General features: G+C 49.6%; 1 protein-coding gene across 2 annotated transcripts; it reads right to left on the minus strand.

Annotated features, from left to right (window-relative positions):
• Positions 1 to 28,118: 28,118 nt before the first annotated feature.
• PMP22 (peripheral myelin protein 22) lies at positions 28,119 to 60,541 on the minus strand. 2 transcript variants are annotated; one of them, XM_047833927.1, is made up of 5 exons: positions 60,358 to 60,541; positions 55,457 to 55,568; positions 53,996 to 54,095; positions 37,825 to 37,965; positions 28,119 to 29,502 (listed from the first exon to the last, which is right to left on the minus strand). In XM_047833927.1, the coding sequence occupies exons 2-5, from the start codon at positions 55,532 to 55,534 to the stop codon at positions 29,339 to 29,341; spliced, it is 483 nt and encodes a 160-aa protein (XP_047689883.1). In that variant the 5' UTR covers positions 55,535 to 55,568; positions 60,358 to 60,541; the 3' UTR covers positions 28,119 to 29,338. The 2 variants fall into 2 exon arrangements, with proteins under 2 accessions (XP_047689883.1, XP_047689884.1); XM_047833928.1 differs by lacking the exon at positions 60,358 to 60,541 and adding an exon at positions 57,327 to 57,482.
• Between the last annotated feature and the right edge of the window lie 7,836 nt (positions 60,542 to 68,377).

Consider the following 68,377-nt stretch of genomic DNA (forward strand, 5'->3'; position numbering starts at 1 on the left):
TACCTCGTCATTATCGTATCTTCTAATTCATGTCATCTAATTCTGATGATGGCTTTCAGCACAAACCAAAGCGTTTACTGCCTTTATTTTTTTCACTTTGACAGTGGTTTCATCCTTATGCAATCTCACATTGTTTCCATAATTCACTTTTTAGAGAGGTGATGCCATCGTGAATCTTATTAAAACACCAACTGGGAGATTTCATCTTTTGAAAGTCTCTCCGTTCCACGGGGTAATTTTGTTTCGAAGGAGAGAATTGCTTTCCACCATATTGCTTCTTTCCCCGAACGGCTATATATTTTCAAATGACTTAGCTAAATGTGTTTTTTTCCAGCTTTGCAAAGGGTGTTGATCTAGCATTTGGCGTGGAGATGGATTATTTTCAGGAATTGCTTCTTTGAATACTTTCTGCCCTTCCGGGAGAAAGCAAGTATTTAAATTTACTTCCGTGTCTCTTTGCCAGATCAGAGACCCAGCAGCACGAAGAAAGAAGGGAGTTGTATCCCTTTGTCATATAATTTCTCTTTCATATTTATTGTGGTAGTTGGAATGAACCTGGTCCACAATCCCAAACTCTCGCTAACGCATCTCCCTTGGTTAGGACCCATTGGCTTTATGTTGGCCATGACCGCCCCACCAAGTACATGCTAGAAGTGAGCACCGAAGAGCATGTCCAGCGGTGTGATCTCCTGGAGGCGTAGGTGACATTTGCATTCCAACCCATCTTTCCACAGGCCCAGTGCCCACTCTCTTGACCTCTGTGGTCTAACTTAGAAGGTCTTAAAGGGTGTTTCCGCTAACTTCTTAAAGGAACCATTGTTTTCCTTTTTTTTATTTTTTTTATTTTTTAATGTTCATTTTTGAGAGAGAGAGAGAGAGAGAGACAGAGCGCAAGCAGGGGAGGGGCAGAGAGGGAGAGAGACACAGAATCCGAAGCAGGCTCCAGGCTCCGAGCTGACAGCACAGAGCCCACCGCGGGGCTCGAACTCACGAACCGTGAGATCATGACCTCAGCCGAAGTCGGACGCTTAACCGACGGAGCCACCCCGATGCCCTGAGCCATTGCTTTCCAAGTGTAAAACACATATTAGTTGAACATTCTTTGAAATCCATCGGATATTAAGCAAATGTGCTTCACGGTTTCTAGAACGTGGTTGCTTGCTATATGGATGCAAATCTTCCTTTATTTTTAAGTAAATTTGATAATTAAAAAAATGAAACCCAAGGAGGCGCATAAAGAGTTAATAGGCGCAGGGGCGCCTGGGTGGCCCAGTTGGTTAAGCATCTGACTTCGGTTCAGTTCATGATCTCACGGTTTGGGAGTTCAAGCCCCACGTCGGCTTCTCTGCTGTCTGCACAAGCCCACTTTGGACCCTCTGTCCACACCCCTCTCTCTGCCCCTCCCCTGCTCTCTCTGTCTCTCTCTCTCTCTCAAGAATCAATAAACATTAAAAAATTTTTGAAAAGAAATGAAATACGTGTGCCCAAGTCACTCTCTTTACTCAATTATACTCCACAGTGCACATAGGGTTTTGTCTCACAGCACCCTTTGTTTAAGGAAATGACTCCTTCAATTTCTGTTCGTCTAGTTTAGGGGGTTAACCCCATCCCCACTACTACAGAGGTGGATACATGACCCAGGGTTGGCCAGAGTCCTCCTCGAAACTTGGCTTTGTGGAAGCTACTGGAAGAGATGCGCCCCTCTCTCTGAAGTTGGGGCTCTGAGGGCCAATACGGGCCGATGGCTGCTGAGGCCCTTTTGCAGCCGTGTGCAGGGCACCTATCAGAACGTTTCCAAGCCAAGGAAACAATTGTCAGGAGAAGGGAAGAGACAGAACCCCGATGGTGTTCTTAAACCTCAGCCTGTGCGCCTGGGTTGGAAAAACTTCAGTCTGGTTTTCTCCACTCTCACACAAGCACCACACTCACAACCCTTCTGACCCCAGATGTGTGGGGCTTGTCCTCCACCAAGCAATTCCCTGAGATACCAGCGGGGTATCCTACAATCTCACTGCATATGACACTATCTCCCCGAAGACAGTGTCAGGCTCCAGTGGGCTCAATCCCACTGCTTCAGATGCTAATCACAACTAGTAGGTCTCCAGGCTACCTGCAACTTCTGTCCAACTTGGCTACAAACCAGAGGTTCCGGGACGCCATCTTGGGTGGGATTGATTTACCAGCGTGGCTCACAGAACACAGGGAAACACTTAATTATGCTTACCAGTTCATTAAAGGACATGATAAAGGATGCAAAGGAAGGGCCAGATGAAGAGGTATACGGGAAGAGTCTCGGATGGTACCCAGTGTGGGAGCTTCCGTCCCCGTGGAGTTGGGGTGCGCCACCCTCCCCATGTGGGGATGTGTTTGCCAATCCGGAAGCTCTGCAAAACCCAGCCTCTTTGGATTGTTATGAAGGCTTCCTCAGATAGCCGCGATCGGTTATGAATCCCATTTCCAGCCCCTCTCCCCTCTCTGAAGACGCAGGGATGGGGCTGAAAATTCTAAGCTTCCAATCATCCTTGGTTTTCCTCCTGACCAGCCCTCACCCAGGAGCCATTCAGGGGCCGGCCCAGAGTCACCACATTAAAACGGACGACGCTCCCGCCGCCCGGGGGAATTACAAGGGTTTAGAAGCTCTTTGCCAGGAACCAGAAGCAGAGATCAATTCATATGTTCTATTACCTCACAGTGTCTGAGGCCAGGTTTGCCTCCTCGGATTTCCCAGTTACAAATGCTAATAAATCCCGCATCTTATCTGAGCCACTTTGAGCAAGCTAAGCTAGATTTCTGTCACTTGCATCCAAAGCAGTTCTGACAATTATAGAATCGGCCCTGCCTACTTCTCTTTATCATCACTCAATATTTTAGGAAAACGGCCTTTTCATATTCCACCTGGTTTACATGAACTATCCGGCCTCCTCCGTATCTCCTATTCTGTCAGTCATTCACTGTGAGTAGACAACAAAATCGTGAGACGTGGAAGTCTGAATAAAATAGTCACCGGGCACGTATTTTCTGTCAGGACTCATGCTGGGTCCTTTATATCAGTCACTTGGTTTCATTTTTGCAATTCTCCTCTGTCACTACATTTCATTCTTACAATCCCTCTTCAGGCTGTTGATATCTGCTTCACAGACAAAGACCCCCAGGGTCTCTACACTGAACTCTAAAGTCTTTCTGCCACCAGCACACGTCTTCCCTCCCACCCCCATCACTTAATTATGTCACGGAAATGAAAATGCGGTGAAGTCAGAGCAACACAACAGGGCATAGAATATTCCGCTGCCACCTTTAGGCTTCACGAAAGTCCCAGATTTTTCATAGCGTCTTTCATTGATTTTAAATAGACATATTAACAAGTGTCGCATTTTAAAACTCTAAGAATCGGGACACGTCTACGACGGGTCACGCATTTTCGCAAGAGATTTCTTTGCTTTTTCTGGAGACGTCTTGATTGAATCAAGGGCATATTGGGGCGCCTGGGTGGCTCAGTTGGTTAAGCACCCGACTTCAGCTCAGGTCATGATCTCACGGTTCGTGGGTTCGAGCCCCGCGTCGGGCTCTGTGCTGATGGCTCGGAGCCTGGAGCTTGCTTCCGGTTCTGCGTCTCCCTCTCCCTCTCTCTGCCCCTCCCCCATTTGCACTCTATCTCTCCCATGAGAGGCACTTGAAAAACAGAAAAGGCAGGGAGAGGCTTTCTCTGAACTTCCCTGATCTGTCCAGGGAGACATCCCCCAAAGGGACTCAGTCTTCATAAATCTGCTCCCCCAGGAGCTTCACCACCGAGGGAAGACTGACCCTCGTGCCGGGAGGGGAGCCTAGCAGCTGACGCCCCACCCAGATCTCATCTGATCTCCCCTGTTCCGTTGCGAGATAAGAGGGCCAATTGGATGACTTTCCTTTTTCAGCTGACTTGCCCAGAGTAGACCCTCCATAACTATTTACTGCAGAGTGAAAAAATGAAGAAACTGCAGTTCAGGGGTAGTATGTGTGTGCACGTGCGGGCGTGTGTGGGCTCGGCCCCAGATCGCACCAGGCGTGAAAGGCAGAACCCATGTCTTCTGGCATCCGGCCAGAATATTTGGCCTGCCAACGGTAGTCTTTCCTGAGCCTCCGCCTGCTGGTCCTCCTGGCAAAGGATCCAAGCGAGCCCCAGGTCTGATCAGGACCCGTCCCAAGGTGAAAATGTCAGGAGTCTCGTGCAGGAGCAAGTCAGCTCTTTCAGAGCTCTGGGTCCTTGAGGCCAAGTCGTGTCCTGGACAGAAATGATGACGTTCAGCCGGATCACCGGGCAGAAAAAAAGGGAGGGCAGGAGAAGTCTCCGCTCTGGAGAGCTGGATCTCTTGATCTTCTGGGAGACGGTGCTTTTAATTTTCATCAGTGCAAGACTACGTCCCCAACCAGAAGGGGTTTGCCTAATTCATCATGCTCCCTGGCCACACAATGGGACCCTTGACAAGCAGAACATTGGAGAGCGAGAGAAACGCACATCACCAGTGCCCATGAATTGCAAATGCTTCTTCCTTAAAGGATGGTCTCTTGCTCGGGACCATCTGCTTGATGTAACTGGGCCCAGGTCCTCGGGCTAGCAACATCTGCCACGTTAATAATTTTACCTCTTAATTAAAGCCCAACCACAAGGGGGCCACGCCTAGCTGTGACCCCGGACACAGCAGACATTCGGCATACCGAGGGCAAAATGCATCTGCCTCCAGTGCGGCACGAATGAGAACACATAGGTGTGCCATTCACCCAGTGTCTGTGCTTCCTACTGGGATACCACAAATCCAGGCAAAGGAATCCCCTTTCCCCACTGACTTCGTGTGTCATTCCAAAGACATTGGCCTCCAGATTTAACTGATCTTGCCCTGCTAGGGCCTCCTGACTGGTTTGTTTTTCTGCTGCTCTGCCCTACACCATCCTGGTCACGTCGTTAGTGACCTGGACATAAACACTTGGAGACTTTGGGGGGGGGATGTTATTTAAGGGAACCCTGCACGAATCCTTTTGCCCCACGAAGAATTCTTTTGCAACGCGAATAGACGCCCTGTAATTGATCTGTGTTGTGAGTCCAGATTTTCAGATTAATTTCAGATTCTCATATCAATGTCACATCTGCTCTCCCGGGGATACTGTGTGGAAACACTCCAATACATACCCAGTAAAGCACTGAATAGACAAATGGCGGATGGCTCTACGATGTCTCACTTCGGGATCCGCCCACATCGTCTTGAACTCAGGTCACATTGTAAGCACGCCAGAGATTCCGAGCAGGCCCCTGTCGACCCCCCACCCCGTCAGTCTGTGGTCTCTTGAAGAGCTAGGCACATCGCCTTTATTTTGTTTCTCCTCTAGCTGTCTTGTACTGAGTTCTGTACTTCGGGAGTGGCTGTTGCCAAAGTGATTCAGAAAGAAGACCCGTCGTTTGCGCATCGCTCATTCGCTCAACAAACACTTGTTCGCCATCTCTTTGTGCACCGGGAACGTAGCCATAAGCGAGACACGGTGAGGCCTTTGTAAAGCTTCGGTCAAGCGGACAGCCAAGTAAATACGTAAGTAGAGTGCTCAGTAAAATACCGGTAAGAAACGCCACCTAAGTAGAATGAAGCAGAAGACGGAGGCGGAGAAGCTGTTTTAGGTAGGCTTGGTCGTGGAGTCACGAAGAACACTGACGCATGCCATGGGGGTGTCGTGTAGAAGGTGCAGCCAGTAGAATGGCCCTGGGGTCCAAGTGTGCTTGGCATCTTTGGGGAACAGGAAAATGAGACCTAATGGATGGGACGGAAGGGGTAAAGGAGACGATGGGAGGAAGTGAGGGTTAAGAGGTTACGGAGGGGCCAGATCATGTCAAACCTTGTGTGCATCGTGTCCCAAGACCTATAAGAGAAGACTTCATGATATTCTGTTCGGCTCCTTCTCTGGAGGAAAAGACTACAGCTGGGTGACTATGAAACCCCCAACAGCATTTACGAGCCTCTAAAAAGCCACCGAGGCATCTAAAGCCGCCCAAGTGTCAGGGGGGACCCTAACAACCCAGCTCCCTCATTTCACGGCTGTAGCCTGAATAAATTCTGGTATTTTGTGTGATCCAGGCTCAAGGGAATGTCTAGCGACCGATAGTAATTAAAACGTCAACTACTGACTCGGAGAATTGTCAGGGAGATTACATGTATCCTGAAAGACTGCTTAAAACCCCTCCCTTCTCCCCATCGTCTCACACTCCACCCCTGCTTTATTGCAGGCTTTCCCTTCCTGGTTCTCGCCGTTTCCTTCCCCCAAATCTCACAGACACCCTGAATCTGCGGGCTCAGCTCTGCACCGAAACACCCTGCACTGCCTCCCTACCAAAAGGCATCACTCCTGCCCCCGGAAGGGACTCTGCCCGCATGCACCTGCTGGCTGTGTAATGCCTGCAATGGCTAAAGGGACCCAGAAGTTCCACACCCCAACCCTCCCTCCTTCAATATTCCCTGGATGATAGCTCTTCTCCCCTTCCACCTGCCTTTCTCAAGGGAACCCGGTGGGGAATCCGGAACAGAAAATCATTCATTCCACTCCACAAATGAGCAAAGACTGTGCTCAGAATGGGGAGGCGGGATGTCTAGGGCGTAAAATTGAGATCTCTCCGGGTTTCAATGCAGCACTTTTTCCGGGATGGATAGAACACAACCTATATGCCAGGTGCCAGACATTTACACATGCACCGTTCCACGCAGTCTCCCCCACAGAGGACAATATTCGGGCTCTGAGGGGACGGTTCTACATTCCCAACGACACCCAGCTGCCATGTTCAGAGCCTGCATTGGAAGCCTTGGCTACTGAGGACTAATCAAGTTCTCTTACATCTGGGCTTCTGACTTCAAACCCCGTGTTCTCACACTCGGTCAAAGGAAGGGATTCACCGTCTTTAGCCTACAGGCAGAGACTGTCAAAAACTCGGCGCCTTTTTCCCACTTGAGGGAAGGATTTGAAAGAATAGCATTGCCTGCTCTTGCCTGCTTTGCGCATCATGGGTGTCCCATAGCTTATCCTTCAGGGGTCGTTTGTTTGGGCAATTCAGCCACCGTGCAATATTCAAAGGGTACGTATGAACGGGCTAAAGTGAAAAGTAATCATCCCTGCATTCTCCACAGTTATCTGGGTCCCGTCCCTATGTATTTTTTCCAGAAGTATTCTGTGCATCTACACACGATAGATTGACGTATCGATGATAGACTACTCAACTGATTTCCACCTTGTGGTTTTTCAAAACATGTAATGTTTCATGCATTGTGTTTTCCATAGGAATGTGTCTTAACGCTTGTTTCACGTCGGTACCCAAAGAACTTTGTCATTCTTTGTCAGAGATGAATAACGTCCCATCAGGCGGAGGCATCACACCTTCCTTAACCGGTCCTCTATTGACGGGCATGTATATTGCTTTCTCAACTTGACTGTTGACAAATCTTGCTGCCATATTTAATTTCACATCATTTCTCATGTGGGCAACTACATCTAGCACGTTCCCAGTAATTACGGCGCTTGGGTGGCTGAGTTGGTGAAGCGTCCGCCTTCAGGTCAGGTCAGGATCTCATGGTTTGTGAGTCTGAGCCCCTCGTCGGGCTGTGCACTGACAGCACGGAGCCTGGAGCCTGCTTCAGGTTCTCTGTCTCCCTCTCTCTCTACTCCTTCCCTGCTTGCACACTCTCTCTCAAATATATATACATATATGCATATATATACATACATACATATATACACACGCATATATATGCATGTGTATATGCATATGTATGTACATACACATATACATATGTATATATATGCATATGTATATATACATATATGCGTATATATGCATATATATGTATGTACATACATATATACATATGTATATATGCATATATACATAATATGTATGCATATGTGTACATATATATGCATATATACATATATATGTATATATACATATATGTGTGTATATATATACATATATGTGTGTATGTATATGTATATATATGTATGTGTATATGTATATGTATATGCATATGTATGTACATACACATATACATATGTATATATGCATATATACACAATATGTATGCATATATACATATATGCATATATACATATATGTATATATACATATATGTGTGTGTATATATACATATGTGTGTGTATGTATATGTATATATATGTATGTGTGTATGTATATGTATAAGTATATGTATATGTGTGTGTGTGTCAAATAATTTACCTAGCTGGGAATTGCAGGATCAAGAGTATAGCATTTTTCATTTTAATAAATATTCAGTTGCCAAACTGACCACAACCTGAACCAACTTGCACAGCAATCAGCGAAGTGTGAGCAGGTAACAACACTTTTGTCCTGAGTTAAAACTCTCACTCCTGGACAGACACCAAATTGTCTTCTTAACCACGCTTAGGGGAGGTGATTTAATGTTCAGCTAATGCGGAAGAGCTAATCGTTTCGGCAAAAATGTCTACTGAAAGGTAGACACAAACACGTGCTCTTTACAAAACATGAGTATTTACGGAGAAAATGACAAGTTTTGTACTATCTAATTTTTTTTTAATTGTTTTTTTTTTAAGTTTTTCAGTGTTTACTCGTTTTTGAGAGAGAGGGAGAGGAGACCGAGCACAAGCAGGGGAAGGGGCAAAGAGAGAGCAAGACACAGAATCGGAAGCAGGCTCCAGGCTCCGAGCTGTCAGCACAGAGCCTGACACGGGGCTTGAACTCACAGAGAGATCATGACCTGAGCCAAAGTCGGACGCTCAACTGACTGAGCCACCCAGGCGCCCCGAAGATGTATCTTAAGACCCTGAAGCACTGAAATACAAAACAAAGAGCTATAGCAGATAAGTCCACAAAGGAAATAAAATCCTGTGATGGTTTTTGGTGAGTCAGCTTGGCTGAAGTAAACTCCCAGAACAGGAGGAAGAATAACATTTTGTGGCACACACATAGCTCTCCCAGTGTTCAATCAAATGCTGATGGGGATTTGCAGTGAAGGAATAGAATTACCGTCTCTAATCCATTGGCTGTAAGTAAAGAGATTATCCTGGTGGGCCTGGCTTAATCAGTGGAAGAGTCTTAAAAGAAGGCTTAGGCGGTCCCTGAGCCAGTTACTAAACAACAGTTGACTCTACAATTGCCCTCCTTTGGCTGGATTTTCCCTTCCTGACTGCCTGTAAACAACAGCTTTGGCCCATGTCTATGGCGTTCGAGGCTACTTATGATCTCTTCTAGACTGCCTGTCTCATGGATTTCAGACTTGCTTAGCCAGCTCCCATAATTATCTAAGCTAGTTTCTTGTAGTAAGTATCTATCATCCATCCATCTATTATCTCTCTCTCCCTCCCTCTCTCTCTCTCTCTCTCACCTATTCATAAGCATATGTATCTCCTACCGATTCTGCTTCTCTGGTTGAACCCTGAGTGATACTAATGGAATCATTAAAAAATATTCTATCCCCCCAAAATCAAACTTTCTCCTAAATGACCAGGTGGTGAATATTTTAGGCTCATAGACATATAGTTTCTGAATCAGTTACTCACCTCTGACATTGTAGTAAGAAAGAAGCCATCTACAATGCATAAACAAATAAATTAAGTTGTGTTCCAATAAAAATGTATTCCTAGGGGCGCCTGGGTGGCTCGGTCGGTGAAGCGTCCGACCTCGGCTCAGGTCATGATCTCACGGTCCGTGAGTTCGAGCCCCGCGTCGGGCTCTGTGCTGACAGCTCGGAGCCTGGAGCCTGTTTCAGATTCTGTGTCTCCCTCTCTCTCTGCTCCTCCCCTGTTCATGCTCTGTCTCTCTCTGTCTCAAAAATAAATAAACGTTAAAAAAAATTTTTTTTGAAAAAAAAAAAAATGTATTCCTAAAACACACGACTGGCTCACAGGCTGTCGTTTGCCAATCCCAGGCTAGATAGACTGACCTGGAAGAGACAGAACACAAGTAACCAACATCAAGACTGAGAAACATGCCAGCCTAGATTATATCACGCAGACGATAAAAGGGAAATTAGTAACCAAATTTATAAATTTTATGGGTTATGTAATTTCAATGAAATGAGCAAATTCCTTGAAAGACCCACCCTACCACACTCATTCAAGAAATAATAGAAATCGTAATAACCCTATACCTATTTTAAGAAATTGGGGCTCAGGGCTGTCAACTTAGAGCCTGCTTTGGATCCTCTGCCCCTCTCTCTCCGCCCCTCCCCTGTTTGCACACTCTCTCTCAAAAATAAATAAACATTATATAGGTAGATAGATAGATAGATAGATAGATACAATGTACATATACAATGTATATATAATATATACACACATATATATGTATATGTGTGTGTGTGTGTGCGTCAAATCAAAACCACACTCAGATATCACCTCACGCCAGTGAGAGTAGCTAAAATGAGCAAATCAGGAGACTATAGATGCTGGAGAGGATGTGGAGAAACAGGAACCCTCTTGCACTGTTGGTGGGAATGCAAACTGGTCCAGCCACTCTGGAAAACAGTGTGGAGTTTCCTCATAAAATTAAAAATAGATCTACCCTATGACCCAGCAATAGCACTGCTAGGAATTCGCCCAAGGGATACAGGAGTGCTGATGCATAGGGGCACTTGTACCCCAATGTTTATAGCAGCACTTTTAACAATAGCCAAATGATGGAGAGAGCACAAATGTCCATTGACTGATGATTGGATAAAGAAGTTGCGGGGCGCCTGGGTGGCGCAGTTGGTTAAGCGACCGACTTCAGCCAGGTCACGATCTCTCGGTCTGTGAGTTCGAGCCCCGCGTCGGGCTCTGGGCTGATGGCTCAGAGCCTGGATACTGTTTCCAATTCTGTGTCTCCCTCTCTCTCTGCCCCTCCCCCGTTCATGCTCTGTCTCTCTCTGTCCCAAAATAAATAAACATTGAAAAAAAAAATTAAAAAAAAAAAAGAAGTTGTGATACACATATACAGTGGAATATTACTCAGCCATAAAAAAGAAAGAAATCTTGCCATTTGCAACAACACGGATAGATCTAGAGGGTATAATGGTAAGTGAAAGAAGTCAGAGAAAGACAAATACCATATGATTCCACTCATATGTGGAATTTAAGAAACAAAACAGATGAACATAGGGGAAAAAAATAAAAGAGAGAGGCAAACCATAAAGCAGACTCTTAACTACAGAGAACGAACAGAGGGTCGCTGGAGGGGAGGTGGGTGGGGGATGGGTTAAATGGGTGATGGGTACTCAAGAGGGCACTTGTGATGAGCACCGGGTGTTATATGTAAGTGATGAATAAACTGATTTCTACTCCTGAAACGAATACTACACCGTACGTTAACCAATTGGAATTTGAGCAAAAACTTGAAACTACCAAAAAAAAAAAAAAAAAAAAGACACTGGTTGAAAGCAAGCACATCAAAAAATGCTGGACAACCTTCAGACGAGGGTGCGAATTAAAAGCGAATTAAAAAGGAAATGTGAGTGCATAATTATTAGAATGTGTCTAAAGAAAAACCCCGCTCAACTTCCCCGTCCCGTGCAGAGGGGGGAGAGAACCTAGGTGTTCCCTACTGTGTATTTCTCCTGTGAGTCTCATTAACTGCTGACACAGGAACACTGCATTTCTGACATTGCTGGTCACCAAATGTGAGGTTTATGCCACATAAACAATTCTCTGCAACACTGACTAGGTGTGCTACCATTCACTCAATGCTCACACTACCTACCTGGAGGTAGCATCAGATCGCACAAGTTAAGGGCTCGGTCCCACAAGACTGTCCCCCTCAACACACACACACACACACACACACACACACACAGGCCAATGTCAGTCACCTGTGCTTCTGACCTGCCGTCTGTAGACAGTTCCAACTACCCCCTCTTCTGGTTCGCTTAACTTGCAAGAGCATCTCACAGAGGTCAGGAAAACAGGTTATTTATGTTTACTTGTTTATTATAAAAGGGCACAACAGAGGAGACAGATGAACAGCCACAGGCAAGAGACGCATTGGACAAAGTGTGTGGGAAGGGCTGTGGAGCTGCCATGCCCTCTGGGCATGCGACTCTCCCAGACCTCCCGGGGTTCACCAGACCCGAAGCTCGCTCTCCAAACCTCATGCTTTGGGGATTTTATGGAGGCTTCCTCACATAGGCATGATCAATCATTCACTTCATCTCCAGACCTCCTCTCTTCTCAAGAAAATGGGGGCTGGGGCAGAAACTCCAAGCTTCTAACGTGGCTCGATCTTCCCGGTGACCAGCTTCATCCAAGAGCCGTCTGGGAGCCCAGGAGAAACAAGACCCTCCAAACACCCAGGAAATGGCAAAGGTTTCAGGAGCTCTGTGCCAGGCACAGAGGTCCAAGACCAATAAGAAATAAAAATTCTGTTCTTAATACGCAAGCGTTTTATTTAAAAAGAGCTTAATAATAGGGGCACCTGGGTGGCTCAGTCGGCTAAGCATCCAACTCGGTTTCAGCTCAGGTCACATCACAGTTCGTGAGTTCAAGCCCCGCATCGGGCTCCACAAGGGCAGCACAGAGATTGCTTGGGATTCTCTCGCCCTCTCTCTCTGCCCACTTTCCCACTCGTGCACGCTCTCCCTCTCTCTGTCTACAGTAAAATAAAATAAGAATTTCATTTAAAAAAAAAGGAGCTTAAGAATATATGCTATAAAATGAGAAAACACAATAAATGATATAATAATAAAATAATCTCACCCAGATTTAATTCTTGCACGACGAGTCAGTGCAGTAGAGTAAAAAAACTTGGCAGTTAGGACATGTTGGGTTTAGAAGTGACACCGACTAGCTACAAAGTAGGATTTCCAGGACAGGAAACGCAGGGCACCCAGTTAAATTTGTATTTTCAGATAAAGAAACCAACTTTTTCTTGGTGCTAAATATATCCAACTGTTGCACAGCACCTACACGTACCAAAAGTTATTCGTTGTTTATCTGACATTTACATGCAACCGGGCTCTCTGTAATCTGTTTTGCCAAATCTGGCAACTCCACATTTAAGTCACTTACCTTCTCTGATCTGATTTCCCCTGAGAAGTGCATAGAATTGTTGAACGTTTGCATTGGACCCCTGGGGCTACTATAACACCGTACGTTAAAACCTTGAATTAAAACGAAAAACAAAAGAAAGAAGATATAAAAACACCTTAACTCTGAGTTTTCAAGATACCATCTTGTCTCATATGCTGGTGCGGCAGGCGCTAACTGTCCCGGAAATCTAAAGTCACGGCTGCTCTCTGCGTGTCTCCTGTGGTCTAAGGGGATAGGACACCATTTCACAGACAGGAAATCAGCACCAAGTGTTCTCATCACTTAGGAAATTACAAAGATTTTAGGAGCCGTGTGCCAGGAACCGGGGGGGGGGGGGGGGGGCAGCGACGCATCTATATTTTCAATGGCCTCACAGAACGGCTAACGTTGACGACTGACCACACGATGGCAAAAATGTGGAAGGACCAGCGCTCTCATATCTTCGCTGGTGGAGACTGAACATGATGCAGTCACTTTGCAACACAGGGTGGAAGTGTCCTAAAAAGTTAAACTCACACCGAGCAAAGGATTCAGTCATTTCAGTCCTAGGTTGTTTGCCCAGGAGGAAAGGAAACATATGGTCATTCAAAGACTTGTGCACACGGGTCCACAACAACCTTATTTGTAATTGTCCCCACACGGAAACAACCTTAATGTCCACTAACAAGTGAATGGATAAAGAAGGTGTGTTAGTCATACAATGGAACGTTTGTCCACAGTGAAAAGGAATGGGCTATTTGTACACTCAACAAATACATTTTACAGTACTTTCCAACGTGTACGATAAGACAGATGAAATCAATTTCAAAAATGTAGTCTCTTTAAATTTTTTTTTCAATGTTTATTTACTTTTGGGACAGAGAGAGACAGAGCATGAACGGGGGAGGGGCAGAGAGAGAGGGAGACACAGAATCGGAAACAGGCTCCAGGCTCCGAGCCATCAGCCCAGAGCCCGATGCGTGGCTCGAACTCACGGACCGCGAGATCGTGACCTGGCTGAAGTCGGACGCTTAACCGACTGCGCCACCCAGGTGCCCCTCTCTTTAAACCAGTATATCTAAAATATTTGCATTCCAACGTAGAATAAGTATATATAAATACCGTGGTTAAAGTCGATGTAAATTAAATTTTGTCGTCTTTATTTAAGATTTTTTAATGTGTATTCATTTTTGAGAGACGGAGAGAGACAGAGCACCAGCGGGGAAGGGGCAGAGAGAGGGAGAGGGAGAGACAGAATCCGAAGCAGGCTCCAGGCTCTGAGCTGTCAGCACAGAGCACGACGTGGGGCTCGAACTCACGAACCGTGAGATCATGTCCCGAGCTGAAGTCGGACGCTCAATCGCCTGAGCCACCCCGGCACCGCCACCCCCCCCTTTTTTTTAAGTTTATTTATTTATTTTCAGAGAGAGAGAGAGAGAGATGTAAATTAATGATAACTAAATAAAGTTAAAAATTCACTCCCTCGTCACATGTCAAGTGCTCAATCGCCACCTGTGGCTGGTGGCTACTATAAGGAGAGTGCAGACATAGGCCGCTCGCGAATACTCAGAAGTTTCTCAGTGCTCGGTATTTAAGCAAAAACCAAAGCTCAGCTCCATCCCTCAAGTACACGCAACCCACCTACAGCAAATGACTGAGGCTTCCGAGGTTCCCCACCCCCACCTCCCCACCTTCCCACCGCTCATTCTAAGAGGGGGTGCGAAAGTATGCACAAAACCTGTCTCGGAACTCCAGTCTCTTCACTCCAGATGTCTGGACTTTCCTTCCACCCAAAGGGCAGATTCTATAAAAGGTTACGGAAGACAGAGAGCAAAGTCAGCTTTGAAAACTGAGGTTTTGCAACAGCAAACTCTTCTTTTGTGGAATCAGGAGCCGGAGGGACTCTCTGGAGAAATCCGGTAAATAGAGACCGTGTAAAATAACCCAGGAGGCCCAGAGCACATGAATTAAAAGCTGAACCTTGATGTTGAGACTTAGGCTAATTTCTTTCGTTTGTATCATGTGGTTCCTGAGAAGATTACATCGTTGTACACACAATGACCACCCTCCCCCTCATTTGGGCCGCCTCTGAGTCTGCGTGGCTTTTAACGGCAAGTCGGATCGGTTCCTAAAGCTGGCCACTTCAAGAATGAAAAGAACAAGCCAACACCGTTGTTGGGCATGACGGACACAACCACGGGATTCAGTCGATGACGAGTCCGGCTTTTTTTTGTCTAACTCGGAGAAATCACCAAGAAACCACTTTGATTTTATTCCCCAGACAGCGCTCATGGAATGCTCCCACCCCGGAGACAATGGATGAGCCCCAGGCTCGCACCTTCTTGCTGGTCCACACCTGGGATCCATCCTGCCCTTGACTTTACTTTACTTCTCTGAGGCTTTATCTGAAAACTGCATGGTAATTAAGAAGGTTTGGATGAATGTGATTCCAAGGTACATGCCAACCACCCATTCAAAGCCTCTTAACGGGTTAATAATAAGTATGTATCTTTCAACCGCAAAATAAGTACAGTAAGCCCCCAGGACAGATGGACGGCGCTCAAATATTCGATGCTTTGTGGTCTATCACCAGGCACCAAAGCCAGGGTCCGGAATTGGTCCAATCCCAGGTTGGGGGATTCCTGCCCTGGGATCTAGACAAAGAATCAGTAATTTGGTTCCTTTCGAAGAAAAAACAAATCTTGCGGTTAACGTACAAATAGACCCGAGGGGTGGAAAAATATGAAAATGAATTCTACCCTAAGTCTTTACTGTGTGAATTTTGATGAAGGTGACAGGGACAAGGATAGAAATGGTCCCCCCATTGTATTACCCGAGCAAGGGCTCCCTCTACTGGAAATCTATTTTGAAACCCGTGAATTGTAATTGACTCCTTGAAATGCCTATTTCGCGGTAGAAAAAGCACCCATAATTTAAATTTTTGAGACTGACGTCACCTGTCTACCTAGGTAATGATAGCTTTTCAAAATACTTTTGAAGCTAAGGCACTGATTTAGTAAAGTAAAGAATATTCATTTGATTTAGGATGAACATAATGACTATAGGAAGACGCTCTAAGTCTTGGGAAAATGCTCCCGAAGAATGCCTTTTTGTTGTTGCTATCCTTAATTTGGCAGAGCTATAAAATTATCCCGGGAAATACTTTATGGAACTCAAAGTAGTTAAAAAGAGTGAAGGGCATGAGTTTTCACTCAACACCCTGATGGCTTGGCTGCCATCCATCTGAGATGTGGGCTCACTGACTTTTTCTCAGAGATTTAGACCTTGACTAAATGTGTAGGCATCCCAAGGTGGTCACCCTACCTCTCCAACTCTTAAACCTACATGCCTGCCCAACCTGGATCAGCACACTGAAGATTTTGTATTCTAAATCTATGACGTAGTGATAAAGGTTGGGCGTTTTAAAATCTTATATTGCCTTCCTCTGGGCTCCATTTGTAATTAAAAAAAAAAGAAAGAAAAACAGACTGATATAAACTCCAAACAATGTCCACTTGAAATGCTAAACAGGTAGAGTGACATTTTGGAATCCACAGATTAGATTGTGAATGATCGAGTCTAAAAGACATTATCAATTATGTCAAACCAATAGGTCGATCAACCGTGAATTGTCTTACAATTCCCAGCAGTCAAGTGCACAGAAGTGTAAAAGGCAGTCTTCCCATTTGTGTGGCCAACAAAACAAACTGACATTCTCTCTATACAGACTGTGTTCATACCACATTTCCATCCTCAACTCACACACACACACACACACACACACGCGCGCACACACACACATGCTAATAATACTCATGTAATCTAACCAGTTGAAAGCAAAGGGTCACAATTCAATTCAACAACATTCACTGAGAACTTTCTGTCGATTCCATGAGAAATTTGTTAGCAGGAGCGATGTCTAAAAGGCAATGAAAAGGACAGAGGGTGAGATGTGTCCACAAGTAAATAACATTTTTGAGTGTGAGTTAAGGAGTTCTTCATTTTCACGTTGACCTGGAGATCCATGACTCTATGAACACTTTGAGATTTTTGTTATGAACCAGTTTTGTGGCAGAGAAGTGTTCTCCCTCACAAAGAATATAGCCTTATTCCCGTAAATCTATTATACTGTAGTAGATAATCGGGGTGCCTGGGTGACCCAGTCGGTTAAGCGTCTGAGCAGCTCAGGTCATGATCTCTGGGTTCATGGGTTCGAGCCCCGCAGCAGGCTGTCTTCTGACACATCGGAGCTTAGAGCCTGCTTCGGATTCTGTGTCTCCCTCTCTCTCTGCCCCTCCCCGCCTGTGTTCTCCCTCCCTCTCAAAAATACATAAAGCATTTAAAAAATATATAGTAGATAATCAATAAAAATGTGTAAAATTGAAATGAGCAGAATTACATTAAAATGGTGTTTTATAACCAGCTTTCTCCTTTTTACAATGCATTCTGATTATATGTCCGTTTTTATAAATATTCTTCTACATTTCATTTTTAATGGCTGTCTGGTAGTCCTTTTATGGGTGTATCATAATTTATTGAAACAGTTTATTATTATTTCCAAGTTTTCTATTATAAACAAGTCTGACATTAATATCTTTGAAGCTAAATCTTTTCACACAGCTCTGATTACTCTCTTAGAGTAAAACCCAAAATGTAGAATTGCTAAGGTAAAGGATATTTTCACATGTAATAATTTTGATATATGTTAACAAATTGCCCCTCCATAGAGGTTATACCAACTCATAATTCTACACTAACTTTTTTGTTTTCCAATTCGGCAGACCACAAAAAAGGATCTTGCTTTAATCTTTATTTTTTGATTGATGTTTAGCACCTTTTATGATTTTTTATAATCACAAATTGCCTGCTTTTAAGATTCAACCATTTTTCCACTGGTATGTTTGTTATTTTTTATTTATTAGCAAGACATTTTTACAGGCAGCATTGAAAATAAGAACGCTTTGGGGCGCCTAGGTGGCTCAGTCAGTCAAACATCTGACTTTGGCTCAGGTCATGTTCTCACGGTTCGTGAGTTCGAGCCCTGCATCGGGGTCTGTGCTGACAGCTCGGAGCCTGGAGCCTGCTTCCAATTCTGTGTCTCCCTCTCTCTCTGCCCCTCCCCTGCTCATGCTCTCTCTCTCTCTCGAAAATGAATAAAGTTTCCAAAAAAAAATAAAAAGAAAAAATATGCAAAATTAACAAAAATAATATTTTTCCAGAAAATAGGAGAGGGAAACCACCACCATGGCTCATCAAGAAAAAGGAAGCACAGATGTGCAAAATTAAGAACAAGAAAGTTGATACGGAGGGTTTAAAAGTATAATTAGAAACGCCTGTATAACTTTAAAAAGTAAGTTAGAAAACCTGAAGAAAGTGGATGATGTCCTAGAAAGATATAGAAATCATCAAAGTAAATTAAGAGTCCAAACACTTCCATAGGAAACAAATTGTGAAACAGAAAACTGAGGAAGATACCAGGGCTGTTCCAAAGCTCGTAGGATCACTCTGCTAGAGCCGGAGAATTTCCATTGCTGACCCAATAATACTTGTATTTACAGAAGTCCCGTAACGAAACATAACAAACAGAGCTGTCTCCACTCCTGTGACAGCCTGTATAGAACCCTAAGACTAAAACGTATTAAGAAACCACACCAGAAACTTCAAAATCAATCTAGTTTATAAATATAAGCACCAAAAAAGCCTCAATAAACTACTAAAAATAACCCAACAATTCGTCAAAAGAATAATGGCCCCATGAAAAGGTAGCTTTTAGCTCGCTAGCAAAATGGGTAAGTCGATACTAAGAAAAATGTGAATAGGATTTCCCGTCAGAGCTGATTGAAAATAGAAAAGAAAAAAAAAAAACGGGTTCTTGATAAAGACTGGAAAAACCTGGTCACATTTAATATGACTTCTCAGAAATTAATTAATTAATTAATTAATTAATTCTTGGTCAAAATTCCTATCGAGAATCAAGAAATACATACTTGTTGGGGTGCCTGGGTGGCTCGGTGGGTTAAGCGACCAACTCTTGATTCTGGCTCGGGTCATGATCTCACAGTTCGTGGGTTCGAGCCCCGCGTCGGGCTCTGGGCTGACCGCTCGGAGCCTGGAGCCTGCTTCGGATTCTGTGTCTCCCTCTCTCTCTGCCCCTCCCCCACTCGTGCTCTCTCTCTCTCTCTCTCTCTCTCTCTGCCCCTCCCCTACTCATGCCGTCTCTGTCTCTCCCAAAATAAACAAATAAACTGAAAAAAAAAATGAAACAAAAATTCAGACGAGACAGGTTAACGACAGAAGAAAAACCCAAAGTTTTAGTACACAGGCATAGAGGCCCAATAACAAAATGGAGACCCAAAGAAATGACAGAGGCAGGCAGGTTTTACACCTTCTGGACAAGGAGACATTAAATTTGTGAGAACTTTACAGGGTAAGGAGAATGGGTGTTTGGGAGTTTTAATGACTAAGGAATTCTAAAGCAAAACTTGGGCTGAGTTAGGAGGTCAGTAAAAAAAGTAACAAGGTTTGTTTGTACAGCTTTCTCAGCTTTAAAGTCCCTGTCTCTGGTGTCTTTTTTTTTTTTTTTAAGTGTATTTATTTATTTTGAGAGAGAGAGAACGAGCAGGGAAGGGGCAGAGAGAGAGGGAGAGAGAGACTCCCAAGCAGGCTCTGCATAAGTGCGGAGACCAGTGAAGGGCTCGATCTCACAAATGGCGAGATCACGACCTGAGCTGAAACCAAGAATCAGATGCTTAACCAACTGAGCCCCCCAGGCGCCCCCTCTTTTTACTTCGCAATATAGGGAGGATGTTTCCACGTGGGAGATTTATGTCCTGCTTTCAGGGGGAAGCAGAGGGTCCGAACGCCCTTCCTGCATAGGCTGTCTCTTAAATAACTTTCATTTAATATAATCAACGTGATAAAGTGGCACATTTTGGGGCAGGCCGGGCTTGACCCCTCCAACCCACAAGGGAAGATACGATTTTTTTTTTCCGAATAAAATCTATGAAGTTAACATAAACTCTTTCAAAGTAAATAAAGAATTTTTGTTTTCAAATTAAAAGGGGCTTCTTGTACAGCAGCTTGTAGCAGATAAATTCTCCTGGCTGAGAACCCTGAAAACAATCGGATCAAACTTCTCCAAATCTGTTTGAGAGCATCATTTTGACACTAAGACCACCAGGATTTGGGCCAGTAGATCAGAGAAAAGGAAACCCACTGCGGTGAGCCCACCACCAATTCCAAATTTCCCCAAAGCAGCAGACCAAAGGGGGGCACTCGGGTGGCTCAGTCGGTTAAGCGTCCAACTTCGGCTCAGGTCACGATCTCACTGGTTTGCGAGTTCGAGCCCTGCCTCTGGCTCTGTGCTGATGGCTCAGAGCTTGGAGCCTGCTTCCCATCCCGTGTCTCCTTCTGTCTCTGCCCCTCCCCTGCTGGTGCTGTGTCTCCCTCTCTCTCAAAAATAAATAAAGGTGGGGCGCCTGGGTGGCGCAGTCGGTTAAGCGTCCGACATCAGCCAGGTCACGATCTCGCGGTCCGGGAGTTCGAGCCCCGCGTCAGGCTCTGGGCTGATGGCTCTGGGCTGATGGCTCAGAGCCTGGAGCCTGTTTCCGATTCTGTGTCTCCCTCTCTCTCTGCCCCTCCCCCGTTCATGCTCTGTCTCTCTCTGTCCCAAAAAAATAAATAAAAAACATTGAAAAAAACATTGAAAAAAAATAAAAATAAAAATAAATAAATAAATAAAGGTGAAAAAAAATTTTTTTTTGAGAGTAATAAGCAGCAAACCAAGAGCTTGCAAAGCTGTCTAGAAGCAGATGGTAAGGGCAGAAAGACTAAGGCCGTTTTCAGGCCCTTGAAGACTCGCAGACAAAATTGGAGTTTAGGGTTTACTAAGACACGAGGATACAAAATCCTGGAGAGAAAAGGAAATGGAAGAAAGCATGCCTGACGCCCTGAGCTGCTCTTTTCCTCCATCCATTTGCCATTTTGTAAACAGGACACTCCCCGAGTCTGAACGCCCGGCAGAAGGCGGCTGCTAAGAGGGCGGTTTCTAATCAAAACTCCATTTGTATAAATTCCTGAGATTGAACTATTTCTCAGACGAGCTCCAGGATGGAAAATAAATGTCATCAAAAACAGTCCCCTGGGAAAACCCAAGATTCTTAATTTTTTTTAAATGTTTTATTTATTTTTGAGACAGAGAGAGACAGAGCATGAGCAGGGGAGGGGCAGAGAGAGAGAGGGAGACACAGAATCAGAAACAAACTCCAGGCTCCGAGCTGTCAGCACAGAGCCCGACCCGGGGCTCGAACCCACAAACCGTGAGATCATGACCTGAGCCAAAGTCAGACAGACGCTCAACCGACTGAGCTACCCAGGTGCCCCCGAAAACCCAAGATTCTGTTAGTGAAGAAATATGTAAGCTGTTCATCTTCAATATCCTGCCTTGCTTTTTATTGCTTAGAAGAAATAAGAATTTTGTCCCTTTTGGATGGGGGGGGCCATGGGGGGGGCGCCTGGGTAGCTCAGTCGGTTGAGCGTCTGACTTCGGCTCAGGTCACGATCAGGGCTGACAGCTCGGAGCCTGGAGCCTGCTTCAGATTCTGTGTCTCCCTCTCTCTCTGCCCCTTCCCCCCCACCAAAGATAATTAAAATTTTAAAAAATTAAAAACAAAAAAAGAATCTTGTCCCTTTGGGAGAAAAAGTAACCCAAACCACGAAAATAAAAGGCGGATTACTTTTCAAACAGAAAGAACAGACTTAATGAGAGAACAAGGAACAGCGGGAACAGACAACCGTCTCTTTTCTTTCTTTTTATTAACGGCTTTATTGAGATATAATTATCCTAGTACACAACTGACCTATTTAAAGGGTACAATTCACTGGTTTTTACTATATTCATTTCCATGAGAAGATATGTAACCATTACGACAGTCAATTTTAGAACATTTTTATCACCTCCAAAGGAACCATGGTACCTGTGAGCTATCACAACACTGCGTTCCCAGCCCCGCTTCCCAGCCTTAAGTCGTCACTGATCTAATTTCTGTCGCTGTAGAGTTCCCCACTCTGGACTTCCAAGGAAACTGACTTATACGATATGCAGCCTTTTGCAACTGACTTCTTTCATTTAGCATAAGGTTTCCAGGTTTCACCCACGTTGACCGCATATCCCGGCATTGGGATCTATGACGTTTTATGTATGCATTCTTCAGTCAATGGATATTTGGGTTGTTTCCACCTTTGGGCTGGTATAACACGGCCATAAACATCCCTGTACCAGCTTCTGTGTTTTGTGTGTTTGTGTCTCTCAGGTATATTCCCAGGACAGGAATTGCTAGGTCATACGGTAGCTCTATGCTTAATCCTTCGAGGAACCGACAATGTTTTCCAAACGAGTGGTGCTGTTTACATTCCCACCATCAGTGTATGGGGGCTACAAATTGTCTACGTCCTCACCAACATGTGTAATCAATTGTCCGACTTTCTGATTCTAGCTAACCTAGTGGGGTATGAACTAACATCTCCTTCTGGTTTTCATTTTCATTCCCTTGATGACTTCCAGTGCTGAGCATTTTGGCGGGGAGGGGGGTATTTACTTGCCATATATATTTATTCCTTGGACCAATGTCTACTGAAGTCCTTCACCCCTGCTTTAATTGGGTCATTCATCTTTTTTATTATTGAATATAAGGGTTCTTTTTTTTTTAATTTTATTTTAATGTTTATTTATTTGTGAAGGAGAGACAGAGAGAGACAGAGTGTGAGTGGGAGGGGGGAGCAGAGAGAGGGAGACACGGAATCCGAAGCAGGCTCCAGGCCCTGAGCTGTCAGCACAGAGCCCGATGCGGGGCTCGAACCCATGAACCGTGAGATCATGACCTGAGCCGTAGTCGGACGCTTAACCAACTGAGCCACCCGGGTGCCCCTAAGGATTCTTTACAAATATATTCTAGATGTAGGTTCCGCATCACATATATGATTGGCAAGTACTTTCTTCTATTCAGTGGTTTGTCTTTTCACTCTCTGGATGGTGTTCTTTGAAATACAATAGCTTTTAATTTTGATGATGTCCAATGTATTGATTTTTTTCTTTTGTTGCTGATGCTTTTGGTGTTATCGCGAAGATGCTTTGCCAAACCCAAGGTCACAAAGATGACGCCTAAGCTTTCAAGAGTTTTATACTTATAGCTCTTAAACTTGGGTCCTTGATCCATGTTGAGTTAATTTTTGTATATACTGTTAAATAAAAGTCCAATTTACTTTTTTTGTTGCATGTGGATGTTTAGCTATTCCAGCCCTATCTGTTGAAAGGACTATTTTTCCCCATTAGATGGTCTTCACACCTTTGTGAAGACCCAGTTGATGGTAATTTATGATCATAGAATTCAATCAAATATATGTGGGTTTATGATCATAGACATATGGGTTTACTTCTATACTTTCAACCCTATTCCACTCATCTATATGTCTGTTGTTGGGCCAATACCACACCGTCTTGATTACCATTGATTTGCATAGTAAGTTCTGAAATCCATAAATAAGGGTCCTCTACTTCGTTCCTTTGCCAGATCGTGTTGGCTATTTTGGGTCTCTTACCATCCCATTTGAGTTTTAGAAACAGCTTGTGAATTTCTCATAAAGAAGGCAGCTGGGATTCCGATGGAAATTGCCTTGAATCTGTAGAACAATTTAGGAGCATTTTCCTTCTTAACAATGGTAAAGTTTCCAATCCATGAACATAGACTATCTTCCCAATTACTTAGATTTTCTTTAATGTCTTCATCAATGTTCCATAATTTTCACACGGTAAGTTTTTCACTTTTTTGTTACATTTATTCCTAAGGGTTTTTTTTTCCGGATGCTATTCTAAGTGGGATTACTTCCTCAATTTCATTTTTTAATTGTTCATTGCAAATATAGAAATACAACTGATTTTTGTATGTTCATATTGTGCCCTGCCTCTTTGCTGAATCCATTTATTAGTTCTAAGCGTTTTTTTTTTATTGGATTACTTAGGATTTTCTGTATACAAGATCATTTACCTGTGAATACAGATAGTCTCAGTCTTCCATTTTAATCTTGATGACTTCTGTTTGTTTCATCTAATTTGCCGAATTGTCCTAGCTGGAACCTCCAAGTTAATGTTAAACAGAGACAGACACACTTGTCTTCTTCCCGATTTTAGAGGGAAAGCACTCACTATGTCACCAATACATACGATGAAGGTGAGGGTTTTTTTTTTTTTTTTTATAGATGGACTTCATTAGGTTGTGGATATTCTCTTTTATTCCTAGTTTGCTGGCTGTTTTTATCATAAAAGAATGTCAGGGCCCCCAGGTGGCTCAGTCGGTGGAGCGTCCAGCTTCGGCTCAGGTCATGATCTCGCGGTCCGTGAGTTCGAGCCCCGCGTCAGGCTCTGTGCTGACAGCTGGGAGCCTGGAGCCTGCTTTGGATTCTGTGTCTCCCTCTCTCTCTGCCCCTCACCCGCTCACGCTCTATCTCCCTCTCTCTCTCAAAAATAAATAAATATAAAAAAATTTTTTTTGGGGGGGTGCCTGGGTGGCTCAGTCGGTTAAGCGTCCGACTTCGGCTCAGGTCATGATCTCACGGTCTGTGAGTTCGAGCCCCGCGTCGGGCTCTGTGCTGACAGCTCAGAGCCTGGAGCCTGCTTCAGATTCTGTGTCTCCCTCTCTCTCTGACCCTCCCCTGTTCATGCTCTGTCTCTCTCTGTCTCAAAAATAAATAAACATTAAAAAAAATTTTTTTTTAATTTAAAAAAAATTTTTTTAAGAGCGTCAGGGGCGCCTGGGTGGCTCAGTCGGTGGAGCCTCCGTCTTCGGCTCAGGTCATGATCTCGCGGTTCACGAGTTAGAGCCCTGCCTCGGGCTCTGTGCTGACAGCTGGAGTCTGGAGCCTGCTTCGGATTCTGTGTCTCCCTCTCTCTCTGCCCCTCCCCTGCTCATGCACGGTCTCTCTCTGTCACAAAAATAAGTAAAACATTAAAAAAAAAAAAAACTAATTTACTGCCAAAAAAAAAAAAATGCTATCGTCTGAGATTTTAGCAAGGCACCATCCCTGGTCACAGATCACCGTAACAAATGTAATACTGAAGAAGACTGACATATCGCAAAAACTCCCAAAAGGTGACACAGAGGCACAGGGTGACCAAATGCTGACGGGAAAGCGACATGGGGAGACTCGCTCAACGCAGGCCCCACAAACCTGGAATTTGTAAACGATGCAAGATCTACGATGTGCAATGAAACGAGGTATGCTTGTATTTAGTAACCGACTGGATTATTTTGGTGAGGTCTCTTTCCTCCGCACAGTGTTCAGCCTCTGATGTTCCTTGGGGCGGGGGGAGGGGGGGGATTGGGGGGGTGGTTAGGGACGCTTTGGAATGTTCACCGTGACAGGGGATTCATAGGGCTCTCTTGCTCTCTTTCCCAGACCACATCCCGTTGTTAGACGCCATTCATTTACTGCCGGTTTCTCTGCTGTTTTCAGCAACGCCTTGGGTCATCAACCGGTCTACGAGTTCATCCAGTCAAAGTTCAACTCCTTTGAAGGAACAGTTTCTCACATCAGGGTCTGATTATTTGCTCTGACCCCAGGAGGCTTCCTCCTACCGGTAGTATCCACATGTTCTGTCCTGTAAACCAGTGGCCTATAATGCAGCCTGGGCCTTCAGCGTCCTCCCAGCTGCCCTCTCCAAGCACTGCCACCGTTCTTGGGCGCGCCCTGAGGCTTGAACTTCACTCTCCGGGGCGGCTGAGGTCTGTTCCTTGGAAAGAGAGTAGCAGCTACCCGTTTTGTGGATGCGTCTCCACCCAGGCAAAAAGCGCTGAGCCAGGGCTTAGGGAGGCTTGACGAACACGACGCAGAAGCTGGCGAGAAATCCGGAGCTCGTTGAAAAGCATGAGGTCTGTGCTGAGGTAGAAATATCTCCAATTTGGATCATTAAATGCAAAGAACAGCTTGGTGCCAAACAGTGCGGGTAGTCTGATCCCTTTCAGGTACACGTTTTATTGATGTCTTAAGTTTTTTTCCTGCTTATTTATTTTTGAGAAAGAGAGACAGAGCGCAGGCGGGGGAGGGGCAGAGGGAGGGGGAGACACAGAATCCGAAGCAGGCTCCGGGCTCCGAGCTGTCAGCACAGAGCCCGACCCGGGGCTCGAACTCACGGACCGCGAGATCATGCCCTGAGCCAAAGTCGGATGCTCAACCGACTGAGCCACCCAGGCGTCCCTTGATGTGCACTTTTTAAATAAATGGATGGATGTGTCTATGTTGACATTGCCTTTTTCTCCCGGAAGACATCATAAGCTATGTCTTACGTTAGCTTTGACAAGAGACTATGGGGAGGTGAAAAAGAGGCTTTCACGTGTCACTTTTCCCTCCAGATGCCTTTAGGATGTTATGTTCCTTGATATATATTACTTTTTTTTTTTTTAATGCCAAAAACGTTACCTAGGCGGGAAGATTTGGACCACTTTTGGTTTCCTTCTTTGATCTCACATATAGGCATGTTCAACTTTTAGGTAAATATTATAAAAACAAGTTTGTGACACGAAAGCCGACTTTTCCAAGTACAAGTTGGTGAGGTTCCCAGTGTTCCTAACCACCTACGTCTCCCGGGCATAGGAATGGCCGTCTGTACCACCTGACCCGTTCTACCCAAGTCACAAGCAGAGTTAGCTGGTCACTACTGAAAACCTGGGAAGGGGGAAGCCCTCCTATCACCGGGGTTCAGGGACAAAAGAGTATGAAGTGCCTAAAGGTGGCTTCATTGTGGCCCTCGCTACTTAAAGCATGGTCCGGGGGACCTGGTCCCGGGGCATCAGCATCACTTAGGCAGGAACCGGAAATGCAGACCGGAAGTCCTCACCCCAGACTTCTGGAACCAGGATCTGCATTTGATAAGCTTCCCAGGTGATTCATCGGCACAATGAAGTCTGAAAAGACCCGTGGAGTCTTTCAGATCCATCAAGGCAGGTGGGGGCCAACACAGACAGAAGGAATCCAAATCTCTGGGGCGGCCCCCCGCATGGGAGATTCTCGCGTTGGGCCTGAGATTGACAATCCCCCAGAAGAATCGAGATCTCCTCTCGGTACGCCCCAATCGTCACATCTGTGAAAATCACTGATGTGCTTTCGAATCACCGATCACTGTGCTAAGCACGTTACACATTTCATCTTTTTCCTGCCGACCATCCCATAAACTTGGCCTTGGCATCATCTTTCAGGTGAGGATGTGGGATCCTAGAGTCGTAATAACCTGTCCAGCCTCCTACAGCGGGTAAGGGGCAAAGGGCAGGTTCAAACCTAAGGTGCCTAATCTGTGTGCTCTTCGCTGCCGTATGGCTGTCTGCGTACGCCTCTTCGCGAAACCATCACCCTTTGCGATTAAGAAGTATGCGATCCTTTCTTGATCCCTGGTGCCCAGTTTCACACAGATGCTCAACGAGAACTGGGAAAATATCGAACGCGCCGGGAGCTTGATGTATCGCGAACGCGCAATAACACGTCAACGGGTAAACGTGGCTATGAGTGAGACGCAGCCCAGAAACCTGGAGCTAGACGGCACGGTCGGCCCTTCCCCTCCCTCAGGACCACACACAGGGCGGGAGCTCTGTTGGTGCTAACATCTCACCTGAAAGCCCAGTCTCAAGTCACCAACTTGTCGCCTTTCCACTATTAACACATCTCCCCTCCTTGTACAGGTTACGGTCTGTGCCGCTCACGCCAACATTCCCCGAACGTTAGGTTGACGCAGACGTGACACGTCCCCTGGTCCCCGTGAGGGTCACCAGGGGACAGCGCGAGACAGAGAGGGGGAGCTGAGCTAAATGAACACGCAAGCCCCTTCCGGTCCATGTCCAGTTTCTGTTTCAGCTGCAATTCCTGTTCTTCCTCAGTCAGGAGACATCGGCATGGGTTTACGGAAGGCACACTGTGCTCCCTGTGGCCTGTTAGGGAGCCCAGACCACGAGCTCAACCTTGCTCTCTTCTACGGCTCTGAAGTGCACCCCCGCCCCCCGCGCGCCGAGGTCCCCACAAAATCCCAAGAGAGATCGTTGAGTTACTCTGATGTTTATTTGAATGCATCTTAGTCCACACTTGGTATAAAATCAGAAAAAGCAAAGCCAAAAAAAAAAAAAAAGGAAAAGAAAAGAAAAGAAAAAAAAGAAAAAAAGAAAAAAAAAACAGGTCTGGAGTCTTAGCATCAGAAGGGCACCTTATATACAGGTACAGTCGGTGGCCAACACAAGTCATTGCCAGACAGTCCTTGGAGGCGGAGAACAGTCTAGACCCAGAGGAGTCCTGGGAATGCACGGTCCCGAGGGGTCTAGAGGCTGGTCCCGATGCTCCGACCGTAAGAAAAATGTGGGAGCAGTAAACGCTGTGTTTATTATTTATCTATTATTGTCATAACTGCAGCCTCGCTAGGTACAAAAGCAGTTATAAACCATTTATATGACACAGAATTACTCAGGTGTCCATTCTACTTTATGTCGTAAAACCGTTAATTGAATTTCCAGTGAGTAGTTTAGACGATTAGTGATAATAAGGAATGGTAAATCCATAGCACCATTTCATAGGTTTGCTGTCACCGATTTCTCATCTAGACGTGCGGCTGAGACACTCACGGCCAAGGGCAAGTGTTCCAAAGCCGGGGGCTCCAGTTTGGGGGTTCTGTCCATGGCTTCGCATGGAGGTGCGGGCGGGACCTGTCTCTGTGCGACGCACCGGGTCGCCCACCAGGTAAAAGGGCTTCTGGCCAGTCGGGGCTCCCACCCACGCTTTGGTTTTCTGAATGAGGTGGAGCGAAGGGAGGTATCTACTTTCCAATAAAAGGGAAGGGGCAAGATGGGAATATTTTACGTCCGGGCCAAACACAAAGAACAACAAAACAGAACAAAAGAACAGAGCTCGGTTATACGGTTAGGAGGTAAAAGTTCCTTAGCTACTTCTTTAAGATTCAACACAAGGCTGATGGTCAACATAAAAAGCGAACGATACTATGTACATATATGTAAAAAGTGTTATAAATAGGTTTTATAAACCATAGATATTATATACATCTTCAGTCAACACGAACCCCCCCCCCCTCAACTGCTTTCTGTTTGATTTGGTTTGAGTTTGGGTTTTTTTGGCTAGCTCTTTTGTTTGGTTGGTTGCTTTGGGTTGGGTTTTTTTCTTTCTTTCTTTCTTTCTTTTTTTTTTTTTTTTCTGGTTTCCTTCCTCCCTTCCCCCGATGTACGCTCAGTGCCTCAGACCAAACCGTCTGGGCACCTCATTCGCGTTTCCGCAAGATCACGTAGATGACGCCGCTGAGAAGGGCCAGAGGGAAGGCCACCCAGGCCAGGATGTAGGCGAAGCCGTAGGAGTAGTCAGAGTTGAGATGCCACTCTGGGTGCCTCACCGTGTAGATGGACGCTGCACTCATCACACACAGACCTGGGGAAAGACAGGGACAGGTAGGGGGAGGGAGGCGGGGAGGGGCCCCCCTGTCCACCTCCCCGATGCAGATTCCACAGGACTCCGGACACCTGCCCACACCATTCCTCTCTCTTGACACACACACACACACACACACACACACACACACCAGGAAGAAGGTCACCCAATCTTCCGCAGATAACGCTGTGCTCAAAGAGCATGTCTGAGGGGTGCCTGGGGGGCTCAGCCAGCTAAGCAATCGATCGACTCTTGATTTCGGCTCAGGTCACAATCTCGCGCGGTTCAGGGGTTCAAGCCCCGAGTCAGGCTCTGCGTTGACGGCGTGGAGCCTGCTTGGGATTCCGTCTCCTTCTTTCTCTGCCCCTCCCCCCTCTCGCTCTCTGTATCTTTCTCAAAATAAATAAATAAGTAAATAAACTTAAAAAAAAAAAGAAGAAGAAGAAGAGGGGCACTTGGGCAGCTCAGTCGGTTGGACGTCTGACTCCAGCTCAGGTCATGATCTCACAGTTGGTGGGTTCAAGCACTGTGTCGGGCTCTGTGCTGACAGCTCAGAGCCTGGAGCCTGCTTCGGATTCCGTACCTCCCTCTCTCCCCGCCCCTCTGTCTCTCTCAAAAACGCACACTCTGTCTCTCTCAAAAATAAAGATTTAAAAAATTAAAAGAAGGAGGAGAAGGAGAAGGAGAAAAGCATGTCTGATTCTGGATCTGGCAGCAGAGGAAGGGTCTCGAAGATACAGAAACAGGGGAAAGAATCTGCTCTCTGCTTCTGATCGAGGGGACCCAGACCAGCATCTCCAAGGCCGCTTGTCATCTTTTCTGCCCTATTTCTCTTCCTCGGACTGTCGCCAACGCCTCGTCGACAGAAGGATGTGGCCAGCAAGAATTCGACTCACAAGATAAACCCACCTAGCGCTCTCCAGGGAGGGTTGGGCACGGGAGCGCCCGGAAACCCGTAAAGCGCTGTTCAAATGGGTGGTGATGTCCTCTGAACCAGTAAAGCGAAGGGGCACTTGGCCACGATCTGAATTGTGCCAGGGCAAGAGCACTGGGGTCCAGGCAGACCCCAGAGCCCCTTGGCAGGACTTCTACTCAGGAGACCGAGCAAGCAATGCCAACGGGCACCGTTAGGCAGACAGAGGATGCAGAGAGAGGAAAAAGAAGAGGGCGGATAAGATATGAGTGGGAAGCCGAGAGAGGAATCTATCAAGCTCCATCGCACTCGGTCCCTTCTAACAGTTCCTGGTGCCCTCAAGGTCGGGTCTGAAGCCCCAAGAGTGCAAGATTATCGGGTCCAGAGATAAATCAGGTGGCCCTTCCCCTGCCCACCTCTGCAGCCCTTTGGTGTGGGACTCTTGAAGCAGGCAAGTTCAAGAGCGATGGTCCGCGCCCACAGTGACAGTCAGCATCCCCCTGCAGGGAGGGGTCCCGCGATGTCAGCACCCCAGCCTGGTGCCCCACAAAGCCCGCTCTGTTCCCTCTGTTCCCTCCTGAAAACAGGGTCTTTGAGAGGCTCTGAGTGACTCTATTATAAACCCAGCGTGCTATGTGGGATTCCTGTGGTTCCAAAGCTCCCAATGTCCCAGACCACCTACATCTAACCTCCCTGCTATTTCGCTGGACACTGTAAACTTTGTTTGAACAAAGCACGTAAGTGGGAATATACTACATTCGCCACCCTGATAAGACTGTCCTTCTCCCAGTCAGAGGAGAAAGCTCCCACGTGAGTGGCCCCTGTTGAGAAGGCCACACAATAGTCCCGCAGCTCCCGCGGGATCGGATCCAGGACCCGCTACCTACAGAAAGTTAGGGGGACAGCGCGGATGCCCGGGGTAGAGGGAAAACCAAGGGCCGGCAAATTGCCATTCGAGGGCTCTGCTGGGAACGCGCTTTATTTGCCCTGGCGTCCGCGATCCCCGGTTATCTTCCCCAACGGCTCCGTGGCTGACCACCTCAAGGTGCAAATTCTTGTCTTCAAGAAATACTTGAACTTCAAGAATACTGAAGTTGTCGATACCCAGCTACCTCCTGGGGGCAGGGCCATAGAAAGACAAGTGTGACCCAGGGAACAGAATGCCAAAAGGCCAGGCCCATGCTCGTCAAGCTGGCGAGGCTTCCGAACGGGGCCCGCGTCTACCCAGCACGGGCAGGAACAAAGCCGCGGTGGCTGTGCAGACCGGCTGTGCCCAGATTTCACCGGCAGAGAGCACACGTTCCGTCGGCGACCACGGGGGACAGGGGGAGGCGGGACACGCAAGTGCGGTGACTCACTAGATGGCCTCGTCTGTAGGGTATCCGCCGAGGAGTATCTCGGGGGTTAAATGACCTTGAGCTTCGCTGCCACGAGCCACCGGCCGAGACGCTCGCAAAGCCAAAGAGCGGATACGCGCTTCGTAATTACGGCTGTCGGGAGACTGATGCTTTAGGGTATACGCGACGACAAGGTGGTCTGCGTGTAGTGCCATAGTGGTGCCCTGGAACACGGGGAGTTAATGCCATACGACAGACCTCCCAATGTCGCACAGGTGTTCCCATAAATGGGCGGTCCCCATAAACTCGCTTTCTCAATGACCTGTAGGTGGTGATGAAGGTCCTCCCCACACCCCCACCTCGTGGGGAAGGTGAGGGAGGTTGCGGTCACACCAGCAGTGTCCTGCCTTCTCCAAGGACGAGCGGCGTGCGCCCCGGCAGTGACAGGGATGCCCTGGGAGGGGCCCGAGTCTGGGAGGGCAGGCAGCTGTGAGTGGGGGACTCTGACCCTCTCCAGACAACACAGAAGAGCTGGCCACTCAAGAGTTTATCCCCGTCACGGGGCGCCTGGGTGGCTCAGTCAGTAAGTGTCCGCCTCTGGGTTTCGGCTCAGGTCACGATCTCGTGGCTTTGTGGGTTCGAGCCCCATGGAGGGCTCTGTGCTGACAGCGTGGAGCCTGCTTGGGATTCTCTCTCTCTCTCTCTCTCTGCCCCTCCCCTGCTCGTGTGCGCTCTCTCTCTCTCTCTCTCTCTCTCTCTCTCTCTCTCAAAATAAATAAACTAACTTAAAAGAGAGAGAGAGCGTGTGGACATCAGTGACCTCTGTGGAAGCTGTTCATTGTAGGGCCCGGAGCGGAAGCCTGAGAGAAGCTGCTAGAAAGCAGCAGTGGGGGGGAGGGGGAGTTGCCTTGTGGCAATGGTTGGATGAGTGAACACCTGTGAGTCACGTCCTCCCCCCCCCATCCTGAGGGTGACAAAACGTTGAGGGAAGAGGCTAGAGGGTCCACTCCTCTGAAAGCGTTGGGCTCTCTGTCGGACCCACACAGAGCCTTCTCTGCATTGCCGGGCCGGTTTCCGCTTTCGGCCCCCAAATGCTGCTTAGAAAATCACCCCCACAGCATTACTGGCTTCTGACCTGGGCACGGCCGGAGCAGCATCTGAAACAGTTCATCCCTCTTTTTTTTTTTAATTTATTTGTTTTGGGGGTTGGGGGAAAGAGAGAGAGAGAGAGAGCACAAGCAGGGGAGGGACAGGGAGAGAGAAAGAATCCCAAGCAGGTTCTGAGCTGTCTGCACAGAGCCCAACGTGGGGCTCGATCCCACGGACCGTGAGATCATGACCCAAGAGGAAATCAAGAGTTGGCTGCTTCACCGACTGAGTCACCCAGGCACCCCTGCTTTAGTTCATTCCTAAGGGGGGGTTTCTACATGTGGTGTCTGACCACAGCTGCCTTTGAGCCCCTCGGAACAGGGAGGGCATCGTGATTTTATGCTTCCCCAAAATCCTTTCGTTCTAAAGCCCTAGATCTCTATCAGTCTGTTTGACGAAACAAACGGAACAAACGGAAACCCTCCCTCGTGAGTCTCCTTTGCCCGGGTTTTCTGTTCCTCTTAATCACAATAAATAGTAAGCTATACACACGTGACCCGAGTTCGAGGCAAGGGAACACAATTATCCAGTAATCCAACAAGCGGGTTATTCAGGGCCTTCTATGGAGCCTTCGATGCACGGAGCTCGGTGCGGGGCGTCAAGTAACGAAATCAGTCAAAACGTGGATCTGTCTTTCAGGTCTGTACTTCTGCGAATTTCTTAATGTTCTCCCATCGAGGGCAACCCAGCCCGACAGAGCTAGGGCCAGGGTAAGTGCTGTCTGAGAACAGACGGCTGCAGGTTCTGGAAATAAAAAGGACTCCGAAGTCCAGACACTGATTCAGAATGGCTCTTCTCTAAGAACGGGGTTTGGAACAATCTATGGCTCCTGAGTGGGAAGAGTCATCAGCAGAGAAAGTCCAGTAAGACCAGACCGAGGGATTACAAAGAGCTCGATGGCCACACCAGTGGTTCCTAAGCCCTGATCAAGAGTCGTCACCCAGGGAACAGCCCCTCCCAAGAGCTCTCCAGAGACAAAGGCTGAGCACTGGAATTTTCTAAAAGCACCTTCTTTATTCTGGGCACCTGGGCGGCTCAGTCGGTTATGTGCCCGACTCTTGATTTCAGCTCAGGTCATGATCTCACACAGTTCATGAGTTCAAGCCCCGCATTGGGCTCCAGGCTGACGGCTCGGAGCCTGGAGCCTGCTTCGGATTCTGCATCTCCCTCTCTCTCTCTCTCTCTCTCTCTCTGCCCCTCCCCCAATTGTGCTCTTTCTCTCTCTCTCAAAAATAAATAAATATTAAAAATTTTAAAAAGATGGGGTGCCTAGGTGGCTCGGTTATTAAAAAAAAAAAACCCTGGGGCGCCTGGGTGGCTTAATCAGTTAAGCATCCAACTTCGGCTCAGGTCATGATCTCATGCTTTGCGAGTTCGAGCCCCGTGTCGGGTCTTGTGCTGACAGCTCGGAGCCTGGAGCCTGCTTCGGATTCCGCATCTCCCTCTCCCTCTGCCCCTCCCCTGCTTGTGCTCTGTCTCTCTCTCTCTCAAAAATAAACATCAAAAAACATGTTTTTAATATAAAAAAAAAAAGCAATGAACTAGATGAAGACACCTGTTGCTATATCCCCCAAAAGCAGCCAACCTGAGAAGTATGTAATCAAGGGAAGACAGCTCGTAAATGTTAAGACCTGCTAATTACGACACGCAGAAGGGAATCAGGCGGCAGAGCAGGCAGACCAATAAGCACACACAGACGTGTAATCTGGAGAAAGGCAGAGACGGCTCCCTACATCGACAGTCAGCCCTGAGAGCCCCCCACACCTTTCATCCGCCTTTCTTGCACCCTCGTGCGTGTGATCTACGAAGACCACAGCTGGATCCTTCCAAGGGAAGCGAGGCAGAGGCAGCGCAGAAAGTATTGGGAGACTCAGAAAATACTCCAAGGGCTTCCGCTTAAAACGCCTCAGTGCTTTGCAGAAGCACGGAAATCTTCAAGTGAAGCCTCTTCTCCTTGAAGTTTTCAACCTGAGTGGGAGGACCCTGTAGATCAAGTTCGATCGCAACGTTCGGGGGGTGGGGCGGGGAACCTGTGGCTCCCAGACCACCTGCTTTCAGCTCCCGCTAACTGGAGTGAACAGTTCAGAACAGAACATTCCTTAGGGCTGGTAGATTACAACCGCTCCTGTGGCTTGACTTTTCTCATCCAACACCACTTTCTATTCAAACCGGGGCCGCTAGGCTGATGAACTGATAACTGAACGTTGGATCCCATGATAGATAAGAAGCTACATTGGAAGGGGAGAAATGAAGAACAAATCATGTGCTTTTAGACATAGAGGGTTTTTTTTTTAATTTCTTTTTTACATTTATTTATTTTTGAGAGACAGAGAGAGCGCGCCAGTGGGGGAGGGGGAGAGAGAGAGGGAGACACAGAATCTGAAACAGGCTCCAGGCCCTGAGCTGTCAGCACAGAGCCCGACGCGGGGCTCGAACTCACAAACCGTGAGATCATGACCTGAGCCGAAGTTGGATGCTTAACTGATTAAGCCACCCAGGCGCCCCAAGCGTTTGTTTTTTTGCTTTTTTTTTTTTAAATAGCAGCATTCTAAAAGGCTTGTATCGAGTTCAGAGGAGATTCAAAACAGAGAAGTGAGGGTGCATGAAGAACTATATTTTGGAAAAAGTGGAGTTTCCGCCCTGCATTTTCCATTCTGTAGCAATTCGGGCGGATTCCGTTGTCTCTAACCATAAGGAGGTTGCTAACTATATCGAGTCCGTGTCGGAGGAAGTGTGGGCTTCTGGTTGTTCCTGCTTGAGCTGGGTGACCTTGGCTATTCATTATCCTCTCCTGATCTCAGTTTATCAGTAAAATAACACCCTTGTATAGGTCTCATATATATATACACACACATATACACACACACACATATATATATGCATATATATATGCACACTCACATATGTATATATATACACACGCATACACACACATATATATGTATATACACACATATATATGCATATATATATGTATGTGTATACATATATGTGTATACACATACATATATATGTGTGTGTATATGTGTGTGTGTATATATACATATATGTGTGTGCATATATATATGTGTGTGTGTGTGTGTATATGTGTGTGTATATATATATATTTTATGAAAGTTCTGGTTCCTAAGTCTGTATTATTCTCTCTTGAGGACAGATCCACTGATGCAACAGCCATGATCATCAGTCGACTTGATATCGAACTGTAAATGGTAAGCCAAAAAAAGAAATCCCCAGACCATGTTCCAGTTTTGTGTATTACTTTCAGAAACGGGAATGACTAATTGATAACTCTTCTTCTAACACACCTAGGAATGATACCGTACCGCAAAATTAGTAACTCAATAAAACCAGCACCACTCTAGGAGCTTGGCTTGCTTGGTCTAACTAAACCTATGCAAGCAGCAAAGCCCTATCTGGTTTTCACATCCTAAAACCGCACGTACCGGAATGCCGTATTTAAGTATTTCATGAGAAGTAGCTGTCCGATTTCCCTCCCTTTTCCAGGGAAGGTGGGGGGGGGGGGTACTCTCTGGCTTCTAGAAAAGATCATCAACATCTAACCTCAGCCCGTGTCTTACCGTACGGCCGTGGGTAAGCCATTACATCTGCACTCACCAAAGACGTGTGGGCTGTTATCAACCCTCCAATGACTGCCGCTGAGCCCAGGGTGGTGATTCAGCACCACGGACATTCTGACAACCAACCAAAAGAAGAGAGGACAGCCTAGCCCTCCGCCTACTCAGCCAGCCGGCATCTAGAACATCTCACAGTACATAGATGCTCTCTGGTGCACCGGGAGCGTGTGACTTGTTAACACGGATTTTAGGATCCACCACCGCATCTCTTAATTCTCTCCAGTGCCTTCTGACTCAGTCAACTGGCAGTCAATAGACAGGAAGAGAAGAGTCAGTGAAGGAGGACACTGGCCAGAATCTAGAGACAAAGTCGGAAGCTGTCACCCTCTATAAGAGAAGCTTCTCGGACTCTGCACATCGTACATACGGATAACCTATCCGGTGGGGGAACTGGAAGGTGGTTTAAGGAGAGGAATAGGGTGGCTCAGTCGGTAAGCGTCCGACGTCAGCTCGGGTCGTGATCTCACGGTTCGTGAGTTTGAGCCCCGCGTCGGGCTCTGTGCTGACAGCTGAGCGCCTGGATCCTGCTTCCGATTCTGTGTCTCCCTCTCTCTCTGCTCCTCCCCCACTCGCGCTCTGTCTCCCTCTCAAAAATAAATAAACATTTTAAAAATTTTTTAAAAAAAAGAAGGAGAGGAACGAGACCTCTCGCGTATTGTCAGGGCCCCATGTTAGGAAATGATGCCGGGGCGGGGGGGGGGGGGGGGGGGGGGGTGCCAAAGTGAAGACACCTAAGAAGGACAACAGTAAGCCAAAGCCCAGTGGAGCCCCGGAGCTGGGGTAAAGGAGAGCAAGAATGCGCCGTGGCTTCACCACTGCCTGGAGGTGGGAGACACGTATCCGAAAACAACCTCAGCCGCCCACGGGGGCCACTTTCCACGCTGAAGGAAGGACAGTTCCTTGGGGCTTCGCGCAACGTGCAGGGATACAACCCTCAAGCGTGGCCTTTGCTCTACTCCTATCCTTATTAACATTCACCTCCGATGATGTGTCCAGACCGTGGCTCCGTCCCCGATATTAGGTCTGGCTGGGTTATGGACCTTCGTTCTCGAGTCCCTAAGTCCTATTTCCCATCTACCCTGTTCCATGGGGAGGTAGAGAGTTCTCAAATTCTAAGGTGCATGTGTAGGTACACACACACACACACACACACACACACACACACACATTCACCCCTGTGCTTTATAAAAACCACCCAATGTGCAGACTCACAAACATCAGTCACTCCCCAGCCTCGGAGACCCAGGAACAGCTTCCCCCGTGGAGTTTGTCATCCCCAACTCACCGGCAAGGATCTGGAAGACTCCCGTGATGTAAAACCGGCCCCCTTTGGTGAGAGTGAAGAGCTGGCAGAAGAACAGGAACAGGGACAGAACGCTGAAGATGATCGACAGGATCATGGTGGCCTGGACAGACTGCAGCCATTCTGGAAGGGGAGAGGCACTGGGGTTAGGAGAAGTCAGCCTGAACTCAGACGATCCACTTTTGGGACACCTGCTTGCTTGTGGCCGTTTTAAGAAAGGGCTGCAAGAAAATACTAGTGTCCCGGAACGAGGAGCTAAACTCCAGTTAAACTCTACTGAACGCCTTCCCAGTCTTTTCGCCAAGGGTCTGAGCCCCGCCCACTGCCTCTGAGCCCCGCCCACCGTCAGCTCTCTTCTTGCCCTCAGGGGCTTGCCAATTGGACCCCCTGTCTTCCGAGCACAGTCCAAAACCACCGTTCAAAATATCAGCAACCACCCCCACCACCACCCCCCCCCCCCCCCCCCCCCCCCCCCCCGCCCCAAGGAGAGGTGGAGATCGTAGGGTTGGCTGGGAAGAACAAACAGTGCTGGTCAGAGCCAAAGCCAATTCTGCAGGAAACTGGAAGAAAATGCTGATGGAGAAGACCCTGCAGCGAGAACCCATTTGCTCAGCCGAGCTGGATCTTGGCCAATCTAGACCCTACTCATGAACCTCAGCGCAGAGCAGCCCGTGCTCCGACAGGTCACCGGGTGGGACGCTGGATGACAGTTCCACATCTCTGTTGAATGCCTGACCCACCCACCCCCCCACCCCCCCACCAAGCCTCGGATCAAATCTCCATGCTTCCGACTAAACTTCAGGCGGAAAAGAGAATTCTGTAGTTCATCATCTATGGTAAAATAGTGCCATTTCTGGAAGGAAGGGAGAGGAGACGGCCTGGGTTCAGCCTACGGAGGGAGCCTACAGTGTCCTACTTGAAGACCCGCATTTGGCATTGCCCGCCTGTCACCCGCGTCCCTTCTTCCAAGTGCCAAAGAAATCACCGGGGTGGGTGCTCCTCTACACAAGGCAAAGCAACTGGAGAAGCCACAGGGCCTTATCTTCTCCGCTCAGTAACTGGCTACTTCGTGAAGGCTTAGAAAAACACACACTGGTGCTTAACGCGGTACTCAACGCTACGAAAGCTGCATGATTTATAGTCAGTCACTGAATGAGATGAACCTGGTTTGAGTTACCAAGAGATCATGGCAGAATCTTAAGGGTGTTGGCTGGGTTAACTGTCACCAGAATTTCAGCATAAGACTTTTCCAGACACGGTTGGAAGAAGTGTTGGATCCGGATCAACTAATCCAGCTCCTTCGTACGGAAAGAGATTTCCGGAGATGTTTGGATGGGCCCAACTGGGCACGATCAAACCTGAGAGGCCCTGGATTCCAGTCTAGCATCCTTTTCACCGTGACAGAACATAGGCTTCTTTTGTGTTTTCAGTCTCTGTGTCAACTCAGGTAAGAAAAAGATGTCCCGGGTTGGGTGCCATCTTTCTCCAGCATATTTAGTCCCTCTAGGTGAGCCTGCCATGAAGTTAATGTGCCGGAATACTGTCTTTTCGAGAGTAAGCCAATTATCTGGGACTCTGGTAGGGGAGTCTGGAAACACAAAGATACGTGAGACCCAAATCCAGAGCTGAAAACAGTGATTCAGTTTTGCTGGGAAACGTTCTTCAGTTTCCCTCCCAGGGAGCATGGCTGATGCAAACAGTACTCTGGATTTCCTCCACCAGTTCTGAAATCTTTACCCCCCACCAGCCCCTAACAACAGACCTCACACTTCGAGAAGACCTCAAATCTTTGACATTAAATCTACACGAAGAGGAAAGATCCCTTAGAATTAAAAAGGGAACTTAAAGCCTTCTTGAGAACTTCTTTTACCAATAATTTGAGCGTTAGCCCCAACCCCATTACAATGGGGGGCTTCTGCCGTACGTGGTCAAATCAGATCAGAATCCAGGGGTCAAGGAAGGTGTTATTCGATGAGCATTTGTTGAACGTCTATTGCTGCGAGCCCAGCTCTCAGGTTGGCTCTGGGAGATACGGAGTTGAAGAAGAAGGTTTTCAATCATAAGTACAATAAATAAATGACATACATGAAGATAGTCCAGTCAAATCACCAATCACAATACATGTGAATGGGTTCGAGTCCCTCGTTGACACAGAATTTCACCTTGAATTACATTAATTCCTGTCTATAGTCTGAGACAAGGGATACATCTCAAACAAACAATGGTAGAAAAATCAAAAGATTTTTAAAAGAGGCTCCAGGCAAATATTAACAAAAAGAAAGCAATTATAGTAATCATAGCAGCAGAAAAAAAAAAACAGAATTTAAATTGAAAAAGATGAGGGGTGCCTGGGTATCTCAGTTGAAGCGTCCAGCTCTTGATTTCTGCTCATGATCTCACGGTTCATGAGTTCAAGCCCTACATCGGGCTCCACACACTGACAGTACGGAACCTGCTTGGGATTCTCTTTCTCCCCGACTCTCTCTGTCCCTTCCCCGCTTGTGCAGGCACACACGCGTTCTCTCTCTCAAATAAATAAACTTTAATAAATAAGTAAGTTGAAAAGATGAAAGAGGCCAAAGAGAGATACTTCCTAGTGAAGAAAGATCCAGTTTACCATAAGGAAATGGCAGTCATAAACCTTTATGCAAATAATAACACATCCTGGAAAATGTATAAAGCAAAAGATAATTGGAATACGAGAAGATATTGACAAAGTCACAATCACGGTGAAAGACTTTGGCACACTTCTCTCGGAATAGATAAATCAACTAGCAAAAAACAAAAACACAGAAGCAGAGAGATTATTCATAACAGGGTTAACAAATTCAACTTAGTAAATATATAGAAAATTTGCATCCAGGTAACAAAGAACGTGAATTATTTTCAAACGCATGAGGAACAGTCTTACACACTCCGTATCAGGCATCAAAAAAATCTCAATAGGGGCGCCTGGGTGGCGCAGTCGGTTAAGCGTCCGACTTCAGCCAGGTCACGATCTCGCGGTCCGTGAGTTCGAGCCCCGCGTCGGGCTCTGGGCTGATGGCTCGGAGCCTGGAGCTTGGTTCCGATTCTGTGTCTCCCTCTCTCTCTGCCCCTCCCCTGTTCATGCTCTGTCTCTCTCTGTCCCCAAAATAAATTAAAACGTTGAAAAAAATTAAAAAAAAAAAAAAAATCTCAATAAATTTCAAAGGAAGCAGAAGTCATACCGGCACAACTTGAGGCAAACACAAAGTAGAAATTAAAAACAAACTGGCCAAGATAACGTTGGAAATTTAAAAAATGGTATCTGGACAGAGAAATCGAGACAAAAACCAAAACTTTCTTCAGCAAGGATTGCCGCTGTACCACGTGACAAATCTATAGGCAGGTGGCCCAAGCAATACTTAGCATTTAATGGACACCCTTAGAACAATTACTAAACAATAAAAAATAATGGCAAAGAATGAACTTTCAACTCAAGAAATTAGAAAAGGAATAATGAATCCAGAAGCAATGGGCTCATTACTGAGAAGGGCAGAGATTAATAGAATTTAAAAATGACAAAAATACAATTGACTAAAGAATCATGTTCTTTGGGGAATCCAAAGAACATGGGGAATCCACGTTCTATTGGAATCAATAAGGCAGACAAATTTTACTAAATCACACAGAAGACGTGCTGAAGACACAGAAACACATTATGTCCCCAGGCAGAAACACTCAAAGTCATAAAGATGCCTCTTTTCCCCAAAGCAATCTACACGTTCAATATTATCCTAAATAATATCCCAGCCAGAACATGACACGTGCTTTAACAGCTTACCTAAAGGACAATGAAGCAACAAGAGCCAAAACATGTTGAACCAAGCACAAAAACAAGAGGAAGAAACAAAACGAGACAAACAAAAACAATGAGGCAGAACATCACCTACCAGATATCAAACATATATTATATATATATATGTATATACAACATATATACATGTAATATTATATATGTATACATAGTATGATTATAACCATGAATTATATAATATATATTTTTATGTTACTATATTTATATTAGATTATACTATATAGCTTATGCTACAAGCTTATATTATACTTATATTATAAAGTTTTAGCAGCTCAAACAATGTGGTATTAGCCATGAAAGAAAAATAAAACAACAGGACAGAATTAAGACTTTGAGAGTACACCTGTGAATTTAGTATATAATAAACACAACATACAATTCAGTAGGGAAAGGACAGAACAGATACCAAGCGGTGTTGGCCATCCATTTGTCAAAACACCCAAGTAGATCTCTAGCTCACATCATCCACAAAATTCAATTCCAGAGGCATCAAAAGGCTCAGTGTAGAATTATAAAGCCACGGAGACACGCGATTCACAAAAGAGAAATACGAACAGCCAATAAACATATTTGATGGTGCTCAACTTCATTAGCAACCAGGAAAACACAAGTGAAATCCAGAAGGGATGGGATGCCAATGTTTACCTATCACACTGGCTGAAATCAAGACGATTGGTAATGTCAACAGAGTGCATGTATGAGAGAGACGTCTGTATACCGTTCAGAGGGATGCTAATATAATAATTGTTCTGTGCCCAGCAATTTAGCAGAATCCATTTGAATTTTTAAATGTCAGGGTGCCTGCGTGGCTCAGTCGGTTGAGCGTCCGACTCTTGATTTTGGCTCAGGTCATGATCTCACTGTTTGTGGGACTGAGCCCTGCACTGGGCTCTGTGCTGATAATGTGGATGGAGCCTGCTTGGGATTTTCTCTCTCCCCCTCTGTATGCCCCTCCCTGACGTGTGCCCTCTCTCTCTCTCTCTCTCAAAGTAAATAAATAAAAATTTAAAAAAATAATAAAAAATAAAACTTTAAATGCCAATACCACGACCCCACGGTTTAATCACTATACCCTGGATAAACATTTAAACATAGGCTCCAAGAGAAATGAATAAGGATGCTCACTGTGGTACCACTCTTCGGAGTGGAAATAAATTAAGGTAAATCCTTGCAATGGAATGTTTTGCAACAGTTAAAAAATCATGAGTTAGAAAATGAATAACCACTGAAAAGCCCTCAAGACAACGAAAAGACTCAGGTATATACACGACGTGATGTCATTGTGTAAATACACACCAAAACACTATATATGCGTAAATGCGCATGCACATGCGTGAATGCGTGTGTGTGTGTGTGTGTGTGTGTGTGTGTGTGTGTTCATTGAAAAAAGAGCCAAGGACGTGCCAGATTGATATCAATGATTGCCCCCAGGAACTAGAGCTGGAATGGAGAAGAGTCTGGTCTTCTGTCAAGGTCTGTACCGTTTTGGGGGTGCCCGGGTGGTTCAGTAGGTTAGACGTCCGACTTCAGCTCAGGTCACGATCTCACGGTTCGTGAGTTCGAGCCCCGTGTCGGGCTCTGAGCTGTAGAATTAGCTCAGAATCTGTCAGCAGGTAGCCCACTTCGTATCTTCTGTACCCTTCTCTCTCTGTCCCTCCCCTACTTGTGCTCTGTCTCTTTCTCTCTCTCAAAAATAAATAACCATTAAAGCTATTTTTTAAATGATCTCTATCAGTTGGTTTATTTTTAATACAAGAGAATACTCTCATGTCATCTTTGAATAAACTGAAACTAATTTAAAAGATCACAAGGTAAAGAAAACCTCGCAGGCCCCAATAAGTGAGGACTCCGAAACTCAACGAATGGCTGGAATCTGGACAGGACCGGTTTTCCACCTGCAAAGAGTAAAGGGACTTCACCTTTCTTCAAATGCCATCAAATCAGAAGGGAAAAAAACAGTGCTGAGCCAGGAGGGAGAAGTTTGCGTTCCAGCCCCAAACAGGCCGGCTGAAGGTTCGAGAGCCCTGTCAGTATTGTTCCAAAGGAAGCCGACGATGTCCTGAGGGGATTCTGAAGTTCACAGGACATTGGTCCAGAGCCAGAGTCCTTCATCTGGACTGGACTAGACCCACGGCGGACAGTAATGGAGAGCAGGTATCTATGCATGGCAGGTGTTCGATCCTCTATGAGGATATATGAAGCCTGACCACCCAGCGGTCATTCAGTCCAGTTACAGAGGCCCAGGGGACGGCTCTGTCACCCGCTTCTGCTGACCGCCCCCTTCCCTGCCACTTGCCATGTTTGGGGCTCTGAATTTCTCTTCTCTAACATGACGTACAATCTCGGAGAGCGGTCGCAAGGATCAAACAAGCTGATATAAAAGGTCTGTCAAAGGACGATACAAATAACCCGATTTAAAAAGCCGATGTTGGGGCGCCTGAGTGGCTCAGTCAGTTAAGCGTCTGACTCTTGATCTCCGCTCAGGTCATGAGCTCATGGTTTATGAGTTCAAGCCCCATGTCGGGCTTTGTGCTGGCAGCACAGAACCTGCTTAGAATTCTCTCTTCCTCTGTCTCTGGCCCCTACCCAACTCATGCTCTCTCTCGCTCTCTCTCAAAATAAATATATAAACTTAAAAAAAAAAAAAAAAGCTGATGTTGAAGATCAGGGTAAGTAAGCATTTACAGACTGTTCCAGGGTTCTGGGGGTACCTCCATCCGGGTGACTCCAGTCACGATAAGGGGGGGACCACAGGGCTCACACCAGCCATTTTATTAGGGGACCAACCAGAACTCCAAAGTATCCTGGAACGACGTTGACATCACTCCAGAATATCTCACTTTCAGCTCAGAGTTCCGCAGACTCTTTGTAAAGAGTCAGACGGTCGATATTGTTGGCTTTGCAGGTCACACGTACGGTCTCGGCAGCAACCATCGGGCTCAGCCATCTCAGCACCAAATCGGTCTTGGCCAACGTGTACGTTTCATCCGACGAGGCCTTACGTACAAAATCAGGGAGCGGTGGGCCAGGTCCGGCCCACAGCCTCTACGTGGCCAAGCGCTGCTATCGCAAAGCCAATCAGACGTACAGGAAATCATGCTTAGGGTGGAGGGACGTCTGGTATAAGGCACAGAGCTATCGATGACGGATCGATGTCAGACAGAAAGCCTGATTTCTACGGAGCACGCCTAACGTCAGGCCAACAGGCCAAGTGACAGATCCGCACCCCCATCCCGGCCCCAGCGCGGGGACAAGCTGTCTCTCAAACTGCAAGTTGAGCCCACGTTGGGCACCCACGGTCTTCCTCACTCGGTGGCTGGCCCCCAAGTGGATACCCGGTAAATCCTGGCAGAACTCCGGCGACAGCGTTTGGGGCAGAGCACAGGGATTTAAAGCCCTAAAAACTCTTTGGAGACCTTGTTCTAATGAGAGTGCCGCGTCCAAGAGCTTTTGGACAGGTTGCGGATGTGGGCCGCGGAGGCAGGCCGACCCAGCGTCCCCGGCAGAGAAGGGCAAGCTTGAGTTACTCCGCGATCAAAGCTCGCTTCAAGGTCAGATTCCTGCTGCCGGGGCAGCTAAGCAATGAAGGAAATACATCTGCCCCCGCAGCTGTATTCTTAGCCGGGGCCTGGAGTCCAGTGAGTTACGGGCTCAGAAAGGATGAGGCGCTTTTCAAAGCACCAGATCATCTGGGCCTTTCTGCGGCTTTCATTACCGGCACAGAGTCAGTCCCCTGCCCCTCTCATCCCCTGCCCCCCCCTGGGGTCCCTCTCTGAGTGAGGCACAAACGCTTTCTGTTTCCACCGAGAGAACAGGTTTTCTTGGAAGGGAGAGGACAGACAGCTGGGGGAAAGTCAGAGCACACACCGGGGAGGCCGTGAAAGAAACAAAGCCTCCAAGGAAGAAGCCACCAGAGGGGCTAAATCCCAAATGCAAGAGGCAAGACAGGCACGTGCACACCTGGGCATAAGGCTGGGCTGTTTGCAACAGCACGTGACCAACAAGGCCGGGCTCTGCGCCCTCAGACCACCCCGCCCACGGCCACCACACAAATTTTCCTCATTTGTCACTAAGAATGCCATTCCAGGAATAGCTGACACACCGAGGGGCCTCTATCCTGAACGTGGCCTTTGCCCTTAAGGCTTCACCCACCCGCTGGAGCACCTGCACGGCCCCCCCACGTGGGTCTACACCCTGGCGGGCGGGGGGGGGGGGGTCTACACCCACACAAGAGGATACAGAACCGCCCAATACGGAATCTTGGGGGCCTGTTGATTAGAGCAAATTAGCGAACACTCCCATGTCAAGCAGGTGGAAAGAAACTTCGGGTCAAGGTGTTCCTGCTTAAGCCTCATTAACTGGCTCAGGGGTGGACAGAGGAACCATTCAAACTGGGGTCTGACCCCACAGTTTCATTCTGCTAACGAGACCTTGGGCTCCAAAAGGGAACGTAATACGGCACAGAGGATACCTGCAAACACTTAACGCAGCTTAGGTTTCCTTTGGAAAATGCTCCGGCTGGAAAAGTCTGGAAACTGTGGGATCAGGTGAGGCTAGGCTGTGTCCCTCGAAGAATTATTGTGCTCTCTCTCCCTCTCTCTCCTTCTGCCTCTCCCCCTCTCTCAAAATAAATAAATAAATATTAAAAGAAAAAAAAAGAGAATTGTTGTGGGACCACTTACCCACCGGTTGACTTAAAAAAACAGAAACAAGGGACGGGTTCCACGGTCAAGTACGTTAATCTCCCCCCTCGGATGTTAATTACAACCTACAACGAAACGTTAAAGGCTAAGAGAATTCTTGCCATCAAAGAAGCAGCCCTTAGCTTTTAGGGTTTCTCCGATTTTTCCAATGGACTTATCAGAAATTTTTTTTTTTTTTTTTTTTAGAGCGGACCACTTGGAAATGTTGGGTTTGGCCAGAGAAAATGGCAGCAGGGGGACAGAAAGGCATTGTGCGCGAGCTGTAGTCTCCGATTAGCCAGGAGTGTGTAAGGGGTGAGGGGGATGCCCGGGTTGTTTGCAGGATCTTTGGGTCTGAAAGGCTTTCTCTGCAATATAATAGCCAGAAGCCCCCTCTCCTTTTGATTCCTAAAGCCTTTTCGAAAAGGCCAAGCATCGTGGCCGTCAAGAGCTAGAACAGAGCCCCTACCCCATCAATCGCGGTAATGGCCCTCCGTCACCTAGCACGACGTCCTTCCGTCCCCTGCACGCCTACTGAAATTCTCCCCAACGTCCCAGGCCCAGCTCAAAGGTCACCTCCACTCTGGACACTCCCCCACCATGTCACAAGTATACCCGGAACGTGAAGACGCTCTGGGACACGACGTGGTAGCTGCCTTTCCGGGCTCACTCTATTCGGCACCCAGGGCCCCTGCCCCAGATTCCCAGTTGGTCAGAGGCAGGCCCGGTGCAGACAAAAGGCAAGATGCCCAGGCTACTGGGTTTTCAACTTGGACACACACGGGGAGGGGTGCGGAGAGGGTCAATGGCGTGTTTGAACTCTCTCGCGCGCGATTTAAATGACCCTACGGCCTTTCTGTAGGTTTAAATTCACGGAAGCTGGACAGGGAAGAGGGAGCACGGTGTGAGCTTCCCCGATTCTCTGCCCGCCCACCTGGCAAGCCCACGCACCGCCCCAGCTCCAGAGAGACAAGGAGAGGCTGGGTGCCTGCCCTTTACAGGCGGTACTTGACGAATCTTCCAGCCCGGCCCTCTGCCATGAGCTGCAGACTTCTGGATCCCAGTGCCTGGCCGCCAATCCCTACTCTCAACCTAACGGCCAGCCTGAGCCCTCGAAACAAATCGAACCCCGCCCCTCTTCTGCTTAAGATCTTTCAATGGTGTCTCACTTGTCCTTCTCAGTCTGTGGCCTCTGGGGCCCCCCAAGCCCCTCTCCCCCATCACCTCACTCCCCTTCGTCCAGCCAGCACCCTCAGTCATGCCGGACTCCTCCCCACCTCAGGGTCTTGCCCCCTTGCCATGACCTCCTGGAATATTCTCCCTGTGGTCCTTCACGTGACAGGTCCCTCCGGTCTTGAAGTCTGTCCACGAGAGGGCAAGAAAGAGGCCTTTCCGTAACCAGCCTCCCCCACCGTGGGTGACTTTCGAGGCCACCATCCCGTCTCCTACAGGGTCCTTTCCACTCCCCGCCCTCGTTTATTGTCTATTCTGTGCCTCCCCCAAGGACCCGTGCGACCCACTAAAACAGAGACGTGGTCTTTCTGGTTCCGTCTGTGGGGCTGGTTTGTGGAACAGCGCCTGATACACAGGATGTGCTCGGTACGTTCAAAAACTAAATGAAAGGATGCTGCTGTCAGCGCTTGGAAAATGCAAGAGGTTCTCTTGAAAGGTAGTGAGTTCCCCATCACGGGCAGAAGGCGCGCGTGGCGGGCGTACTGGAGTGGGGCCTGAAGTGAGGTGCGGCGGGAGAGGGGCGGACTTGATCTCCCAAGTCCTGCCCAACACCGGGAGTGCCCGTGCGTGCCCACGATGGATGACACGCTCCGGAGGCTTCTCGCCAGACATCCTTCTCTCGGGCACCGAAAACCCACGCCCACAACCTCGCGCCACAGTACGGCCAGGCCCTGTTCCCCAGATGCAAGAGAGACGCCTTCTCGACCCTGCGGAAATCCTGGGGACGCAACTTAAATTTTTTTGCCAGAAGCGAAGACTGTGAGCGTCAAGGGCCACGTGGCTCAGGCGCGGGTTTGCACACGCATTCGGTATTAACTCCCGGATGCTGGCGGCCGACGGGGAGCTCCGGGGGCTGAAACATCAGCATTACGGCACCACCTCCCCCACCCCGGCCGCTCCCTGTCCCGCCAGGGCCTTGGCAACGCACACGGGCCTGTAAAAGCGAGAGCCATTACTTGGGCAGAGACTGTGGGTTGGTCCACGGATCCACAAAGGTTTTAAATTGCAAAACACGACCCCGTAAGGGCAGAGGGCCTCCGGCGTCCTCTAAAATCGGCCCAAGCACCGAGCCGCAGACGAGGAAACGCTCCGATCCCCTCGCCGGAATGACGATGCCACCAGATGGATAGGTCTGGAATCGTCGAAAAGAGCCAGAGAACGAGTGCCCCCGAGGGGCTCAGGCTGGGGGGGCCTCGGAGACTGGCGAGGCTTAGATTGTTCTAATTCTCAACGCAAAGCATCCATCGAATGCCGCCCACGAGCTTGACTGCCACGAATTTATTGTGGCCGTCGTTGCTTGGAAGGGAAAGTAAAAGCATCGAGGGCTCATTTTCTTAGCTTGTGATCCTGGCCCCAGCCCACGCTCTGGTGCAGGAGGCCAGCCCGGGGTCACTGGCAAACAGGGGCACCTGTGTGCGGCGTCCTTCCTTATACACCGGAGGGGACGCCGGAGGCTCCGGGGGACAGACTGCAGGAGGGCCTGCCTTTTTGCCTTCGTGCTTTCGTGTCGAGCATGGGCCCCTTCTTTCAAACTGCACACGCACGGGGCACCCGGGTGGCTCAGTCGGTTACGCGTCCGACTCTTGGTGTCGGCTCAGGTCACGGTCTCACGGCTCGTGAGTTCGAGCCCCGCGCCGGGCTCTGTGCTGACAGCTCGGAGCCTGGAGCCTGTTTCGGATTCTGTGTCTCCCTCTCTCTCTCTCTCTGCCCCTCCCCTGCTCATGCCCTGCCTGTCTCTCCCTCTCTCTCCCTCTCAAAAAAAAAAAAAATAATAATAAACATCAAAAAAAAAATTTAGAAATGCACTTATAGGCACCAAACTGTTTATTAGGCTCTAGAAGGACCAGATAGGCCTGCCCTCTGTCCCTCGATGCTGCCAGGCCCCTTTCCTACACGAGAGGGTCCCCTCTGCCTCGAATCGGCCCCAGATGCTCCTGTGGCGGACTCCCGGTCACCCCCAAGGGGTCACGCCCGCACGACGCCTCTCTTCCCTTGTTACACGTTACCCTGTTTTCCTTCTCGTTGTAGTTCCCATCCCTGCCCCCAAATTTATTCATGCTTATTGGCTGTTTTGCCCAGTAAAATGCAAGCTTTTGTTCATTCTTACATCCTGGCCGTCTACAACAGTATCTGGTATATGGCAGGCAGCCAGGGAGTAGCTGCACACGAAAAAAACAGGGGAAGGGAGAAAGGCAGAGAGGGGGCGGGCCCCGGAGGTGGGAAGTTCACGATCAAGGAACCAACAGAAGGCAGAAAATTCCAGGAGATGAGGTTTCAAGGGAATGGGTCCATTCAGGTAGATTCCTATGGGATTTAGTAAAGATTTCCATCTGAAGTTGAAGGCCAAGGAGGGGCCCTCTGAAAGGCTTGAGATCGAGAGTGACAGGGCCGGCTTTGTATTTTTTTAAAATATCACCCTGGATTGGGTGTGAAAACTGAGTTATAAAGAAATAAGCAAGGTGACGGGTTAGGGGGCAGCCTCAGTGGCTCTGAGAAGTCCTGCAGGCGTGGTGATCCACAAGGAAACAGCCAGCGCCCGGCGGGGCTGGGGGGAGGAGGGGGCAGGCTGAGGAACCAGAAGGTAATACATCCACACGGGCTGCAGACATTAGCAGCATTCTCTAAAATACTAGGAATTGTCCAAGAGGTAGATTTGGTGGAGGAGAATGGAGACTGACTGGTTCGGGGATGCCCCTGAGACATCCCAGTGGAACCGTCTAGAAGGAGGCTGCATATGCAGATCTGGAAGGTCAGGAGAGGAGTCCAGGCTGGAAGGAAACACAGATCCGAGAGACATGAGGAAATGAGGAGGCTTAGGGACTGGAGGTGGGGAGAACAAGAGGCAAGTCCAAAGGTCGCACGCTTTCCAATATGGATCTCTCTGAGAACGGCCGGTGCGGCTCTTAGAGCCCAGGATACAGGAAGGAGGAAATATTTGAATAATCCTAAAATAACGGGGCTCTGCCCAGAAACTGCCTAGGACCCAGCGGAGCTATGGTAAAGAGTATGACGGGGTACAGAGGGGGGAAAGGTCACAGCCCCGGAGAGAAGTGTTTCAAGCCAGGCTTACGGGGAGGGCTTGCTGTTAAATTTCTAGGAATCGAGAAGCCGTGCTTCCCACGAGGCCAAGTGACTACATCCTCAGCCTCCCTGGTAACTAGGTGTGGCTGTGTGACTAAGTTCCTGTAAAAGAACACACACAGCAGTGTGAGTGAGGTCTCTCTGGAGACATTCCATGGAAAGGGAAGGGCACACATTCTCCTCCTCCTTTCTCCGCCCTATTGCTTGAAGCCTGGATGAGATGGCTGGAGCATCAGCAGCCTTTGCGACCATGAGGATGAGGACCACATTCAAGAGAGAGCAAAGGAAAGAGCCAGAAAGTGTCTGGGTCTCTGACAACTTCACGAAAGCGCCGTAGCTCTCTCTTCTCAGGCCGCTGACTTCCCGAAAGGAAACTGTCTTAAGGAAGCCACAGCTACTTGAAGAGGTGCTGTTACATTGCGGTCAATTTTAATCCTCATCCGAATACTAGCCGATGGATCCAACACGTCCCCTGCACTGCTGTCCCCTTGCTGCGGGACATTGCCTTGCCTTGGTAGGGATATCCTCCTCCTTGCCTGTATTTATTTAAATCCTGCCCATCCTCTGGAGGATGGATCAGATTCCACCTCCCACACGAGACTTCCTCCCTTGAACTCTGGCGCTGTCTGCCTGCCCCCACTCCTTGGGCATCTGGCCTATGCTGCCTTCCCAATGATTCACCCCACCCCCACCCCCACCCCCCACTTATCTGCTGGCTCCTCAGAGAGGCTCAGGCCCCTCAAGGGCAAGGTCCACCATTTCCAAGTGCTCGTATTCCCTGGGCCCGGGGAGGCCGTCAATACAAGGTCAGGATGAACAGGCCCCCCCTAAGGTTCTTCCCGCCCCCCACCTGCAGCCAAGTTAAGGATGGACCCAGAAGGTATGGAAACGAATTCAGAAAATGAGAAGGCAGGTAAGACAGCTAAAACCACTTCTCATAGCAAGAGGTAGCTTGATGGAAAGATCTAAGACTTCTCCCTCAGACTATACAACCCAGCTGGTTGACCTCAATGAGGTTCACACGGCAGGGGGCAGCGTTCACACAGAAAACGAGGGGCAGATGTCATGCCCCGGGCACCGCACGTACAAACTCAAGTCCCTTCGGTAAAAGCCAGCCAGTCAGGTCAACCGACACGTTTTCACCTAACGCGCCTGTAACATACTTGGCGATCTGTCGCTCTCGGTAACAAATCACTTTGGAGGACCTCATCCCAGAGGATGTTTGGAACAGCCTGAGCACAAACGCACACCTCAGTTCATTCGTCAAGGCAGTCTAATGTTTGTAACTGCAGATTTTTGCGTCTGTGGCTTGCCTTGGAAATTGTTAAACTCGATCGGCAAAGCACAGGAGGCCCAGAGGATCCCCCGCCCCTGGTCAGAGCTGAAGTCGGAACACAGGCTGACCAGCCAGGGAGCCGTCAGCGGAGATAACAACTACTGGGGAAGCTTCCATGTAAACGTCTAACTTCGGGGGCCAACTTCGAAGAAGCCTCCGGCTGCTGGCCGGAGATGACAGCCATTCACAACCCGGTCAAGTGCAGCACCCGGGGTCAGTAACCGGCCCCGAGGTGAAGGCTGCCTTCCTTCCCATGCACGGCTGGAGCGCAGTCTAGACAGCTGAGCCTCTGCCCCCGTCCGGACCTCAGAGTCCAGGATTTCACGCCAACCCGGAGTGGCATTTGAGGCCTGGGGAGGCCTGGGGAAAAACCACTCTCTGGGGCCGCGTCACCCACTGGTGACCACCAGGTGTCAGCAGTGAGCGGGGGCGCCACCCATCTGGAGTCTTCAGAGAACTTGAGCCAGATGGGGGGGGGGGGGGGCACCGGATGCTGTGGCTTTGGGGGCAAACAGGGCTATCACCGCATTCTCAGGCATGCACGAGTATTTCATTTCAGTTACTCATCTGTCATCTCACCATGCAAACGCGCTGCACCCCCGTCTAGGATGTTTTTCATCCGATATCCTTCACGCACTCCGAGAAAAGATTCGGGGCTGCTCACGTCCATGGGGACGGAGGCCTTTCTGTTTTCGCCCCACCCCCCACCCCCGGGGAAAGCTTAAACGTAAAGCAGGGTTTTCTACTCCTCGCCGATCCTTCCCCCACAGACACTGCCCCGTAAGTGTTCTAGAAGTTTCTCTTCATACAGAGGTTCGAGATGTGGGTTTGCAATGCTTCGGTGACAGCTTGGGGGTTACTGGGTGCGGAGCCCGCAGGGACACAAAGCTTGTGCACCGTGCAAAAGCCAGAGCGGAGGGCCCCTTCCCTGCCTGCTTTATGGAGCTGGACCCAAACTGGTCTCTGTCAGCAGTTGTAACATCTCCAACGGAAATACTAGATCATGAGTAGCTTCAGCAACAACGGAGGCTGTCCTTGCTCGGTCTTTTAAAACCCGGGATGTCAGGAAAGCTTTGTCAAATCCTACAGCGACTTCCCTCTCCAGGCTGGGGACGTATCCTTTGGAGCACGGGCCCATGCCAAGCCCAGCCCACGATGTCCTCAACACCAAGCACTAGGGTCCCTTTCAGGGTCCACAGTGACACTCAACAGCACCCAGCCACCCCAGAGAAGGCACCCCATTTACCGCTGCCTCTCCGCATCCAAAGACGCGGGGGGCCCCTGCGTCTGAGCACTCCTCTGAGTACAGGCGGTGTCTAGAGGGTCCCTCACTGCCAATTATCCCTTAACTGGAATCCAAGTAAGCCCCGCTTCAAATATCTCACAAGCAATGATACCGAGGACAAAGGAGAAACACAGTCCTCCGCACGAAGAGCACTCCTAGGCTTGCGTTTAGCCTTTTGCAAATAGCTTCGAGTCGCCATCTTGCTGCAAGGAAACACCCGAAGGTTGGAATGCCAAATGGCATCACCACTGAGGCCCACGACCTCGAAAAGCGGTCTTGCCAACGGGGGACCAAAAGCTGGCCCAACTACCCCCTGGGACCGTCACTGAAACAGGAAGTGGCAGGACCTTTCTGGATAGAGACAGCCACCAAAGCAAAGATACCAGTGGGGTCAGAAGGCCCAACTGGGTCTGCCTAAGGTCCTGCCATGGTGCCACATTTATGGCTTATCTGTGCCCACGTTTCTTTGCTGACAAGAAGCACTGTGCTTTCTAGGGCATCTTTCCGGGGAGAGATCATGTGCAGTGAGAGCCGGGGTCTTAGGTTAGCCAGGGAATCTTCTGCCCTTCTCCTGTCTCGGATCCCCGGTCCCCTATCGCATTCTGCCCCACCCCAGCAACAACTTTTGAGCTGCGTCTTCCAAGAACAAGGGTTTCCAGGTCTGGACTGAGAAATATGGAGCAAAGACCCAGTCTCACCATTTGCCGACGATGAGTAGCAGTGGTGGACGTTTCCGGAAGAAGAGGTGCTACAATTCTGCCAGAGGTCGGTTGCATGTCCATTGCCCACGATCCATTGCTAGAAAGAACCAGACATCTTCGATCAGACAGGGTGGTGAGGAGCGAAGGGAAGGGGAGAGAAAGGGGAAGGGAAGGCAAGAGCGGCCTCATCCGCCCGTCTACCTGGCCTGCCCCTGCCCTGCCCAGGGTGGCCCAGCCAGAGGCCACAGTCACACTGGGGAAAGGAGAGAGGTGGGGGTCTGGCTCAGACATGGTGTTGGGCGGAGGGCCAGCGTTGAAAAGCACTTTGTGAACAGAAAAGTTCACTCACACACACACACACACACACACACGCACACAAGCTAATACGTGCAGAAGTATGTCCTATAGCAGAAGGAGCCATGAACTCAAGCCAGGACACCTGCATTCAAGCCGGCTCTCCTCACCCCGGATCTCCTGGGTGTCGCTCCCCCAAGCTACTGCCTCTCTGAGCCTGTCGCCTGGCTCCTAATTCCTATCAATCCCACAAGATTAAGAGGTTGTAAAAATGCTTACAAACGATGAAACAATCCACAGATCCCCAACATCACAATCTCTCACTCTGACATATTTCTCAACCTTGGAAACGGACAAGAATATCACGTCTGGGATACGCCTCAGTTAAGAAGTTAAAACCACAGTAGGGGCGCCTGGGTGGCTCAGCCGGTTAAGCGGCTGACTTTGGGCTCAGGTCGTGATCTCAAGGTTCCTGACTTCCAGCCCCGAGTCGGTTCTGTGCTGACAGCTCAGAGCCTGGGGCCTGCTTGGGATTCTGTGTCTCCCTCTCTCTCTCTCTCTGCCCCTTCCCCACGCACGCTCTGTGTTCATACAGAAGAGGCTTTAGAGTGGAAGGTGCTATGCCCACATCACAAAGCAGACCGGGGGCTGTGAACTCTTTTCCGGAAGAGCCTATTTTAACCTTCCCATTTCCAGCCCTAAAGGGTGTTCCATGACATGTGGAGAAAAACAAACCTTCATAAATACTCCACTTCCTTCCTCAAGGAACCTACGGCGCAAAAAAAAAAAAAAAAAAAAAAAAAAAAAACCCTGCAATTTTATCAAATGAAGGTCGGGAAACCCTGAGGTCTCTGCACTGAAATTATTTGGTTTAAATGGAGGCCTGCGCCGCTCACCTAGTCTGGCGATCGCCTCCCTCCTACCCCTGAATCTGCTCGGCTTTTCTCCAAACAACTGAAAGGGGGCAGCCTGCCAGAAAATGCAAAAACGCCCCGGGGGCCGCCCGAGACTTTCACGTCGTTTGCAAATCACGACGCGGCGCGGACCTGGAGGAATCGCCGCCCGGGAGGCCCGAGCCCAGGGCGGGGGGGTGGGGGGGTGGGGGGGGAGGGGGTCCGGGTGCCCCGCCCGCGCCCACCTCCCCGCTGCCCGCCGGGCACTCACGCTGACGATCGTGGAGACGAAGAGCAGCACGAGCACTGCGACGTGGAGGACGATGATGCCCAGCAACAAGAGGAGCATTCTGGCGGCTGGTTGTGCTCAGCGGAGTTCCTGCCTGCCGGGAAAGAGAGCCGAAGCTGGACGTGAGGCCCAACCAACTGGCCCGGGCGGGCGAGCGAGCGAGGGAGGGGGGGAGGGAGGAGGAGCGCGCGGAGGGAGGGTCCCCGCGCCAGCGGAATGCAGGGGCCTGGCTGCGCGCCCGGCCCGGGTCGCGGCGCCCGCACGCCTCCCGGCGGCCGGCCGAGAGAGGGCAGCAGCCGGCCGCAGCATCCCCGCCCGGCAGCCCGCGGGGGGCCCGCCGGCCACACGACACCTCTTGCTTCGGGGACGAGACGAGGGGGTACGCACGTCTAAGTCACCCCGGGAGGAGAGCTCTTCCCAGAATGACCAGCGGAGGCCACGACACACCTCCACCCACCCGGGGTTGCCTCCGGAGCACAGCCCCACGTGGGGAAGGAGGCAGGAGGAGGAGAGAGCCCCCTTTCCCTACGGGGTGGCGGTTGGGGGTCCGCGCGTGGGCGCCCCGATTTCTGCCGGAGGCCCGGGGACGCCAGCCGCACTCTGCGAGGGAGAGCGCGCGGCGGGGAGCTGGTTTCCCGGGCCCGGTGCGCTCCGCGTTCCGTTAGTCTCCCAAGTTTCCACCGGGTTCTGCCAGCGCCGGGGAGCCGTCCTGGCCCCGGCTCAGCCTGGCGTCCACACCCGCGGCTCCGGAGAGGAGGCGCAGAGCCGGGGGAGTGTGGGCAGGAAAGAAAGGCCCAGAGAGTGGCGGGACCCCCGCGCTTCCCGCCCACCGCGCGCTTCACCCCACCCCCCACCCCCAATCCCCTCCCGCCGCAGCCCCTGCGGGCCGGGCCCTGCGCTCCCGGGCTGGCCTCTCGCCGGTTCTCCCCGGTCCCGGCTGCGCCCCCGGCACGCGGAGCCGAGACACGACCCGGTTCGGCCTCGGCGCGCCGGGACGCGCGCCCAGGAGCCTGCACGGAGTGGGGGTGGCGGGGAGGGGGGGTGGTGGCAGATGTCCGGTGGGAAGGAGAGGCGGAGGGTGGAGGGCTGAGTCCCAGGAGAACCGCAACCCGCCAAAGCCGGCAGGGCAGCTTCCCCCACGCAGCTGTGTGGTCCTAGCCCCTTGTTTTACAGCTCTTGGGGGGAAATGGAGACTGGGGTGACCCGTTAGAGGGTACTACGGCTGTGGAAGCCCAGCTGCATTTGGGGGCACCGTCTCAGCACAGGGCCAGGGGAGACCACGTTTCAACAGCTCCGTTTTAAAAGTCCCCAATACCAGGCCCCTCCGCTGCTCTCCCTAAGCAACACAGTCCAAGGAACCCCTGGAATGTACGGGAAGAAATGAGCACGGCTTTCGGATGGTCTCCCAGACGGTTTAAATTAAATCCAACGGCTCCTAGAGCCGGGAGGGACAAGAGAAGGATAATCGGGTCTATGGCTAGAAATGGGGGGACCACGGGGGGCCAGCAGCCCCATCTCCGGGGTCCACCGCAGGGACTGCTTTGCCAATGAGTCCCCAAGTAGGCGCGTCTCCAGCGAGACCCAAAGTGCTCAGCCCTTGCCGCATATCCCCACACCGCCACCCGCGCCCCTTACGACTTAGGGACCATAAGGCAAGGCCACACGGTGTCCCTACAAGCCCCGCAAGAACCAGACGAGCCAGACCGTGGTCCGCCTGTCCGAGCTCGGAAAGACATCTCGCGGGCCTGTCCAGCCCAGTGCCCGCGCCTGCTCCGCGCTTTCTGGCACCATCGACGGAAGATGCCCACGTTTCTCCTCCATCTCCTCCACTTGTCCCTACCAAAGCACTTACAGCCCAAAGGGATAGTTGTCCCCGTTCCTCCAAGTGGCCTCCGGCACAAACTCGGCGCGTCTGGCTCGGCGGCTGGCGTCCCCAAGACAGCTGCGCTGCGGGGCTGCGCGCGCGAAGCGAGGGGCCAGAGGGAGGCTCCCGGCGTTCCCCTTTAACGGGAACAACGCCCTGTCTGCGTCGCTGCAGTAGGGTGTGTCCCTGGGTCAGCGTGTGCAGGGGGGCGGGACTCGGGGGAGGAGAGAGGGCAGGAGGGAGGGAGGGCGGGAGACAGTTACTCGGCCTTCAAGCCGCCTCGGGAGAAAGTCGATCACTGCAAAACCGCTGGGACTTTTACTCGCTACTAGCCGGCGGCTGAGCTTTCTCACCTCCGCTTCCTCTGGCTCCCCGAGCTCCTGGAGACCAAGTGTCGGCCAATAAACTGGCCCTTCCGCCCCCTCGGCCACGTGGGAAAAGCCCACCCGAGGTCGCCCCCGCCGGGGCGCACGCACGTGCACTGCGCCCACGCGGGGACCGAGGCCGGATTCCTCTCCTCCGGGGAGGGGGGAGCCGGCACTTAAGCGCAGGAAGACGGTCCTCACCTCTCGGGTCCTGGCGCGCCTGGCCTGCCCTGGCATTTGTGCTGGCCACACCTGCACCGCGCCCTCCCGCGCTGTCCGTGTCTGCGCCCAGGCCGCGTGCCGGCTCCCTAGGACTCAAGGGACCCACTTTGCGGGCCCCGCTTGGGTGACAATTAGCAGGAGGAGGGAGAGTTCCGCCGACTACAGCACGGCGCGACCGGGGGAAGGGGGTCTGGCTCCTGCTAGCCCGGACCACAGCCGGGTATGCTCCAGGCGAAGTTCACCTGGCCCGGCTCCCAGCCTCCGCTGGCGTCCCCAGGCCATTGGGTGGGGAGTTGGCCATCGAGGTGGGGGAAGATCAGCCAGGGAAATCCGCTGATTCATAGTCGCCTGAAAGTGGTTCGCCCAGCGTCACAGGGACGGAGAGTCTAGCCCTTCTGGGCGTGGCGCAGGTGGGCCCAAATACGACTCTCAAGGGAGAGTGGGTGCGCAAGCCCAGAGCCTTAATGTGGATTTTAAATGTCTTTACTTACTAATGCAGCAATTCACACACACCCCGACTGCTAGTGTCCTGTCATAAAACCTCATCATTCCAACTGATTCAGACAACTCCATACTATTTTACTATTTGAAACCAGCTGTTTAGGGGCGCCTGGGTGACTCAGAAGGGTTAAGCATCAGACTCTTGACTTGGGTTGAGGTCATGATCTCTCGGTTCCGAGTTTGCCTCTCCTGGGGCTGACAGTGCAGAGCCTAGGTGGGATTCTCTCTCTCCCTCTGTCTGCGCCTCCCCGGCTCATGCTCTCTGTCTCTCTCTGCTTCTCGCTCTCAAAAAATAAACAAAAATAAATTTTTTTTAAGTACCTGCTTATGGTAGCTGATTGCATATTCTTGCCTTTAAGTCAAAATAGGTTATCTGGGGGCGCCTGGGTGGCTCAGTTGGTTGAGCGTCGGACTTCAGCTCAGGTCACGATCTCACGGTCCGTGAGTTCGAGCCCCGCATCAGGCTCTGGGCCGATGGCTCAGAGCCTGGAGCCTGCTTCCAATTCTGTGTCTCCCTCTCTCTCTGCCCCTCCCCAGTTCATGCTCTGTCTCTCTCTGTCCCAAAAATAAATAAACGTTAAAAAATTAAAAAAAATACATTATCTGAAATACTCTTCAAACCACGGTCTTTTAAAAACTCTTATATTAGTCAATTAAAAAGATGACATATGAAAGTTTGGCTCGATGCGCATTATATGACAGGTGCACACATGGTCTGGGAGAGGCGGTGTGGGGCAACGCTTAGGCACGCTGGCTCTGGGCTCAGACAAAGCTGACTACTCAGAGTCCTGAATTGGGGCAAGTACCTGAAGTTCCACGAGCTTCCATTTTTGCATCTACAAGCAGGACTGACAATGCCTACTTTAGAGGTGGCGAGTAGGGGGGACAAGGTGTGTGAGGCAGTTTGCATAGTGTCCGGAACGTAATAGGGACCAGGACCCAGTAAACTGTCACCATGGTTACCATTATATCACATTTTGCCCTCACATCAAGCAAGGCTGAGCCCCCACCCCACCCCACCCCCGCCAGCCCACCCCGTGAGCTAAAATAGCTTATGCCAATAGCATAACTAACCACAGGAATGACAGTGTGCTCTCTCCTCCTGGGTCATTTTATAGGTCAGGTATGCCCCAGCAACTATGGCCTCTCTTTATGCCATTCAGACTTTTATTTTATTTATTCCACCAACACTGATGTGGACACTATGTACCCAGTACTGTTCTAAGCACTTTCCAGATAATTGGCGTATTTAACTCAGGATTTTCTTTCTCTTCCTTTTCTTTTTTTCTTTTCCCAAGTAACCTTTTTACCGAAGCGTATGCATCTAGGAAAGAATACACGTCGTAAGCGACAGCCTGCCTCTTCCTCTTCCCAAGATTTTAGTCCCTAAGCAGGTGACACCACGCTGTGAGCTTTGGAACCCATGAGCTTGAACCCTTTTTTGCTCCTCCCTCACTGCCTCTCGCCTGTCTCCTGCCCGCTCGGCTCCCAGGGTAGAAGACGAAACACCGCCCCGGGGAAGTCTCCACCAGGCTTGGCCACACCCAGGGCCAGGCCAGGGCTTGACTACCGGTGGAAGCTTCTCCCTAACCTGCTTCCCAACCCAAGGTCCCCTGCCAGCCAGCTGTGTGTGCAGAGCTCCGTCCCATCAGGAAAAAAAAGCATCGGGTCCCCTTTCTCCCTTCAAATCTGGACGTGCTGGGTTTCCAGACGCTCTCAGATAGAGCCTCTCCCCTCCCCAGCCAGAGTATATACCCAGCTTCTAAAGGAGGAGTTGAAAACCCTCTGACTGTCGGTCATCTGCAACACAAAAGCCCTGTCTCCCCTGCAGCCCTTCCCATTTGTGATTTGCAGGGGGTGGGGGACTGGGCAGTTCTCGGAGAAGCAGAAGCTTCCACTCTGCAGAGGGACAGTGTGCCAAGAAAACTCACCGGGCCGAATGGTGTAACCCCTTCCTCCACGCGGATTTCTCTGCTCCAAACACGAGGGATGCCAAGGCGGGGCCCTCCCCACAGGGCAGCCGAGAGACCAGCAGCTGGCAGGTTGTAAGCCCCACTGCTTCCAACCAGGCTCCCCGAGATGTTTCCCCGGGGGGTGCTCCGTGTAACTGAAGCCAGGCCAGGCGTCTTTCCAGTTTATTCAGGGGCTGGTCCAATGCTGGGATATGTCATGGTGGCCTGAGAGCTTCTCAGCCTCTTCTGCTTAAAGAGACAGCGCCCAGCTTGGTCTACAGTGATCCCCAGAGGCCCTGCTCTTTTCCTCCGAGGAGGAAACGCTCCGCGTGGGGTGTCCTACGTGTTAATTGCAGATAAGTTTCTTTTTTTCTTTTTAAAATCAGTATCATCGTTTGAAAGAGCGCGGGCATCGCGCGGATGACGTTGACCTCCGTGAGATCATTCGGTCCAAGTCAACAAGACTCGATTGAAGGCATTCGAACCGTCAATAGATAGGAACGATAGGCTGCGAGGACAGTTGCAAAGTTACGGAGCGTTGGGCCAAGGAGGCCACCAGTTTCTTCAGGCTCTTTGCACTATATGCGTCCCCCAGTCTCCTGGGTGGAAGTCCCAAGACAAGGGCACTTAGTTTTATTGAAGGAGTCTCCTGGAATTCTGGCAGTTTCCCCACCTCTTAGGACAGGGATGCCAATCCGTAGTGCCCTGTAGAGTCTGGGGAAGTCTCTCTTGGCCGCAAACACCTTACGTTTTGTCGGGCTCCACAGTCCGGAGGGGGGTCCCAGAGGCCCACTGCCCGTTCTGCTATCAGCCGGGATGTTTCCAGGCGCAGTGAAACAGCGTAACCCGGCCTGGCCTCGGGTCTCCTTAGCTCCGACTGCTCATTAAAATTACGGACAGCTTTGCACGCAGCCTGGCCTGGGCCCGTGTGAGAGTAGTAGCTGACTCAGTGGTCCGGGCTGGGGCTCGGGTGTGGGTAACAGACGGTCAGAAGGCATCGGACGGTCACTTGTTTCTGCCTCGCTGCCTTCGGTCGCGGTGCCCAAAATGGAAGTAATGCCCAGTGAGGCCTGTAGCGTCAGACAGGTTATGCTTCAGAGCCTTGCCAGGTAAAAGAGGGGCGTAGGTGTATATTTGGTGTGCGTGAGAGAGAGAGAGACAGAGAGAAGAGAAAGAGAGAGGAGCTCCCTCAATCCTCCCCTGACTTAGGGGGTGAGGGAGGGCCCAGCGAGCAAGGTTTTCAGCTTCCCCAGACAACCCCCCTGCCTTGATGTCCCCAAGATCCTGCTTGAAGGTTGCAGCTGGCCCTCAGGCCGGACTAAGCCTGAAGACGTCTGAGAGCCTTTGTGCCCAAGGGCTACGGATTCAGAGGAAGAAAGGGTGGGGTGGGGCAGGGTGCAGGTGGGAAGCAGGGAGTTTGCTTCTGGCTGGATAGTGCCAATCTGATCAGCCCTCCATCCTTCCAAGAGCTCCTGGTCCCAGGACCTGCTGTCTTGGCCCCCTGTGTCCTTCGATCCCCGCCCCCCATCTCCTGCAACCAAGCCCTGAAAACCAGCGGGCTTTGGCTGAGCCCTCTTTGATGAGCTCCTCGAAGCTTCCAGCCCCCAGAGCTGGTCCCTGCTGTGTTCCAGCGGCCCATCCATCAGGCCCCCGCACCCCTGTGTCTACCCACCTGGGCCAGGCCCTCTGCCTCCTCCTGGGCCCCCTCTCTCCTCGCCCTGGTGGCCCCCCTCAGCCAAAAGAAACCCCAGCCTCTCTGTTTTGAGCTGTGTGTCCTCAGAGACATGGAGACTATCCCCCGGGTCCCTCGAACTGCCGGGCACCGTTCTGAACATTCCATGTGATTATTAATCTTTACAACAACCTTATGAAATAGGTGCCCCATCACCCTTTTATCATAGGAGGGGAAACCGAGGCCCGGCAAGACACTGAGTGGCTTTCTCCAGACACCCCACGAGAACATGACAAAGGCCATGTACGAACCAGGCGTGGATCCTGATACAGTATACCTATCGTTACAGCCACCTTTCTTTTTCCTGTTAAAAAGGCAAGAAAGGGGGCACCTGGGTGGCTGAGTCAGCTGAGTGTCTGACTTGAGCTCAGGTCATGATCTCGCGGTTTGTGAGATCGAGCCCCGTGTCGGGCTCCGTGCCGACAGCTCGGACCCTAGAGCCTGCTTCTCTCTCTCTCTCACTCTCTCTCTCTCAAAAATAAATAAACATTAAAAACTTATTTTTAAAAAGGCGAGAAAATATCCCAAAGCCTCCACTGTTTCCGCTAGTCCTGTGAGCTCCCCTTTGAAGGTCCTGCCTTGTGCCAACCAGGCCTCCGGGTCGCCCTGTGCCGGGTGGATCTCGCGGGTGTGACAGGTTGATTTCCTAAGATCGGTATTGTCCATGGGGAGTGGGATCTCGGCAGCCCCTAGAAGTGGAACACAGCCCATCTTTCCTTTTCCTGCATTTAGAGCCGCTGCCCTGCCGTTGCATATAGCATCTCGTTCAACAGGGAGGGACCAGGACCGTCTTCCTCGCGGAGCGGTCAGGGCTCGGGGCATTTGCAGCGTGTCCCCCGGCCACAGGCGAGTACAGAGTTCCTCCGCTTTCCAGACCTGTGATTTTTCCATTATGTGGACGCCCCTCCCCCACAAGTGAAAACCAGAGGTGAGTCTTAATCGGGCACTGGTCCTGTTGATGAAGCTGTCGTCAGAGTGTCTGTCTCGCCAGGCACTGACTGGGTCGATATCTGGGGAGTGTTTACATGACAGATGAAGCCTTTCCTGTTTCGGTGCAGCCAGCAGCCTGTGTGGGCGTTCTTGGCCAGGCCTGGACACATCTGGTCGGAAAAGGTCCTCCAAAGTGAGGTTACTGCCTCATCAAGACTCAACTGACTCTTTTGAGCAGCTCAGTGTCAAAAGCTCAAACACGGCGGTGGCGGGGGGAAGGGGGGGAGGCAGAGGGGAAGGAAGGAAGGCAAGGAGGGAAGGAGGGAGGGAGGAAAAAAGAGAAAGAGAGGGAGGAGGAGGAGAACGGAGAAAAGAAATGGAAGGACCCTGTTTGACTTCCCTGAGCGGATCTCTGTAAACAGACACGTTTGGAATTTGTGGCAAATCCAAGCCCCCAGAAGACGTTCTCTACGAACAGCAAGAACAGATAGAAGCAGCTTGAACACACATCTCACACACACACACACACACACACACACACACACTCAAGCTGGCACAGGGCTGTTCCCTAAATTACCTCTTTAAAAGTTACAAATGTATCATCTCCAGCGCCTTCACCTGGGGGGAGCACGAAAGCACAGAGCGATCGTGCTGTGCCATTGGAACGATGCAAAGTACAAGGGTTCTTTGTCCCCGGATGCTTGTTGCTTAGGGAAGCCAGATTCCACTGATGCCAAAGGAAGGCGAGGAAGTGGGCTTTTCTGACACGTCGAGAGCCAGCAGAGAAAGGATCCGGGAGCCACTGAAGCAGGAGAGGGTCCGAAAGTGATTTGGGCTGGAGATGAAAAACTCTGAAACTTTTCTAAGGCTCTCCCTCCTCGGGGATGTTTTTCTGCTCCAGGAGGGAGAGAGGCCCCCCGGAAGGTGGGGAGGGTGATGGATCTAGCCACCCAGCAATGGCTAGAACAGGCGGGCATGGACGGATCTTCTGGGCCCCTCAGTCCAGGCAGGACAATGCCAAGGACAGCAGCCTGGGCTTCATGTCAGAGGTTGTCCTGTTGGAAGAAGGTGGACAGAAAGGTCTGTGATAAGCCAAGGCAATAAGTGATTCAGGTAGAGGAGGCCACACCGAGCCGGGGGTGGGGGTGAGGGGCATCAATCTACCGCAAGAAGAGCGAGGTGTGCACAAGCCATCCTGGAAGGCAACCCGAGTGAACAAGTCCCAGGGTGCATCGAGGTATGGCATCTCTGAGCTGCAGGCACTTGCACTAAAAATGAACTTGGGCACAGACGTTTTCTTCATCTCGGAGTCCCTGAACCACATATCAAGTGTGAAACCTCAGCTCAAGCCAGAGAAGTTCACGGGCAAAGGTCAAATCCCTTTGTGAAGTTCAAGGCAGTTCAAGTATGTCTGCTCTTGGTTGTTAAAGGCCAGGGAATATCTATCCAGGGGACTTCAGTGGTAAGCCTGGGTTTCATGCGGCAATTACCTTAGAATTCTGATCTAGAAATTAAACTCCTAGAACCGTATCTTACAACAGGGACGGATATGCAAAAATGTGGCTGTGACAGCTCTTTTTTACGATGAAGGAAAATGTGAACATCCCGAATCTTAAGCAATGGGGAGAAATTTGGGTGCGGTCATTAGACGAAATATTATGTAGATGCTAAAACTGATGGGGAGGGGCCGCCTGGGTGGCTCAGTCAGTTAAGCATCTGACTCTTGATTTCAGCTCAGGTCATGATCGCACGGTTCGTGGGATCGAGCCCCGCGTCGGGCTCCGCACTGGGGGCGTAGCACCTGCTTGGGATGGTCTCTCTCTGCCCCTCTGCTCCTCCCCTGCTAGTGCACTCTCGCTCTCTCTCTCTCTCAAAATAAATAAATAAACATTAAAAAAAATAATGCTGAGGAAGGGTATTTAATGAAATGAGGAAAAGTCAACAATGCATGCTTAGTGGAGGGAAAAGTTACAAAGTGCTATACCTATAATTTTGGGGGGAGCTTGCTTCCCGGGGCGCTGTGCTAACCCTCTCATTTAATTCCTACAACAATCCCTGGGGCACCGAGAGGTTAATGTAGTGCCAAGGGCACACAGCTGGCAAAAGGTAGAGCCAAAGTGTCAACTTGGCCATTCCGAAGACAAGGCCCTGTCTTCTCAACCTCTAGAGGCCAACAGATGTATACCTTCAGACATATCCCCAGTTGCACGGCGACAAAAACGAAAGCCATATCTGCAAGACTGCGGCGTTTGGAGAGTGGAGTGCAACATGATGTTTCCAAGTTCAACATAAAATGGGAAAAAACACATTTGCGTGGAATGGAACGTACCACCGGGCGAGTCGTGGTTGATTATCACACGTCTCAGTCTTGTGCCTCCATCAGACGAATCTGTGACATTCTGGCTTAGACGGAGGAGGTGGGCACTGGGCCTACCCCAGGGAGGGGTCACGTGGCCCAGAGCCACGGGCAAAGTCTGGCTTCATCTCTTGTACTGTCCCCAAATGGAGTCACACACCCAGACACAGGGGTAGCAGGTCAGTGTTGAATTAAGTGGCGCATCTTACGGTGAAATCGATTGTACATCTTACAATGTCGACGGTGAAATGTAAGCATTTATACGGACCGTGAGTTTGGCAACCTTTTTTTGGTACTTATGTAAATACATCAGGAGACTCAAGAACTCAAAACAAAACAAAAAAAAAAAAGGAAGTGTCCTGGAACCATGAATGAGCCAACAGTCCATTGGTCTAGTTATGAGACTTTGAATCTGAGAATGTGTACGACTCACAGCACAAACATGGTCAGATGTAGATCGGATGAGTAAAAGTGCACTGACCAGTTATGGTCCATTTGACCAAGGCGGGGAGAGTCTTACACGGTTGTCAGTGGTCTGTCACCCACCACGTTGTCTTCTCTTCCTCTCTCCCTCTCTCTCTCTCTTTTCGTGCCTCATTCATCCATCATGGTGTGCAACCATAATGAAATCAAGATACAATTACTATCTGAATTTCACCACCTCGTGAATTCCTCAACCTTTGGGAGACCTCAGGACCCCTTTGAAATGTCCTTCCCAGCAAGGTATTTTCAAGAGACTTCCTGGGCGGGGGGGGGGCCTACTTGACACAGTCTTGTGCCTCACTCCTATATGATCTTGGATCCCTGAACACACAACTCTGTCTTGGGACCCTTTAGGCAGGGACCGGATTACGAAGCATTTTTTAAATTTACTAGACCACACAATTTTTGTGCCCAGATTCTCTCCAAGAGGTAGGTTCCCTGGAACCTTTTCTTGGAACACTGGGCCATGTGACTTCTCCAGCTCTGACATTCTTTCTGGTCTTTACCAAGGAGGGAAAAATGGAAGAAATGGCATTCCTTCAAACTGACTATCGACATTTCAGGAAAGGAAGAGACCAATTTGAAGGCAGGAGCCTTCAGCGAAGGACTCCAGGCCAGCTAACTTTCCCCCAGCAGGGAAGAGAAAACATCCACGGAGGCCGACCAAGAGATTCATCAGTGTGATCCCAAGTAAGGAATTGGGTGGACGTCCTCTGAGGTCATGCCGTGCCACGTCACTCCCAGTGGCCACTCAGGACCTCCCTTGTCACTTGTTTATTCTTCTATTGGAGAAGACCACGTTGTTTCAACTCCGGGCGGTGGCCTCATCATGGTCTTTGGAAGAACACCGCGGAACCCAGTTATGGTGTTATATGAGCCTCCCAAAGGTGGCTTTCTCACTGCAGACTGAGACCCGTTTGCCCAAAAGACTGCTGTGTCTAATTCAAACTTTTGCACATCAGATTATTTTTTAAAAATAACCCCAAAGAGCAGATTCTTATCCATCTAGAACCTGTCTGCTTTGCATACCCCATGCGACCATCTGGAGGCCATCGATGACATGGAGGCTTAGAGTTATAAGACCCCAAGCTGCTATGGCCCTTCAGAGTTCTGACCCAGAGACTCCCCACTGTGTTGATGAGCAACATCGCAGAGACACGTATGCCCCCTTTTGGAATCCTGTCTTCCAGGACTTTCTTCTCCCTCTTCCTTTTGGATGGCAGCCTCTGGGCCCACGACAGCCTCTGGACAGTCTCATGCTAAGAGGGCCCTACCCGAGCACCACCTAATAAAGTGTGTTACATGTTACTCCCTCTGTTGACCCTGTCTTTTTTTCCCTAGATCCATCCCAAAGTCCCTCACACGAACCCCCACCTATGCAGAGAGAGACAGGAGTCACAGAAGATACTGGAGCAGACACACGGAAACTCAGCGATGACCCCAGGATCCACGCATGCAGAGAAGGGCAAAAAATCCTCCAGAGAAACCGAAGAATCCCAGCGGTAGCATCGCACAGGCCGTTCCCAGCTTCCTAAGATAACCCAGCTTCGTGGCTCCCATTTCCAGAGAGGCCGGAGTGAAAGTTGTTGACGTGGATTGCCGGGGTAGACTGCCAACTGGAAGACCCAAAGAAAGATCTTCTCGCTCTCGGGCTGAGGGAGAGCACCTGTTACGAGGCTGAAGGCATGAACTATTCAGCCATGGAGCTCTGACAAATAACAACGTAGTACATAGACCTGTACATAGTCTCCTGAGAGTCCAGAGAGCCCTACCCCATTAAGGTGGTCTCCAGCTCAGGGGACCGATGGACCCATTGTGTATCCAGCAATTTCAAGGGCAGATCCTTACCCACATGGCTACGTGTGAATGCCTGGTAAGGCTGAAATCGGCTGGTGGCATCAGCAGCTGCACAACTGAAGCATCAGTTCCCAGGCTACACTGGTGGTTGCTTCTAGAAAGGAAACAAAAGCCATATAGTTCCTCTCACTAAGGTCACCGGACTTTGCTGGCTTCTTCCCTGATGAGAGAGTCAACAGAAAATGACTAAGTGTTCTTGGCACCCAAAGCCAATATCCACAAAGATTCCCATCCCTACAGACCTGCCTCTGTGCTAGATAGCTTTTCTATTTTCTCCATCCAAAGGCATGATCTCTTCCCCCACTCTTTGAGTCTGGACCTGGCCGTGTGAGCCGTTTGGGCCGGTGGAAATTTCTTGGCAGAAGCAGAAGCTTAGAGAGTGCTTGCTCATTGGGGCTTGCCCTCTCACTACTGGAGACTATTCCCCCATCATCCGAACAAGCCCAGGGAAACTTGCCGGATATTGACAGACCAGCCATGCCAGCTGAGGCCCCGGAAACATGAGTCACCCCAAGGGAGAACAGCTGCGCGTGGCCCAGACCTTCAAGCCACACAAAGCCCAGCCAGCGGTTGGAATGTGAAACCTAGTAACTTGTTCCAAGCCGATAAGATTTGGGGCACTTTGTTACACAGAAAGAGCT

This window comes from Prionailurus viverrinus, chromosome E1, assembly GCF_022837055.1.
Source record: "Prionailurus viverrinus isolate Anna chromosome E1, UM_Priviv_1.0, whole genome shotgun sequence".
Taxonomy (NCBI): Eukaryota; Metazoa; Chordata; class Mammalia; order Carnivora; family Felidae; genus Prionailurus; species Prionailurus viverrinus.

Excerpts from the sequence above, each read along its gene's own strand:
- PMP22 (XM_047833927.1), bottom strand. The coding sequence starts at position 55,534 with ATGCTCCTCTTGTTGCTGGGCATCATCGTCCTCCACGTCGCAGTGCTC. Across the intron at positions 37,966-53,995 it reads CTACTCATCGTCGGCAAATG|AATGGCTGCAGTCTGTCCAG; the intron begins GTGAGACTGGGT and ends CTCCCCTTCCAG. Across the intron at positions 29,503-37,824 it reads AGTCTTCCAGATCCTTGCCG|GTCTGTGTGTGATGAGTGCA; the intron begins GTGAGTTGGGGA and ends GTCTTTCCCCAG.